We start from the raw sequence: 72,089 nt of genomic DNA, 5'->3' as shown, positions 1-72,089 counted from the left end.
CTACATGTGTTTATAACTGGCTAAAGTTATGGTAGTTATAATGTGCTGTGTAACCCAGGACTCCAAGCACCGTTGTCACTTTGACATGGAGGTAAAAAGCATTATGAATGCTGAACTTATATTGCATTATGTCCACCACGTATAATACTTATTAAACCTTGTTATACGTTGTCATACATGATCATGAACATCATTAGAGTTTTAAAAAGCATTATACATGCATTGTAATGTCTTATGAGTGTTTGTATAATGCATTAATAACATGGCCTTCATAAAAAGTGTTGTATGACATTGATTTGGTCCTGCAATGTGATCTGAAGGTCTCATGGTAATTCAGGGAGTGGAGTCCCAGCACTCTAACTCTCTCTTTCTGAACTCTGAAGTGGTCTGACACTCTCCACCTTTTATTACAAAGCACCCCCTCCTGGGTTGGGCGGGGCAATCTAAGAGCAGAGGCGGGGACGGCGAGTCGTAACTGATGGACTTGTTTACTAACAGTCTAATTGCTGCTTCTTGTAAGGCACTGTATGGCTCTCTGTATGAATCATTGTGTTCAAAGCAAAGGGTAAGAAGTGGAGTGATAAGGACAGAGGCGTGTCAGTAGCCCCTTGCTAACTCTTAGCATTTGTGTGTTTTGGTTTGTACGGGCAGGTGTGTGCTCTGAAGCCGTGTCCATCGACGTATTCTCAGAGACTGTTGCGTGCTAGAATGCCCTTTGTATAAAGAATTTCTATTGTTTATGAGCTACGTGCTGGTCTGTTTTAGCTTTTGTCTTTGTCAGGGAGTTGTTACTCTTATCTTCTCTCATAGCCTCTTGTCTCCTGGCTGAAGAAAAGCCACATAAAGGTCTGGGGGATTCAGGCTCTGAGGCCATCCAGCACCCTCTTAATTATGGCTCTCATAGGGCAGGAAATACCAGGCTTATGGGGGTAGCAGGCTCAGCACTGTGGCACGGAGATGTCCGTTTTGCTCTAATCCACCTCCCTGGATAAACATTCAACAGGGATTGAGCCACTTTGCACGTCTATTTGTAGCAACACAGTGGGGACTACATTGATACAGATGGATGAAGATGCTCTCATATTTGCTCTGACAAACACGCAGTGCAAATACTGACATGTTTGCAATTGGATATCAAATTATGAGTCGACTTTTGCATCATTCACACAGGTAGTGTTTATTTTATTTTATATCTCATGCTATTCTTTTAGCACACATTTGTCCATCCATCTAAGCACCAGCACACAGTTGCACAAAGTCACTCACACACAGGCCCCCTAAATTAACATAATGTCATGCTTGCCCCTTGGAGAATGCAGTAGACAGCTGACTACTGGAGCTTATGAGAATGCTCAGTTGTCAAGAGGGAAAAATTTACATGAAGGTGCCGCTTCCAGTTTATGTGCTATGCATGACCCCCACATGCCAGCCACTGCACATGGTATGTGCATGTGTGTGATCTGGGGTTACGTTTGTGTAATAGTGGGGGTTACATGTGTGCTTATGGCACTTTTTAACCCATTCAATTGTGTATGAGGGTGTGAGTCCTGTCTCCTTCTGTGTTTGTGTGTTATTCTGTGTCTCTGTGTTATACGTATGCATCTGTTGCATATCCGAGCACCCTTTATAGTGCCTTTTCAAGTGAGTGTGTGTGTGTGACAAAAGGAAGACAAAGAAAGCCTGATCCCGCAAGGACTCAACAATCTGTTAGATGTTGCTTTTCTGACCTTGTGAGATGTGTGAACACACAACCTGTTCAGAGTTTAGCTACTGCGGCATTAGGAAATATGGAGTGGAAACTTTTCAAATAATGGCATTTGTCAAGTAGGTAATCCATTTCACTGTCATCTTTAGAGGTCACTGCATGGACTGTGTAAGACACCCCCTCCACCTCTGCCTTTCTTCCCCTTTGTAACTGGCCAGAGTGACATTTGAGATATTCATACTATGCATTTGAAAATGAAAATGTAATAGGAAATACCTGGGAAATATTTGTATTTTACGTTTTTTAATGTCTGTTTAAAAGTTAAATTACTTCATCTTATGATCCAGCAGGATTCAGAATAAATTCAACTGGCCAAGAGTCATTTATTGCAACATAGTTGTGAAGCTAAATCTCAAGCCAAAAGCTGAAAACAAATACACACTTACTATCAGTTTTTGTCTTTTAAAGAACAGTCCTAATCTATGGTAGCAAAAGATATGTCCAAAGGCCACGCTGTCACAGGCGGTATGTTTTGTTCCAGGGTCACTTATTTTCCAGGAGGTGTGTGAAATAGCACTGACCCTACAAAACCCCTGGCACTGAAGTATGGCATGTCACAGGCCAGTCCTATAACATGGAACACACACACACACACACACACACACACACACACACACACACACACACACACACACACACACACACACACACACACACACACACACACACACACACACACACACACACACACACACACACCGCATATCAACAGGTGGCTACTGTGGATGATGCACGTGTTGTGTGAGAGTCCCATTTACAGACACGCTGCTACTTATTACAGAAGCCCTGAAACACTGGACATTCCCTCAAGAATATAAGTCAAAAGTTTAGCAAACAATATTTAGATTGAAACTGTAAATATATTTGTAGTAAATGCAGGGTTTATTAATAGCCAAAATTCTACATTGCTTAGAAACATTGCTCAAACTGTATTTTTGTCTTGATAATTTAGTTATTTCCTGAAGCATCGCCTGATGAACGAGCACAATGTCTCTTTCAGAATTGGAGTTATGGAGGAAGGTTGGAGGTTTTTATATATTGTCATAACAAGGTCATAATGTTTCAATGCAATGGCCTACCCAGAATGACTGGGGATTCCAGTCCCCTTTTGGACTCCCCTTTTGCAAGTCTTTGCTATTTCATCAATTACTGACCGCTGGCCTTCTTCCAGTGTCTCCGTAGGCATTGCATATCTACTTGCAATGCATGGCATGCATTAACGCAAACAATAGAGTGATAGATAGAGAATTTTCCTATTAAGTTATATTTGAAAATAATCTAACCTGAGTCTGACCCAAGCCTGAAGCCGCAAAAAAACAGCACAAATCCGAACTGAGCCCGAAAAGGGTCAGGTTTTAGGTCAGGTTTCTGAATAATAATAATAATAATTCATGCTAACATTTGGCATAATTGGATTTTTGTGGCCCATGGCCCTATTTTTTAGTCAGCCAATTGTGATGATTTCTTCTGTTAATTTGTTAATTTCTGTAATCAATTAAGGGTGATATGTTGTAGAAATAATAGAGTATTTCAAACTTTTTGTATGTATATATTTAAAAAGATGTTAGACACATCAATATCAGTCTTAGAAATCTTCCATAACCCCATCTTCTCATTCATTGATCCTATTTGGGGCCCAGACCCTAGGGTTGTCCCAGAGGACAATATGGCAAGTTACACAGATGAGGTAAATCACCTTTTGTAAGTGATGAGTCAGTCCTCACACAAGAGCAACCCTCCCATTCCCCGAAGCACCTCCACTGTACCCAGTGACTCAACTTCCCACCTCACTCTATCTTTCTCACCCTTGCTTCACCCAACTGTCTCCGTGCCTCCCTTCAGACAACAGGCCATTTCCGCTCTCTTCCCCACTCAACAAATATGTTCTTTGGAGCCCTTCCCAGAATACTTTGGCATGCACCCATGCCCACTCCCAATCTGCTCCCTTGCTTGACACAGATCCAGAGGACAGCAAGGGGGCAGTGAAGGTGGCGTGGGGTACACCCATATAGTTACTGTGCAGTCATGGTGCAACAAACCCTCGAGAAAGAAATAGAGATGAGAAAGGAGGAAAAAAAAGTGAGGGAGGGAGAGAGACTTACCTCATGCCCTCTTCTGTGTAACATGGCATTACTGTTTGGACATGGGTTTTTTTTTCTCTGTGAAAAGGCTGCTCATAGCAAGCCCCTGCCTAAAAATATCCACTCTTGGTCTCTTTGATGGAAACTGTGACTCTGCCTAACCACCGCTGTGAACTTATGAACAAGTGATGAGAGGTTGGACGAGAGAGAGATGAGAGAACGATGGGAAGGGGTGAGATAGGAATGGGAGAAATGGGAAGAGGGTGAGAGAGGGATCAGAGACAGATGGGTTGGGGAGGTGGTAGTGGAGGGTGAGACAGGGAGGGAGGGAGAAATATAGTGAGGATAGGACATTATGGGTCAGCACGTGACTCATCTTCGGTCTTACTCTCATGAACCCACAGTGATGTTCTCAAATGGAAATGCATTTGGAGTTGGGAGACATTTTGTCTTAATTGTTTAAACTTAAAACTGTTGTACCTCACGCTGCTCTAACAAAAGACACAAGTTTAAAGAGTTAAAAACAGAACTCTTGTAATCAGACAAAGAGAGGTAACGATTTGTGTATGTGTTCCAATACCCTTAAAATGTGCTGTTTACTTCAGAGAATTAACACAGGGGCCATTGTTTCTTTCCACCTGTGCACATATTCAGAATCATTTAGTTATAATTTATCATTATCATTCAACTGTCACCCATTTACTAAACGAGTTACCAGTATTTGGCGTTAATCAGAAGTACACTTTAAAGGGTGTTCCTCAGCAAACCTCTCCTTTCATAGCCCACGACTCCATATTTTCATCCCTCTCTCAGTTTGTCAACCCTGTTTGTCCTCTCATCCTCCCTCACACACACCACTTCAGAACTGCTTTCTAAGGCTTGAGCAATCTCCCGGTAATGGTGTTTTTAAGTGGCCTGTTTGCATAGAGGGTCTATGGAGAGAGAGCCTGTGATCGAGCCAGTGACTAAGTGGGGCTTGTTACAGTGACTGAGCTCATATTCAGAGGCCAGTCATCCACTGGGGGACTGGCTGCTACTGTAGTCTGGCTGTGGTCTCCGAGCTATCACCAGCCAACACAGTTTTAGCAGTCTCCTGTAATGCGACACTTGGGGGTTTTTCAAAGTGTGACGGCTATGAAGCGTACTTTTACCATGTATACTATTTGCAGCAGTTAATGCCTGTGTGTGTGTGTGTGTGTGTGTGTGTGTGTGTGTGTGTGTGTGTGTGTGTGTGCGCATTTCTGTGCGTCCCTGGGAGTGTGTGAGAAATAGCACTTGTATTTGTGTCTGCACGTGTGTGTTAAATGTGTGCATACACAGTTGCGGTCGCATAGTAAACATCCTTTCTCTGATTTGATTGTTACCACAATAAGTCCACCTGAGTGCCCCTAAAGAATTACTAGTCCTCTCCCTTCATCTCTGCTTTAGATTTCTTTTTATGGTTTCTTTCAAATTTTCAGTGAAGTTATTTGCTTTTACTTGGCCATTGATAAAAGCTCCATTAAAGCAGAGTGACTTTGATGCAGAGGAGAGGAACCCTTGGCAATGAGCCTTGATGAGACAGCCAGCCGGCCAGCCAGCCAGGTTTTCATTAGATGAATGCTGTGTGGGACTCAAGCCAGATAAAATGGGCGCCAACATACTGGAGCCAACCAATATAGTTATAGCAAGGTGCTCTCTATTTCACTTCCTCTACGTCACGGTCTGTCTTTGTGGAAGTCACAGTCTGTGTCTCCATCTCCATCTCTCTCTCTATAACCTGAGAGAGGGTAAGGCTAGCCCGAATAGCTTTCTTGCCCTTTGCAAATCAACACACCCACAGCGGTGATTTCCATAAAGATGTCTTGGCCCAGCTTTGCTTAAGAATAGGTTGACTGAAATAGGTAGCTTAGTGGTAAATGTCAGAGAGAGATCCAAGAGGCAGAGAGACACAGCATGAGAGAGGAGCGTTAAAAAGAGAGAAAAGGTGCAAAGACATGGACCGCAAAAATATAAAAAATTCAAAGGTTCGTGACTAAATTGCAGCTGTTGACATAACCATATGATTTGTAGTACACACTTGCAGTCAACAGCTATTCTTAAACAGATTTTTGGATTTCTATTTCTATTTGCTGCACAGAATACTTTCTGCTGTCAATTTGCTGGACGGTCAGTTTATGTAAGAACCAATGTCCTTTCACCATCAGGTGTCATTAGATGCAGTTTGCCAGAATTATATGTATCTGTACTTGTCACAGGGAATAACATACTAAATAATCAGGACATTTCAACATCAAGCCTCTTAAATTACAAATTAAAAATATTAAGATCCTTGCTTAAACAGTCAGACTTTCAAGAATTTCTGACGTGCATGCTTGTGCATTAGCAAAGGTCAGTGCACAGACTCTATGAAGGGCAGCTGTGTTATTCCAAGGCCAGTCTTTAGCTGGTAGTCACCATTTTTCCCCCAGACCATGTAGGATGCCCTGCATTCCCACAGATAATAATAGCTGTAGAGAGATGTGTTGAAGAGTACAGCTGGGTCATGACTTTTCCCCTCAGTCTGGTGACCGGTGGTCGCACGCCATTTAAAATGACATCCTGGCACTCTGCACAAGGCTGCTGTTTTGCATAGACATCATTTTGAGAAGATTAAACACATTAAACATGTCATTTGAAATGAGTTCATGTGTGACAAAAAGTAGTAATTGTCATTTGGCATCACAGGGCTGGAGTAAATTAATTCCTCTGTTTTTTGATCTGCCAGACTGTGATGAAAAAGCCACAAAATCTACAATGTTAGTTAATGACATATTGATTGACAGCACTGAGCTAATACTGCAAGGACATGAAATTAAAAAAAAGGTGTCATTTACCGGTCACTCCTGTGGGACTGCTTATTAGGCCTGTTACGTTCAGCTATTTTGGATCTTGCATTCCTTTGCAGGGGCCCCTTGTCCTTAGCTTGTCAAAGACATGACCCCAAGAACTAAATGACCCAGACACAGTAGCATCCATTCACCTATTTGGTTTATATACCTATGTAGCATGTATGTGTGTGTGCGAATGCTCACTCTTATAGTTTATGTGTTCAAGCTGTAGATTGTATGAATATTTACGTACCTACCTGTATGTTGAGTGGGCCTATTTGTGTGCATCTGCTTATTTGGCATGGCAAATCCTCTCACTGATTGTTTTAATTTCTGTGTGTGTGTGTGTGTGTGTGTGTGTGTGTGTGTGTGTGTGTGTGTGTGTGTGTGTGTGTGTGTGTGTGTGTGTGTGTGTGTGATGCGACAGATAGCTGATATCTATCGGGCCGTTAAGCTGATTAGTGTGAACTGTGGCCAGGTTCATTTGCATACATTTCTTATCTCATTAGATTGGTATCAGCCTCTCTCACCATGCAAGGCCTCGACCGGGATGTCTTCGTACCTCGCTCTGTAAGCACACACACACACACACACACACACACACACACACACACACAAACACAATCACCCTTGATGCCCCTGGCTAACAACAACACTAATGTGTAACACCAGCCAAGAAGTGCTGGCTCCTCATCTCCTCTTGTCACTAGCACTACTACACCGCTGTCACGGAAACGCATCACGTCTTCTCCTCGGGCTCTCCGTGTCCCTGGTCTTATCAAGGTCATTAACTTGCATCTCTTGCTGCCATCTTTACACCCTCACCCTTTTTTTTCTTTGTTTATCTTAAAAAATACTGCATCTCTGTGTAATTTCAAAGGAAGTTCAACTATATAAGATAAGATAAGATAGACTTTATTAATCCCACACTGGGGAAATTCCTGTGCTACAGCAGCTCAAAAGAAAAAAATAGAATTACACAAATTGGCTTCAGTTTGTGTTTGTGGGACATTTCAAGGATGGGCTGCTCAATACGAAGAGATTTTTTATAGTAAATTACTACCGATGTATAAAAAAAAGCTTGCTTTACAGATGTATCTAGACTATTCTAAGAGGATTATTGAATTGCCAAATGAATCCAGCAAGTTCAGTTCAGATCATTCCAAATAATGATTGACATGAGGACATAAAATAAAGTCTGGCTTTATTTAGTCAGACATCTCACTCATTAACTTTCCATGTGGCAGCTGGTCTGTAGGAAGAAATGGTGACTGTATCATTTATAGGGATGCTAATTTCGATTTTTTTTCTGAACGATAGCCGACCTTCATTAACTGCAGGCAACGGAGTCCCAGTTCATCCATCCAATCCTCCCGGACATACTTTCGGCACTCCACGTCTGCGGACAGCTATGGACTTGTACCGGTCGCGTAGCCACAATGCTGTGTGCATTGTTGTGGACACATGGAGTAGGGCTGCACAATTAATCCCAATTTTATCGAAATCGCAATATGAACGAGTGCAATATCCAAATCGCAGGGGGGGCGTAATATTTGTTAAAGGCAAAATATGTGTCAAACCATTCTAAAATAAAGTATTGCGGTGCTACAGAGACATCCTGGGCTACAAATCGTATCCTACAGACTAAAGAAAAAATCTTTGTTTGGTACAGAGCCTCGCAAAAAATCACACTTCAATCATTTTTTTTTATTTTTTTATTTTTTTCAACGAAAATGAGAATAATGATACAAAAATGATCATTCCCTCCATTATCGTGAATCATATCGCAATCGCAATATCAGTCAAAATAATCGCAATTAGATTTTTTCTAATATCGTGCAGCCCTTACATGGAGCCACTTTCCTAAAACCGCTTGCCCGTCCGTGCGACAGACACAAGTCAAGCATTTGTCCGCAGAGCAAATGTCCGAGCTCGTCTCCAACGCATCCACCTGCGAGGTTGGCAGCTGTGTGTCTGCCTGGCACACTTTGTGTGTAGGACGGGCGATGTAAACCTCCAGTCCTAACGACGTGACGTTTCTTTTGCGTGGCGGCTGCGTGGTGTTTTCTATGTCTTTGCACACCAGAAATGTGTCTGACGCGACGCTGCTGCTGCTAGCCTTGTCTGTACACATGTATGTTTCCCATTGATTTACTGCACTCACACAGTAGTATACTTCATGTTAAACATAAATATATACTGATTTGATTACAGAATATTTCGTTCTGTATTGACAGGTGCAATATTTGAAAATCGATCATTATTTTTTATTATTTTTTTAAATTACATTTATATCTGCATTTATGTCAAAACCTAGAGACTTTTAAACATCAAAATGTCATTTATTAAATGTATTTGTGTCAAAATGAAATATAAACATCTTTTCCTATTCTATTTTGAATGGAAATGCTTCTAACACGCTTGCGTGTCGCGTGATAAATAGGCGTCGGTCCTATCCTGTCCTCAAGCTGTGCCTGAGACGTATATATAATATAGTGGCATATGTCAGGTAGCTCTCTGCTGTGAGCGCCATTCAGCAGAGAGCCACAAACACAGCAGAAAAATAAGAACTTAAAATGCAACTTCCTAGTTTGCACTAGCAAGTTAACTAGTAGTTAAGAAATAGACTGTATAGCCTATTTTTCTTTTACCATGCAAAAACACTTTTTAATTAATTTTGTTTTAATAATATTCTTTTTCAACTGATGGTATTAAGCAGTATAAATTTGTATTGTTGGTTAATGGTTAAACCGTTAATCATTAACATCCCTAATTATTTACTTTCCCATAATTCCACTTCTGCCCTTGCCTTTGTGTTTTGGAAAACATGTTAATCTTGTCTATTGAATCCCCATGGACATTTATTGAAGAACACGTTGCCCATTAGACTATCAAAAATTCATGCATCAGGATGACTCTTTATTTATGAGTACTACACTCTTGACATGTTTATTGACATGTTAATCGTCCTTTGCCATGAGCAGAAAATAAGACAGCAACTACTTCCTGTGAGATTAATAGTTTCACATTTCAACATGAAAGAATCCTTCAGCTCGTGTCACAGTGGCAGCCTTGTTACTTTGAATCATTTGAAGAGAGTCCAGCTTTCACTAGCTACCACGTGTGGTTTTGTCAGACTATGCTGATGTTTAAAGATGCATCTCACAATGCTACTAGATACATTTTTATTTACTATCATGCCTTACATGCCAAGGACAACATTAACACTTTGTTTTATGAGTTCTGTCAGTGACGCCCTGCCTGTGGAAAAACCAGTACATTGTTCTCATTTATCTATCAAGTGCTTGTCCGCCTAGAGTGAGTGGACCCGCACCGAGTGCTTGTTTCATCACTGCTCGGTTATCTTCTGTACATATTTCCAATTTCAGGCTGGACCAAGGATACTGATGGAGACATACTTTATATCATTGCCTGGGCAGCCAGTGGAGACATACATAGAGAGGTCATATTAATTTTTAGTTAGAGTTAATAATGCGAGCTACAGTGTGCTGAGGTTAGCATATATCTTCCTATAGAAAATGTAGTATAGCTGCATTCATAAACTCGGCACAATTAAAGTGTGATAAGTGGAAGGAGATCTTAGCTGTGGTCTTAGTATTAGCAACTGATACAATAGGGAGAGAAAATCACCTTATCACTTTTCTTCTGTCAAAGAATACAGAGCATTTTAAACGGTTCGTGACAGGTTTAGGCACGTACAGCTTATGAATAGGAAGAAAAGAACATGAGATAAGAGTATTAGTGGGGGGAGCAGAATAGTTAATTGGCTTAAAGCAATTTTCACAATAAACTTAGTATTCTCATAATATTTCCCCAAGTGTTGCTTATCAGTTTCATGTCATTGTTTGCACCATGATTTGTGTGAACAACAAAGTGAGCACAAGATCGAATGGGATCTGAATTCCGTATGCATTGTCTGATTATCAAAACCACGTTACTCTTTATTTGCAACCAGCATGTCTGCTAACAGAACAAAATATGTTGTCAAGCTAATTAACTATTTTGCAAGTCACTTAATCTGATGGACTTTAAACAATGCCATTATATCAAACCTGACCTTGACCTCGTGATGGTTGATGTGCTCTCAGGTCTCCTGCCCTTCACTCAGTTGGAGCCAAACAAACAGAACACTGTATAAGGCCAGTACAGTGTGGGACATTACTGAAAGGAATGTTAGACCATCAATCTTAAAATGCTGTCACACAGCTGGTGTCAAAGGGGTTCAATGTGCTCCTCAGTGATGGAAAGTAACTTAGTACATTTATTCAAGTACAATTACAATTTTGAGGTAATTATACTTTACTTGAATATTTTCATTTTCTGCTACTTTATACTTCTACTGCATTACATTTTAGAGGTAAATATTGCACTCTTTACTTCACTACATGTATTTAAAAGCTTTAGTTTTCAGATTCATCATTAAAACAAAATATAATCAACTTATAAATGATGATGTATTTTTATGTGTTAAACTACCCAGTCTTAAATAAAGTAATAAAATTAGCTTCACCATTACAAAATGCAACATTCAAGTGGTAAACACATTAATGCATCAATAACTGTAATTCCATAATATAAGCCTATTACCCCAATGGGCCATTTTGCATAATATGTACTTTTACTTTGTGTGCTTTAAGAATATGTTGATGCTGTGGCCGGGTTGGCTCAGTGGGTAGAGCAAACACACATATACTGAGAGGCTTATGCCTCGACGCAGAGGTCCAGGGTTCGAGTCTGACCTGTGACGATTTCATGCGTGTCTTCCTCCCCTTTCTCACCTAGCTGTCCTGTCAAATTAAAGGTAGAAAACCCCCAAAAAATAATCTTTAAAAAAAAGAATATTTTGATGCTAATACTTTTGTACTTTTACTTAAGTAATATTTTGCATGCAGGACTTTTACTTGGAACAGAGTAGTTCTACACTGTAGTTTTACTACTTTTACTTCAGTAAAAGATCTGACTACTTCTTTTACCGCTGCATGTCCTTGCTACACCATGGATTTGAATCTGGAGCATGTGAATGTATCATCTCCAACAGAAATAGCTTTAAAAATGCAGATTCTGCACAGTTAATGTTTGGCTTTGAGACTTTTACACTGTGACATTTTCATATGACACATTAATATTGTTTCACAGCAATATTAGAAAGGAGGGTGTAGAGGACGTTGTGTGAGTAAGGAAGTTTTGCGGTCACTATATTTTACTCTAATTACTTTTTATTTATAAAATGCCACTATGCACTGGAGAGGAAATGAGGACTCAGTGTAGGAGTAATTACAGTATTTTAGGACACTAAGTTGCATTACGTTAAGATTATGATAATTACGTTATGGTTTCTGTAGTAATTAACACTACAGACAAAACAACGGCCCCATTTTGGTGATAGTTTTTTTCTGTTACTTCAACTTTATTTTACACAGTTTTACAACATAACCACACAGAGATCAATCAGTCTAGCCATCAGTCATGTCGGCCACTTCTGATGTGATGGAAGTAAAACAGGGTGCCCAGATTTTGCCACAAGACAGTCCCACAGATTACCTCTTAGTGATTTTTTGTACTGTTACATGTACCTCCTCTGCGATGAAAGGAGTACATGTACATGCCTGCGGGTTAACTGTTAGTAGGAGTTAGTGGGGAAAAGAGAGCTGCAGAGACAGCCCCTCACATCTCTCTTCCCTTCAAGAGGCTAATGCTTTATTTATAACACTGCACCCCCCAGGTGCACACCTCAGGTCCCCGCACAGCCCCTTCTCTTCCCCACAGGTATACTCTGCGCCTCTGCCTCATACTGCGCTACCTAGCACACCTTCACATGCCTTTCCTTTCAACATCCCACTCCTGCGGCTGCATAAGAGGAGGAAGTTGAGGAGATAGATACAAAGACTTGGTGTGACGCACATACAATCTGCAGACTGAAGCGGTTTCACAGCCATGGTCTCCGATGTCTCGCTGCAGTTCTCTCGTGTGTTGGAGAGAAAGAACTGAATCCCCTATCCTCCAGCCCTGCTCACTCCCACCGAGCCGAAGAAACGCCACAGAGGAGAAAGAGAGAGAAAAAGAAATATGCAGGAACACTAAAGGAATGAAGAAGTAGCATCGTAGGGGAGGTGAATGGAGAAGACAAAGACGTGGGAGGGGGGTTAGAGGAGAAAGGAGAGATTGAAGAAAGCATGATAAAGAGCTAGAGAAATAGTGTCTCGCTCTTTTTAAACTTGGAGATGCTCAATCCCTTCTTCTCACTCCAACCTGCATTTCTGGGTCACTAGAGACATTTAAACTGCACTTATAATTAACAGCTATTTTTAAACAGGGAGGGAGAAGTGGAGCGGTGGCGAGGTACAAAAGCATTAAAATTGCCCCAGATTCGCTATTGAATAGGACACATCAAGGCAATATGCTGGCAGATCAAAGTGAGCGAGGAGAAAGGCGACAGGGCCGATCAGTGGGGATAAATTGTTCCCTTTTATAATGGCATAAGAATAGACCTCTTTGCAGCTGAAACAATTTAATAACTGAATTCATTACTTATGTCCAGCCTGTCTCTCTGTCTGTCTGCTGCACAATGTGCAACCGCCTTTGCCATGTGCTACCTCTCTTTGTCTCTCTTTCCCCTATCTCTTTGTGTTCCAAACTTATCACTTCATTCCTTCCCTTTCTTTACGTCTTTCAGTCCTCCTTTTGTCTCTTCCTCCGTCTAACCATCCTCCACCGAGTCTAGCATCCTCCACCTTTACTCCAGTCCCTTTCCCCCATCGTCTTGCCACTGCTCCTGCTTGCTCCAGCAGCAGCTACAGCAGCAGAGGTTCCACTGTCCCGATGTGCTGCAGGCCCCACAATGAAGATGTGCAATGTCTGACACTCTTAGAATGAGAGCCCTAATAGAAGGGGAAGCGGTTATCACAGAGCTCCCCCAGGACCAGCCTCTGTGTGCCTGACGCTAATTATGGCGCATGCAAATGAATGTGCAGCATTAAAGTCAGGAGGACTGCCTGACTCTGTGTGTGGAGGGGCTTTGTGTCAGTGTGTGTGTGTGTGTGTGTGTGTGTGTGTGTGTGTGTGTGTGTGTGTGTGTGAGCTTGTTTGGATACTCAAAAGTGTGTGTGTGAGTGCGTGCATGTGTCTGCACAGCAGGAACAAACCACCAGGCCAATCCCCTTTTACCTTTTCACTCCCGCAATGGTTTAGATACTTACACTGATTCATTCTTTATTCTTTTATTCATTAGTATAGACTCAAGGAGCATGCCATGCATTAAGGATTAGGATGAAGAAACAGGCAATAACACAACCTCTCTCTCTATCTCTCTCTCTCTCTCTCTCTCTCTCTCTCTCTCTCTCTCTCTCTCTCTCTCTCTCTTCTCTCTCTTACACAAATGTGAGGTTGAGCACAGAGAATCTCACAGGATTCCTATAAATACATCTCCCTCACATTCACAAGCAACCTCTCCAAGAGGGTGTCTTTATTAAAACCATTTTGTCTTTCCTTTGGGTGTGTGTGTGTGTGTGTGTGTGTGTGTGTGTGTGTGTTGATTTGATTTGTCTGCTCATGTGTGTTTGTTATTTGTGTGTGCACATACTTATAAACGTACAGATACATTGATACATATACGCATTGTGTTTGTATGTGTTAATTTGTTAGAGTTTATACACATTTAATTGTATTTTCCTATTTCAGCATGTGTTTTCACTGGCACTTTTATGTGACAACCCCTATCTGTTTTCCTGTCATTTTGTGTGTGTGCATTAATATGTTTGTGTGTGTGTGTGTGTGTGTGTGTGTGTGTGTGTGTGTGTGTGTGTGTGTGTAGTATATATGTTGGCCATCTTATCTCCCCATTAGCCTCTTGTGCCCTGACCAGTATTCCCTCTCTCCCATTCCTGCTTTCTCTAATGGGTAATTTAGCCATGCTTGCCTGACATCTAGCCTATTCCTAGTTTAGTTGCCATGGCTACGCAGGCCTATGGATTGCTCTCTTGCTCCCCTGGCCTTGCTGTGGATGCTATAGATATCTCAACTATTAGAGGGCAGAACTGCTAAACACAGAGCACACATAACCTCTCACACACACACACACACTTTGTGTGGACCATGCAGATAAACAATTAAGCACTCCGGTAGGAATATAGATTAATCTCTTTGCAGACTAGAATCTCTACTCGGATAAGCACTGAAATTGACAGTAATCGTGAAGGTCATAGCGATGATAAGTTAAAAAAAATAATAAATGCAATTTTAAAAACTGTTTTTATGTTGGGGTTTTTTAAACACCATCATTGCGTTGGACCAGAATAATCCTCTCAGTTAGAAGTTCAAGGTATAATAAGTGATTTGATTCATAATGTAGTAATCAGACACAGTGGAAGAAATCATGTCCGTTAATAGCAGGTCATGTTTTACACCTCGATGCGTCTCCCCAGGTCAAGCGCATTGAACTGACACAAGCATAGTTGTTCTGCAAGATGATAAGAGAATACTATATATCTAAGTTTAAATTTCCTTTATTGGTGTGGTAGGTAACGGTTAGCATCATAGTTTGTTTTACTGTGTCTTTTACAGGGCTTTATCGTCTTTATTTCCCTGTTATGACAGATCTGTGATGGCTGGAGGCAGCAAACTGCTGATAGATGAAGCTCTTTTGGACTTCCCAAAAATAAATTAGAACTTCAATCTTCAACCTAGACACCTTCAGAGGCCAAGCTAGATGAGTCTATGTGGAATCATAGTGTGTGTGTGTGTGTGTGTGTGTGTGTGTGTGTGTGTGTGTGTGTGTGTGTGTGTGTGTTGATTTGTTTTCTTAGTGGGATATTTTAAATTGAAAAGTTTGTACTCCTTTTCACAAGAAACTTATTATAATAAGGGTTGCAGGCGGGCGGGAAAAACAGTAGCTCTGGATTTGGTCTCTCTTCCTCATGTATTTTGCAGGACTTGCAAGTTGGAGTTGGAGGGTTGTAGCAAGGGGCTTTGGGGTCAAAACTAACAAACGTGCTTGGAGTTTCCTGCTTTTGCAGAATATTTTTGCAGAAGATTTTGCTGTCTTTGAAGTTTTCACTATCGAGAGCAAAGGAGAGGCAAAGGCAAACGGGTATAGAGAGAGTCAGGATAGGGAGAGCAGCAAGGGAAGGAGAACAAGTTATAGAAGAGTGAAGCCCTTGAGTTGAAACTGTGCCTGCCTGGGCCTACAGAGAGCAGATGACAATAGCTTTGGTTTCTTTTGCGGAGCTCACAGTACTTTTGCCTTACATAACCCCTCCCATTGTGCTTTTTCAATTATTTGGGGAGAAATCTTAAGTATGCACTTTAAAAGTTAATGCTTTCATGTGTTCCAAAGTAGGGGGAAGAGAGGGGGCGCATCACAGATCACACATAAAGGAGACAAAAGAAGTTTTCAGAATATCGACAATTACAATATTCTATAAGGTATATCAGCGGAGTTTAACTGTGTGCAGCAGTGTTTTGGGAAAGAGAGAAAGAAGATAGACATAGAGAGACATATAGCATTGTAAGATCAGATGCAAGCAGTGCAAACTCAGACGTTCTTATTTTTACCCCTCCCCCCATCCCAGATTCCCTTAAGGTGCCCCTTACCCTCCGCCCCTCTCCTCTTGCTTCTCTGTGAGGTTAAAGCGCACCTTCCAACTAAAGGGCTCTGGGGTCACGCATCTGCATGTGAAATGTGAACCCACTGACATTCCAGGGCAGCCCTAAGCCGTGCAGTCCTTTTGTTCACTAGGGTGCCAGTGTCAGGCCTAACAAGCCCGGCGAGGGGAAGACAGGGAGAGAGGGTGGTGTGTTATGGATGCCCTCTGCAACCATCCATTTTCACAAATGCCAAAGTAGGAGAAAAACTTCTTTTTATACTGAACAACCCCCAAATGTTACCACGAGCTGGCTGTAACACCAAATGACGTTGCTTTGGGTATGTTAAGATGGTAACGTATGGAGGGGTGAGGGAGGTCTGTATATTGAATAAGGTCATGGCAACATGAAAAAAACAGTCAGGTTTCCTTGACAACAGTGACTGCGAGACCAGTGTTGGCACCAGAATTGTTTATATTCAACTTAGTATAAAAAAGGAAACTAAATGTACAATCCAAAATGCTGATTTTCTTCTTTTTTTTATCCTCAAAACTTGATTAAACTTGGTGTGTTTAACCTTTAACAGAAGGCTTTCAGGCAGACCTCAGTGGACATGCAAGCTCTTTTAAAACAGGCGGAACACAGAGGTGCTATGGCAGGGCTGGGGTCCTTTTCAGCCTGTGAATTAAGTTCTGAGGCACAAAGGACAGCTATTCACCAGGCAGTGATGGACTTCACACTAGCCTTTATGTCCTCACTGGCAGGCAGAGAGAGAGAGAGAGAGAGAGAGAGAGAGGAAAAACAGTTGTGATGAATAAGTTTAAAACAGAGACATTGCTCAGGAAGTAGTTGTATGGATTAATAAACATTTCAGAATAGAAAGTAGTAATTAAGTTGATCAATGTGACCGCAGGTATTCCTAGACATGCTCCCGTTGTTTTGTATTTTCAAACGGTTAAAAAAACATTCGGAGGCAGATAATGGCTCTTCGGCAGATAATATGATACACATCATTTAGAAAAAACTATTAGTCAACAGGTGTTGGGGTACACACCTTAAAGCATTTACAAAAATACTCAGAACCTTTTCTATGGTGCATTACCCTAAAAACTACACATCTGATGTACTAATCTCCGAGCAATGAGAAAAATTTGACAAAAATCCTCATTCATCTGCATTTGGGAACTCCATTTTTTTTGGAGCAAAAACCTGTTGATATCTTGTCACACTTTAAAGAAATCTATTGCCACTTGGCCACTTTTAATGAGTCCAAAAGGTCCGTACATGGCGTTGCCAAAAGTCTAAGAGATCGTAGCCACGCACGCTTACACACATACAGTATGACACCATGCAAAAACATGCACAGCCCTTTTCACCATACACTTTTACTTACTCTACCAAATTGTAAGTGGGGCCTTAAGCTCCCATCCCACATTCCTTCCCCTGGGGAGCCCGGTGCTGTGTGAGTGATTCAGTTAGTGCTACTACATTAGAGCTGTCCATCCATCCGGTCTGCTTTTCCAAACACATCCATCCCAGTCCTAGTTAAAACACTGGGGGATCTCCTCCTCTCCACCTCCACCCACCCAAAGTCTTTTATGATGTCCATAAAATGGAAGAGTGCAGCTTTACTTGAACTAATAATATCTGAGCTTACAGGGCCGTGATTGATGATCTTTAAAGCCAGCCCGATCGGTCTCATCTTTCTTCAGATTTTTATCACTGACTTGTTTGCAGTCATGTGCAATCACAGGCACCGGGAGAGGTAACAAGTGCTTGATGTATGATGCTTGAGCCACTTTTGTCAGCTGCGCATTTCCCTTCTCTCCCTCCGCTTTTGTTTTTTTTTTCCTTTCTATTTTAACCCCAGGCTTCTATTTGTTGCCTCTCTTGAATTGTTTGACTGTTGGTTTTACTGTGTTCTCTCTGTCCTCCTTCCTCTTTCTTTTTTTTTCAGATGGTGGGAATGTCTTCTCCTGGGGGATGGGGCAAGAGGTGAGCCAAACATTTTTCCACTTTTGGCCCTGCCAGGAGAGGCAGACTTAGAACAACACTGGACTCCAGGCTTTTCTATATCACACAAGTGTTCACTCTCTTTCACATACACACTCAAATAACTTCCATTCTTAAGACAATTTGAGAAGATATTTTTTTGTTCCTGAGTGGAGAATAAAAGGGGGAGATCTGTGTCCGAGGCCTCCTTTCGAGCACTTAATATCCTTGATGGTGTGCCAAGAACGCACATCTTTTTAAATTCTATAAATCACCTTTATGGGATCTGCTGTTTGTCCATTTTAACTCCTCTGCTTCGCATGGACATAGCAGGAAATCCTCTACTGTCGTTTATGTATGTGCATGCCTCTTTGAATGTGCATAGCCAGAAGAGTGTGTGTGTGTGTGTGTGTGTGTGTGTGTGTGTGTGTGTGTGTGTGTGTGTGTTTGTGTGTGCTCTGTCCTGTCTCTCCTCCTCTGTTAGATAAAGAATCCCACCTGTCACCGAGGATTGTTCTGGCCTTTCATTTTAGACGTTCTTTAAAGAGCCGCATCATTACACAGCCCTCAGACAGAGCCCAGAGAGTGTAAAACCTAGGCCCACCTCAATCCCTCTGTTCCCCTCTCTCTCTCTCTGATTCTTTTTCCTCCCGGCTTTGGTGTTTATCTGCGAGGTCGTTTGAAACCATGGCCAAAATGTGATCACTTTTACAACGTGACAGTGAGGATGACGCTTTGCCAGGACAGTGAAACAAACAAGTAGGTGAAGGTTAGAGAGACAGAGGGGGGCAATGAAAATGTTAGACATCAGTTGTTATGAGCTTTGACGTGGCCTTGGCTTCCACACTGCGCTCTTACAGGCTGGCTTGTAGTCTAACTAGACTCGTTGGATTTTCATAGGCGCTCTCGCATCTATATAACTCTATGTTAGTCTCTGCAAGGGCACCGTCTCTTTCTCTCCCTCCCCTCATCATGTTCTCTCTTTCTCCTCTTCCTCCATCGCTCCTATCTCCCTGCCCTCTCTCTCTCCTCTGTCTTGGAGCCGTTCTGATGATTGATTGTTTCTCTGTGCAGTCTGACAGGATGTAGCACACTCTCAGCCCCAGGGGCCCCAAGCAGACTGCACCACCTGATTAAGACTCCTCCTGTAATCAGCCGCACAGTGCCACACCGAAACTACTCCCGTCAACACGTAAAAAAAATAAGAAAGGTTCCACCTCCTGAAAGATAACACTTTGTTTGTCGCTGGAGAAGAAGTGAGATGAGGGGCCATCTTGAACTTCTTCTTTTTTTACTAAGCTGATACCTTTCTCTAGGGCTTAAAGGCTCGTATGTATCAGTAGCAGCAGAAAAAGTAGAAAAGCAAAAGGTCTTAAACCTAATAAAGTTTTCCGCTGCCTTACCAAGGTAAACCCAGGCAGCTCTAACCCTATTACGGCTGGTAATAGGGTTACAGATAGAAATCTCATTGTTTTCCTCCTATTGAGACTAAAAGACGGACAGCCTGCGCGGTATCACATGATTGAGGTGAGAAGGAATTTGAATGAAGTCAGAGAGTGCGTGCCACAGCCAGAATCAATATGGTAATACCATAACGGGGGTAGCAAATAAGTGTCAAAGGAAACACGAGAACAAAAAGTGGTATGTCAGACCTTTTTGTGGAGTAAACAATTTCTTTTATGTTTTCTCTAAAGATAAACAATAATATGTCAAATGTTCATATCTAAATAGTTATCACTACCATTATGGGCTATTGAATTAACCAGTAAGCCAGTTTAACTGATGCCATCATCCCAATTACAGACAAATACATTCGCAGTCTAGAGTCATGTCTCGATTCCTAATGTTAGCTGTGTGATAACAGGGTCAACTGTCTGCTAAAGTTGTGTCAGGGAGTTCAACCGACCAGAGACCGGAATTGAACATAACATCCAATAGACTTCTAATTCGAGCTCTAAGCAGCCTAAATAATGAGGTAGACAACAAGGAAAGGAAACTGCCCTCTCATACAAAGCAGGCAGTACAGAGATGAGCTACAGATTACAGTATATCTGCATTACCAATGAAGTGCAAAACTACAAAACAAAACTCTTCCTGGAAAAATAATTTGGTAGTTGTAAAACAATTGAGGACAACGGCAGTAAAATGGAGAGTGTCTGTCTGATTGTTTTTTAACGAGTGACCCAAACATATGTGACTGAAACAACAAATAATAGTAAAACATAAAACCGAGCATATATGCCTGACATAGAACTAAAGCACCAACACCTCCATATTTTTGTCCAATGCTGTTGCTTTTCACACTTATGTGAAATGCATTGTTACAAACTTGGTAGTGATAGTGTCTACAATGTGTTTATGAATGTCTGACGTATGGCATCAAATCAGTGTGGCTATTCAGTCTGTCGATTGCAATCCTGTCTGTAATGTAATAATGGGGGGGACTCATCAGGCAAATAATAAGTGAGCCGGCCAGTTGGTGCTGGAAACCCCCGGGCCTGGTTCCAACACAGTTCAGGCCTCATCGAACTGGGCCTGTTCCAAATTGATGCTAATATGGTCTAGGCTGCTACAGTAGAGTAAAACGAGTGTTATTGATACCACAGATCTGCAGTTCTTCCTCTGTGTGAAAGAAGAGGAAAATGAACTTGAGAATGAGGAAATTAAAAAAACATGTTTGTGCATGTGTGTAAGGGCACGTGCATGAGTGCGTTTGTATGTGATCTCAAATGTATGTCTGCGTACTGTAAGCATCGTTGCCTGTGGGTGTCTTGGGTATTTTGCCATGCTCACATTTATATCTGTCTATGCGTTCCCTTTCCCTTCCTGCTGATGCCATCAGTACACACGTCGTGACTGATGACAGTCGTTGCCACAGTCTGATGCTCTGCTGCTTAATGTCCTTTTTGTTTATTAATTAACTGCAGGACATATATGCTGAGAGACACCTATTGATTCTACTGCTGCATTAATTGATTTTGTGCTTCACTAATCATATTGTTGCTGCAAGATCATTACTAGGCCTCTGTGCTCTCGTTGTGTTGGAGGATTGCGTGTTGATATACTGTGCTGTTCTTAGTTTTGTGGGTGAAGTGTTGAGTGCAGTTTGTCATTGTACATACAATATCTTTCTATTTGTATTATGTGATAGCGTATTGGGAATAAGACAAAACGGGAAAGTCATAAGTAAGTCCTGACAATCAAGGCCCTAATCTAAACTTTAGGTTTCAAGTCCTCAAGTAGTCATAATGCATTCTTTATCAAAATGAATGCTGTTTCCAAATGTAAACACCACAACAATAGTTAGTAGTATATAGTCAATAAATTGGTTTGAAAGCAAGTGCCACTGAAGTTAGGAACTCATAACCAAATAGTCAAAACATTAGCTGGATTTTGAAATTAAATAAAATACAGACGTGGAGAAAAAGTTCACCTGGATTGCATTGAAGAAAATAGGCAGCAGTACTCTGACAGCTAAGAAAAGTAGAGAGTGTCGTCTGATATAAAACACTACTCTTCTTATCATTGAAACAAACAGATTCCAGTGTTTGTGTACATGTATCTGACTGCCAGAGGTTCCCTAGTGAGTCTGACCGTGGGTTACAGTGTAACCAAAGCGTCTGTCTCCTGCTCACCACCCAGATCAGCCGGTTCAGCTTGACTGGGCCCAGTTGTCTTGGTTTCATACTGACGACTGTCTGGGAAAGGTCTGTCTGGGGTTCAAGTACATTAAAGTCATCCGCTCCCCTCCCACTGAGCACCAACACAGATGGCTCCAGATGCAGCTGGCACAGCATGGAGCAGCACCTGACAGTGCTCATTCACTCAGACACACATACACAAATACACACATACAAGTATAAACACATGCAGACATACAAACACGTGCACAAACTCCATTATGGACACATCTGCTCACTTACTGTACCTAAATGCAAGTAAAATTACACACACACACACACACACACACACACTGATGGAAGCACATACACTCACACTTATAAACACATAAACACACACACACTCACAGCAGGAACATATGCTGCCACGCATCTACAAATCCTCACAGTAGCGCACATACGAATAAGCAATTAAAGACCCCGATTACTGCGTGGCGCACACACACACACACACACACACTCAAATGTAAACCCACACATATTGTGCTCACTTTCAAACATATGCCAGGGCATGCCGGTGTGCACATGAGCACAGTGCAGAAAGCCCTTCATCTCTGCAGAAGCGAACAGGAAAGAGAGGAGCAGGACAGCTGAGAGAAGTCAAATTGAGCAGCCTCACCATTTGTAACAGAGAAAGAGATGTAAATTGAGGACAACGCATTCTATTGTACTGCGTGAGACGCTATGGTTATTAAGCCCTTGTTTCAGAACAGAGTTTTTAAACAGACCAGCTCTGCGATGAGGGATTGCATTGCCAGGCAGTTGTACATGATGGTAAATGAAACATGAAACACAGTAGATTTTGGGCTGGTGAAAGAAATATGCAGTGTGCTTTTTTTTTTTTGTTAAACAGTATTTCCTCCTGACTGACAGCCATTTGAGCCAAGATGAATTACCAGTTATCGGTGTCTTATATAACCTTACATAGCAGCAGATATTATAACGGAGCTTTACAGAGGTGCACTTAAATTATGATACTCCGGATGTGGTGTACAAGTCCTCTGGTTAACAACCATGTTTACATTCAGGAATGGCAGGGCAGCATGAATTAGGATGAGATGATATAATATATAAGTATATACCTATACTTATATTGTTTAATATTCCATCTAGAGAACGTGTGACGTGCACCAACAACACCAAAACAAATTCCTTGTATGTGTTAAAAAACGTACTTGGCAATAAAACCCTTTCTGATTCTGATTCTGATAGATCTGAGTCACTTGCCGAAGCCACACAAAACGGGAAAATTGTTCTTTCCCCAAAATTGAAATACCACCGAGGCATGTTTCTTTATTTAACTGTGATATCTATGAGCAATGAAATCATCGGGATTAAACTTTTATTTAATCCTGTGACTGACACTGTATCATTGTTTCGCTTGCAGGGACAGCTTGGACTTGGAGAGGACGGGATTCATATCTCCACTCCTTGTCTTCTCAGCTATTCTCAGCTCGCTGAGGTCACACAGATACAAGCAGGGGACAGCTACAGTGCAGCCATCACAGGTGAGCCTAGTCTTGCTTTGCCAGACCTTCCTCCACAGCGCTGCAGAGGAGGGTCTGGCTAGTCCACACAGCATTCCGGGATTGGAGAAAAACATGCTCTCAGCTTTCTGGTCTGCAGTATTTGGTACAATTAGCACAGTCCTAGACAAACCTGTACACCTCGACCCCCTCTCTGCCCTCTTCGGAATCTCTCCCACACTCATCACGTCCAAAACCGCAAAGCAGGTGATTGCATTTACCACACTTCTTGCTAGGAGGCTCATTCTTCTTAAATGGACTCACTCCTCCCCTCCCACACATAACAAATGGATTGTTGAGGTACTGCAATGTGTAAGGCTTGAAAAGATCGGGTATTCTTTAAGAGGCTCCCTTAAGACTTTCCGCAAAATCTGGCATCCCTTTTTAGCCCATGTGAACACATTAGATATCAATGAAGAAACTGACAGAAACTGACCAGTCTTAACTGAGCCCTGAGCTAATCCCCTCCCTCCCTTCTATGTTTATTTTTTATTTATTGTTTTATTTTTTGGATTTGTCAATTCTGTCTCTTCTGTCCTGGTGTGTGTGTGTGTGTGTGTGTGTGTGTGTGTGTGTGTGTGTGTGTGTGTGTGTGTGTGTGTGTGTGTGTGTGTGTGTGCGAGTATGAGCGCATGGTTCTTGTTCTTTTTTGTGGGTGGCCTTAGGGACCTGAAGACAGGTGTGTGGAAGGTCCAGTAAATGGGTGTGAAGCTCCTTTTGTTATCACTTATCTGTACAACACTTCGTTTATGCTAATGTCACTAACTTGGAAAAAACAATAAAGAGTTTAAAAAAAAAAAAAAAAAAAAGTGCTCTCATCTATTGGCATTTCTTTAAACCAATCACAATCGTCTTGGGCGACGCTAAGAGCTGGACGGAGCCCCGGTGCCGCTGCAAAATCGCCTCGGGAAGGAACGTGTTTTGGTGGAACATGTGTACGTTCAAAAGTTGTTTTAGTCGTGCAAGAGAAAACTCAGATTGGACAGATAGTCTAGCTAGCTGTCTCCATTTAACCTGCAGAGATCTGAGGAGCAGTTAACCATAGTCCTCAGAAATCAACCAGAGAATTCCATCACAAAGAAAGCAGAAGGTAACGGACATCCGGCCAAAAAGAGGGCATCCATAGAGAGGTTTTATCTCTCCCTCAACTGTATCATTTTAGCCTAAAAGTGTTAAGTACAATTAAATAAAACAGCTTAACTTAAACCTCCAAACAGCAAATTGCCACTGCAGATATCTCTGATTGTGATCTTTTTAAAATAAGTCCTTAAACGTTGTATTCACTCTACATAATATAATAACAACTTAATAACTTGAAAACCTTATTTTCCCAGCAGTATCCCTCACTGTGGCTTTCAGCCATGCACATTTTTCATCTACATCATTTTATTGAGTTTTAATTAACACTACAAGGATTCAGTGTCCTCAAATGGCATCACTCGGAGCACAAATTCAACCTCATTAGCTCTCAATATCTCTTAAACCAAGCAACATTATGCAATACTGCACCCGGTTTTAGTGTTATATGATAGGTGACGTACATAATAAATTGATTTGTTGTTCAGCCAGCTATCCCCTAAACTACCCTGCTAAGATATCAGACTATCCCTGTAGCTACTTTGTTATTAATAAGACTGAGAGATAAGGAGGCCCACCATCCCTCTACAACAGCTTTTCCATTAGCGTGGCTGTCTTTCCTGTAATTTCTAAAAAGTCAAACTCAGAGCTCTTTGTTAACTATATTTATAAACAGTATCAGATTGTCCCTTTTTTACCTTTTTCTTTCTTTATGCTCTAACTTGTATGATTTTCAGCAATCTGATTCATCTCCCCTCTGCTCCATAGAGATTCACTGAACTGCCACAAAACTAGTTCTAATACATTTACACCACTACAAAGTGTCAGGCAACTACTTCTCCTTCAATTGCCACTTGCCTTCTGCCAGACAGCTGGAATTAAAGAATCAGCCACTTAAAGAGAAAAGGCATTGTACTTGTTTCAAGACCAGGGCACATTTACAGCCTCCTGCTGTACTGCAATATTCCGTTAAAAGAATTGCCTATCGTTTAACAGAGACGTCTGCTGGCTCTGTGTGCGTGGTTTCGCTGGAAATGCCACCGGTTCATTAAATGAACTGCAGTCAATATATTAAGTTTGTTCCCATTTGAATTCTTGGCGCATTGAAGACTATTCGGAGGCCCTACCTGCCGGTGTTACAGTTATGTTTTTTAGGTGATCTATAAAATTGTTATTATTTAAAACAAGCTCTTTATGGATTGCTTACGAGGCATGCTTAGCACATGATTGATCTGACCTTTCACAGACCATCGTTCTTTGGGAAAACATCAGCCTTAACCTTTTTTAGCTGGATTACCCTGCCAGTGTCTCTGTTTGTTTGTGTGTGTGTGTGTGTGTGTGTGTGTGTGTGTGTGTGTGTGTGTGTGTGTGTGTGTGTGTGTGTGAGTGTGAGTGTGTGTGTGTGTGTGAGTGTGAGTGTGTGTGTGTGTGCTTGTTGTAAAACGTCATCTAGCAACGCCTGCCTAGAATGCTTTTATAAGGTTTGCGTAGCTGAAATGAAAATAATACATTACTGATTGATTGATTGATCTATCATTTCCTAAAGGGTATCTGTGTGTGTTTGTGTGTGTGTGTGTGTGTGTGTGTGTGTGTGTGTGTGTGTGTGTGTGTGTGTGTGTGTGTGTGTGTGTGTATTTGTGTGTACGTGCCATGGCTTGATGCAGAATAGAGATTGATGGAGGCTTGCCGTGAGGAGGATACTCAGTTATCTCCTTGTAATTAAAATCCACCTCATAAAGATTATTGACTCCCCCACCACACAAACCAGCATGCTCCCTCGCTTGGCAGGGTCTGCAAAGCGCTTCTTAAAAAATGAAAAATAGCATATTAAGCAGCACATATTTCCCATTTATGCGGAACATTTAGATGTGGTTAAGTTATCGTAATGTGCAATAAAACCTAGATGTGAAATTTGTAATCCACTTTGGAAAATTGCTTACTATATTGCTTTAACATCCCCTGAAAGAGCTTTTGAGATGTGTGTGCCAGGTTTATTGTACGCCATAATTTAAAAGTCCTCATTGCAGGCAGTAAATATAAATTTATTAGTGGCAGGTTTAAATAGGCAGACTGAGGTAGCATGAGTGAGTGGATGCTTGAGTGTTTGCTGTGTGTGTGTGTGTGTGTGTGTGTGTGTGTGTGTGTGTGTGTGCGTGCGTGCGTGCGTGCATGTATGTGTCTTTGATAAGTGCCAACTGAGAATGTGCTCCCTTTGCTCACAAAGACAGATGAGTCGGTGTAGGTGTGTGGTGTGGGTGGGGTTGCTGTCTCAATAAAGTTCTGTACATCAACTCCCTATTCCAAACTAGTATGTAAATTTGAGTTCCCTTTAACAGTTTCTAATTGGGGGTCAGTGTTTGTTTTTGAATTTTGAGGAAATCTGTGGTAAATAAGCTGATCTGTGGTAGACTGCGGCCTGGTTTCCTCCTAGCCACTGAATGGGCAGAACCACTTCTGGCACTTAGCTGTGTTATTCCAGCGTATAAAACAGCTACAACAAAATGTGTGTCAACAGTCCAATGTAAATATGATCAGGAACCTACAATCACAACCTGGCAATACATTGGAGAGGGTCAGAAACATGTGAAGAGCATACCAACACATCCTCGTATGGCTCAAATTTACTTCCCATAGTTGAGATTAAGGTTTTGACATAAAATATGTGGCAAGTTGACATTGTATGTATTTCTGATGTATCTATCTGAACATTTGGCCCTTTTGTTCATATCTCCAGCAGGTGGAGAGCTGCTTCTCTGGGGTGAGATCCCCTGTGTGTCCCAGGTCAGTGATCATCCAGGCCTCAAAAAGCTCTGGACCCCACAGCCTGTTCCACTGGCAGGCAGAAAGGTGTGTATGAGAAAGACTGGATATATTGTTGACACAATGTTTTCTCAAGTAGATAAAAGCCTCAGGATTTTCTGGATGTATAAGTTTTAGCTGGATATGCGTAAATTCTTAAAGGCTCCACATTGAATCACATATGACTGAAAGCTGATTCTGCAGTGCTTTCTGTGTGTTTAAAGTTTAAAGTATGTAGCACTCCTGAACACAGCCCAATCAATGATGTCACAGCAGAATATCACAGCTGATGGTGTAGCCAGAAGTGCAATACACCAGAAATAAATAAAGAGAATGTCATAACATTGAGCCTTAAAACGTCTTGCAGACTGGAAAGCAGTGAATCTTTACTGGTAACATCATCTTGCACAACAAAACAAACATCAACACAACAAACACAACGAAACATCTTATTCATTCTCTGATTACCTCCCATTCAATTCAGCATAATCCAAAAATCTTGTTGCAGGGCAATTTGGGGGAAAATTCTCAGCTGATACCACATATGTGCTTTGAAATCTTGCACTGCTTTGAAGTCTAAAAACTATTTTCATTTTATGCAGGTGTGTGATGTGGCCTGTGGTACATGGCATATGATGGCCCTCACCACAAGTGAGTAATCGGTCATCTATCCCGACCCTAAATGTTCATATCTCTATGGCTAATTGTTTTTAGGGCAATGAGAGTGCTTCACCTAAGGCAAAATAGTCAAATTCAGATTTTGCATCGTATTACTCGCCCCTTTTCCCTCCATACTCGCTTCTCTTCCCGCCTCCTCAAAGCCCCTCCTTACTCACTTTCTCACTCATCAAACCATAATTCACTTCAGAGGGAAGCATCATTAATGCACAGTAGGACACAACAGCTTGATGTGTGCTAATTATATTGTGTGTTTTACACGCTGGATGACTTTTGCTTAGTCAGTGATGAGCTCAGACTCTGGTAATTGTTTTTTGGTTGTGATGAGTTTATAAAAGCGTGTGTGTGTGTGTGTGTGTGTGTGTGTGTGTGTGTGTGTGTGTGTGTGTGTCTGTGTGTGTGTGTGTGTGTGTGTGTGTGTGTCTCTGTGTGTGTGTGTGTGTGTGTGTGTGTGTGTGTGTGTGCGTGCGTGTGTGTGTGCGTGCGTGCGTGTGTGTGTGTGTATCTGGGTGTGCAACGTATGTGTGTGTTTGTCCGTGCATGTATATGTGTGTGAACTTGTGGATGGTGAGAGCATGCAGATCCTCACATTTATATGTGTTGCTTATGCATGTGTAGTCTTGCATTAAAGCTGTGTGTATACAACATACACTGTTTTTATAAGTAGCCAGGAAGCGAGAACGAGATTATTCCACCGCTGCACACATCTCACGCCTCTGTGAACTTAATAATGATTATCAAAATCTCAAGATCATTCTGACACGTTAAACCTCCATTCAACTCAATCCCACACAAAACTTTGACATGCACCGTCAACCTTGGCACTGCACTTCATGACTTGCTTGCATTTTCCACAACCCATGTGATCCTTTATAGCACTGTACATCACTCAGTGCTGTTGCTAGAAATGCTGCTTAGCCTTTGGCTAATCACCCTGATTGGAGGTGTCCTTTGGCTCACCTGGGGGCTTCCAATCCTATTAGGCCAACCGTCCTGAGCCTAACGCAACCAGCAGCCGCTCGTGTTTGATCACTGGTGCTTAGAGCCCACACTTGTCCTCTTACTGTATGTTGGTATTAAGGCATGGAGGAGAGGAGTTTGGTGGTGGTGGGGGGGGTTAAAGTGTGATCTCCTTAACTCTCTAGGGGGGCAGAGGGGAGTTTGGTGCCTCACCTCCCTCACTGACACTCCTCCGCTCCCCCAACTGGAGCTGGTCTTTAAACTTCTGATGTCAGTTGAAAGGCGTAACACTGAAGATGTTTCCAAGCAAAAGGGAATAAAAATGGAGGGAATGGAAGAATGAAAGATTGAGAGAGTCGGACTAAGAAGATGAGTTTGAGGGTGTATGTTGTCTTTTTACCTTTTAAAGAATATTTTTGAGGGTGTAAGTTGTTTAGAGGATCACTAAGATTCTCTCTCACATCCCTCTCTTCTTCATTTTCCGTTCTTCATTTCCATCTATGGAAGCACAGCAGGTCTATCATCTCTTTGGAAGTCAATACACCAGATCCCACCAGGCCTGTCACCTCTTTCACCCTCTTCCTATCTTTACAACGCACTCCCCCCTATCACTTCCTTCTCCCAACCTTCCTCCTGGCTGCTATTCTCCCTCACTGCACACCTATCACTATATCTCTCTTGTGGCTCTCCTTCTTCCTCCCCTTTTGCACCCTCCTTCTTCTCCCCCGGGCCAAGAGCGCCCAAGAAGAGCCATGTGTTTCTAAAGTGGACTGGATGGGAAATCGAAGCAGGGCTTCTGTGTTTATCAAGCCACAGCTCCGTCACCTTGCTCCTACTCCCGTCTGCAGGCCCCGGTAAATTGGTGACAGCAGCAACAACCCTGCAGCACACATGCCCCTTTTTTCCCCATGTGCACGACCACACACACACACACACACACACACACACACACACACACACACACACACACACACACACACACACACACACACACATGTTTGTTTCACTATCTTTGTGGGGGCCCTTCATTGACATAATGCATTCCCTAGCCCCTTACCCTAACCTTAACCATCACAACTAAATGCCTAACCTTAACCCTTACCCTCACCCTAACATAATTCTAACCCTAATCCTAAAACCAAGTCTTAACCCTCAAACAGCCCTTTAACCTTGTGGGGTCCAGCATTTTGGGCCCCACAAGGCTGTGCAGACCCCACAAGTATACTGTATTCCCCGGTTTTTGGACCCCACGAATATAGTAAAACAAGCACACACACACACACACACACACACACACACACACACACACAGCATAGCACCTTGGCCTGTTTAGTTTTATTGCTGGTGTCAGGTGAGGAGGTGGAGGTAGGAGTGCTGTCTAATGTTCACCTTCACACACACACACAGACACGCTCACTCTCACACACACACACACACACACAAACACACTCACTCACACACACACACACACACACACACACACAGTCATTTCCACCCCTGCCGACACCTTGGCTAACAAGACCTGTGAACCGCAGTGACAGAACTCCGAGAGTTGTCAGAGTCCCAGTCATTTAATGCCAAGACCCGGCCCCAGCTCTAACCCAACAGGGTTTCTGTATGCACACCAAGCCACAATAGGCTACACAGTGATATACTGAACATGAGTCTACTGAATACTACTGCTCCTCCAGGTTCATATTGTTTAAGTCAAACCTTTACTGCAGTCATTTACTGTAATTCTTTCTATAAAATACTACATTACTTGCATGGAGTAATATTGGAGTTATCAGAGGTGGAGGTGGAGATGAAGTGTGTGTCTGATGGGACATGGTTCAGTTTACCTTCACCCTCATTACGTTGATCTGCACCCTTACACATGACTTCTTTCATCCGTAAATGTTTGAATGTATGCTATTACTCTCGTCTGTCTACTTTCCTGTGTAACAGTACAGTTAAGTGTCTGTAAACATGCTGCATCTACAAGCATGTTTTCTCTGAGGCATCTAATAGTTACAATAGTCATTACAAGTAGTTTTGCCTGGACCACTGCCCCTTTTGTTGTATGTGTACAGGAAGCTCTATTTTGTTTTGTTTTGTGATCATATAAGTGGAGGAGAAAGGAGAGTTGACTCAGGTTAGAGCCCTGCATGGCCCTGATACCTTGGAAATGAACTGCACAAACAATGCCTGGCCATTGTGCCTAAGCGCTTACAATGATGCCATTTAAGAGAGTATTGATTCACCCAGTGCAGGGTCAATCACTGGATCAATGGCGTGTGGGCTGGTTGGCTGGAAGGCTGGTTGACTGCATGAATGAATAAATGGATGGTTGGATAACGGATAAATGGACGGTCGGATAAAGGATGCACGTATACATGGATGCTGTCATGGAAGGATACAGAAGAAGGAGACAGACGTGTCAGGTCTGGCCAAACATAACCTCGTGTGGGTCTGAAGATTTCAGTTATTAGCACTCTTTTGTGTAGGATTGTGTCCAGTCTTTCTCGTATAGCTCTCAAACATCGCTGAAGAAACATCTCTTTATGTGAAGTCATTTAATTCAACAATAAACAGACTTTTGCTGTAGTTGTTACTGAGGAGGGCATACAGCAGTTAGTTACATCCAGTATGTACGGAAGCCTACTACTACCTAATGTAGTTATACCTAATGGTTTCTATAGATATAGCCAAGCTTAAATTGACATTACTCAAGGAGTACACTGTAAATATAAATATATATATATATATATATATATATATATATATATATAGAGTCATTGTGATGTGTTTACACCAGGGTTGATTGACCTGGTTACCCTACCCCTAGCAGCACAACATGGAGAAATGTAACAACATGCAACACAAGGGAGAGGTGTAGCCTTCTTTATTATTCTTACATGTGAGACACATGTGAGTGAACACACACACACACACACACACACACACACACACACACACACACACACACACAGAGCAGTGTTCATCAGGGGCTCACAGAGGTCGTGCCTTGTGACAAAGTGAAAAAAAGGGAGCGAGCTTATTTAAAATTCTGTAAGAGATGTCAATTGTGCCCTCTGCATATTTCTATGGAACATTTGTAAATAGATCCTTTGTAAATAGCTTCTCTCTTGCCAATCACCCTGTCTGCTCTCTGCACAGCAGCATTAAAAATTGATCCTTAGCCGCACCAGGGTGAAATGCTAACATCGCTGCCAAATGACTGATTAAAAAGAAAAACCTTTAATCTTTGCTTAAAAGTGTCTACTGCCTTGGCATGCCTTTCCCCTGTGCTGCTCTATCTTTCAAGGCTGTGAAGGGAAGGGGGGGGTCGCCGTGGGGGAAACGGGGTCACGCTTCATGTAGAGTCAGCGCTGTACAGTGATATAGCTCTAGAGGTGAGGGATTTCACTAAGAGCAGATCTGGGAAACGACATGCATTGCTCTCTTCTGAATTTAACCTTATGCCAAAGGTTAAAAATGCATTTGAACATTCCACAAGAGGGGGGCGAATGTGTTGGCAGTCCTTCTACTTGCAAAAAATAGCAGTTTTTTATTCAACGTAAGAGTAAGAACAATCAGCAGATAGTTTGACAAGCCTTCAGCTTACTCAGTTGTGCAGCAATAGAAATCAACACACTCTCTCTCTCTCTTAATGAGGTAGATAGTGATATGGTATATAGGTAAATAGTGACATGGCAACTGAAGTAAGTAATGAGATAAAGAAGCATGAGCAAAAGATCAGATTAAAGGAGACAAAAAAGGCCATCAAAGTGTTGATTGGAGGTGCTGAGATGTGTGTTTGTGTTTCAGCAAGCAGAGAGAAGAACAGTGAATGTGTTCACTCAGAAACTGAAGCTCGCTTCAGAGACCGTGTCAGCGATCCCCTGCCGACAGAGCACACCGAGAAAGAAAACACAGTGCAAGTAAGAAAAACATACCTCCTCTTTCTTGCTCTACAGCCCTTTTATTGACTTACTTGCATACTGTATAGCTCAATCTGTAACTCACTTGCTAACTCAACAGCTCCCTAACTCTTGCAGTGGATCACTCCTGATTGATATCTTCCTCTTCCACCCTCCCTGTCTGCCTTGTTGACATCCTCATTCCCACGCATTCATTGTTTGCTTCTCAAATCCTCTTTCATTCATTGTTTCAGTTTACTTATACATGCTGTAAATCAACATATCTGTAATGAATGATACAACATAACAAAGTTGCGCTTCAGTAAACAGCACAGCCCTTAAAGCATTAGGTGTCAAATATATTTACTCACCTCTGTGAATATCAGGGAGGACCACTAAACTGTCACCCAGAGCCACACACACACACACACACACACACACACACACACACACACACACACACACACACACACACACACACACAAGCTCCCGCCCCTCCCCGTCTCTCTGTCATTCAGGTGTTTACTGTCATTCATACTGAGGGTTTTTGTATAATCCTCTCACCACACCTGAGTGCTCCCCACTCAGTGTCACTGGATTTACTCCCCCCCCACCCTCTCTCTCACTTCCCCTCTCTTCCAGTGCACAGCCTTTTTCATTTTGCATTACAGCCATTCTTTTACACACATTGTCATTTCTTATGTAAATAACCATAGATAAAAAGACAGTAACAGACATTTTTAGATTTAAACACACCGCTCGGCGCATATGTTTTCAGTCATCCCCTCTCATCAGCCAGTTTGTTTGTAGAAGTGTCTTTGCCTGCAGCCATAAATTAGGGGTTGTGATTTAACTCATTGAGACAACAGAGAAATACAACAAAACATGAATAAAACAAATGATGTGGAGAAGGTGAGGGAGAGAGAGAGAGACGAGAGGAGGGTGAACTGAAGGCACAAATGGGCCAGGATGTATTTCTGCTCTACTTTCACTTGGGGAAGGCTTCGTTATGAAGTCTTTTTCCAGAGCATGGTGGAATCTATGTTTGCGCACATGCATGTGCATGTGCCTGCACAGGAGTGTGCATGTATGTTCACAGGTTAACGCGGGAGATTGTGTCGATGCACATGCACATTCATGCATACATTTGTGCATGCCCGTAAAATGATTTGTGTGTGTTCAGTGAGAGAGGTCTCTTAAATTATTTACTCCCAGAACTCTCTAATTGGTATCAAGTTTTTAAATGGGGTCAAATGTTGCGGTGCAGTTTCATGCAGTTTTTCTCTTGCCTTAAGTCTGTATCATTACATCTGGTGCTACAGTTTGATTGGGGCTCTGCTGTCAGACCAGACAAATGTGCTGAAGCAGTGGAGGGAATGTAGTTTTATTACCGTGTTAGTCCATCTACTTGTGTCTATTAGATAGAAAACATTCTAGGAGAGATCTGGTGAGTCGTAAACATCAAACAGAGGTGTGCACACACACAGACATACACACAAACACACAGCCTAAGGCAGCGCACCTAAGGCAGCGCACCTAAGGCAGCGCACAGAGCTGGTATTAGATTTAAGCCCCCTAATAAAGCCAATTAGAATTACACTTTGCTCTGATGAAGGCAACTTTACCAGGGCATATTTCTCACCTCCACACATACACACGCAGGCATGCAACATGCATGTACACACATACATGCATTCTAACTACTGTACCACTGGAGTGGATTTCTTGTTACATTGCCAAATGCATTTTCCTTATTTTAGACTTTGGATACAGTAAGTCCAGTTTAATTAATTACTCATTCAATATTACTCATGGAAAAGTAATTGCATTACTTTACTAAGTACTCAAGAGCAAAAGTTATTGTTACATTAGTCATTGTATTTCTTTTGTTTCTCAGCACAGCTCTGTCAATGATTCCTTTTAAACATCCCCTGTATTTGTATGTGGAAGTAAAGAAGGAGACGACGTGTCTTAACATACTGTCATTCGTATACATCCTTTGTAGGGATTTACTGACCATCAACAACTAGCTTACTGTAGCACCTGTGACTGCACACAGCAGAACTCCCGTCCTCACAGTCAAGCCGTGGTGTTCACATACTCTCAAACTCTAAACACAATCCAATATACAGTATAAATTGGAAAACTTTTGGAGTTACCAGGAGGCGCAATTCTTACAGTAATGCATACATTATTGCCCAACACCGAGTATATTGCACCGTCTGCCCAGAAAATTCAATTTTAGTTTAGCTTTGTTGGCAAAGTAGAGCTTTGCCAACAAAGCAAAAGAGCTCATATTCTCATTTGAAGTGAAGTAGTTAGGAGTTCAGAAATTAGCACATGGTTGCAGTTTATTACAAATGATATCCTTTATAGCTAAATGCCTACTTTGAAAGGTTTCTGTTTTCCTATCTATTCACTTTGACTGTACATTTGAGCTACCTGTGTCACAATAGGAACAACCTAAATAGATATTGTGGATCACCCTGACAGGACTCCAGGCAGGTTCAACACAAGCTGCTTCACGGTCTGGAGAGACCAGAGGGCTCTGAGGAGCACGAGAAGGATGAAGAACGTGAGAGTGCAGAGGAAGAAGAAAGACTAAACAAAGAGGAGGGAGATGGAGCGTTACACGATTCAGCATTTTCCGTTGCCAGGTCTGCAACGGGGATGGACAGGAGAGGAAATGGCCACTCATCAATCAAATCCAACCAAGGGGATGAGAGGGAGAGTTGCAGGACAGCTGCATCGTGGGAGCTAAGGAAAGAACCATGCAGAAGCAGAGGAAGGAGAGATGTTGTATTCACCACTTTGCATCTGTTGCCCAGGTCAGAAGGAGAGCAATGCAGGCCCACTGCCAGCAGCTTACCCCGGCTACTCACAGGACATCAAGCTCATAGCAGGGTTTTAGATGAGGTTCGGATGGTGAGTGTAACAGTATGTGGTTATTCCAAAGAACAAATCCAAATGATCCAGCTTTTCGCTAGTATGTTTCACGTATGTCTTCAAAAGACAACACACATCTGGGTTTGCACACATTTAATCTTATTTATTTTTCTTTATCTCATTTGTCTCTTTAAGTCTCTATTGCTTTTGTTAGATAGTTAGACAATAGAGAGTGAATGGAAACATCTGGATGACCCGGTGATGTCACTGGGCTGCTGGCCCCTAACCCTTGATTTGTTATACTTTTTATATATATATATATATATATATATATATATATATATATATATATATATATATATATATATATATATATATATATATTATTCCTTCTACAACATGCCTGAGAGAGCTAAGTGGTTTTGTACTTTGAGAGGCAGTATTACATCACTTTGGCTGAGATTAAAGAAGCAAGTATACATTAACTGGTTGGCAGGCTTGAGGTGTGACTTAAGTAATGGTCTGCTGCAGGAACAGTGATTTAATAAACAGTAAGCAGTTAACATGAAGTTTAAAAGTGTTTATATTACAGAGACTGATTAAATGAAGGAAACGGAATTGTCTTCCAAAAGAACATTGATATATTGTGTAATCATGAAGATGAGGTCTTTCTCTTTATGTATGCCCACATCTAGATATGTACTGTATATGTATTTTTCCTTTTTACTGCAAACATTTGCTATTATCGCATCAGGTAATTTACCCAGCAAACTTCAAAGCAGATTCTCAGGACTAAGTAGGCTGTTTTCACATATATATATTCTTTGTTTTGTCCTCCTCAGGTGAGATCTACACATCTGACTGAATTGGTCCACAGATCTGGAAGTGACAGCAGCATTTTGCAGAGTCCCAGGCTCAGACCCAACCCCATCCCTCCTGGGAGATGTACAGGTCGTGGTGGCTCTTTTCACCATTCAAGAATTAGACCACACACTGGCCTCAAGTGTCCCATTGACAATTCTTCACCCAGTCTGAGCCCTGGGCAGCAAGCTCAGATGTCCCCCCTTCCTTCCACCCGGGACCACGAGTCATAACCTCTCTATCGCCAACTGGTCCTCTTCTGAACTATTCAGGTACTCTCCTACACACAGAAGAGCTATCTATCTTCCCTTGGCACCTTTCGGAAGAATCTATAAGAATTCACAGATCCAGTTCTCTCCAACAGTAGAATTTATCTGATGTTTTAATGTTTGATGTTTGAAGATGTGTACTTCCCCTTTTCTGTCAGGTTATGTGAATTAATTGAAAAGCAAAATATGTTCATCATTTAGCCACCCAGATAATACACAGCTCAGTCATCAGCATCAAAAGCATTTTTACCCAATAGCCTTGAGAAATGACTGGCTATGGAGAGAAAATGTTCACTCTATTATCTACTTGATAATGCTTTACTGTGCACCACATACAAAGTTAAACACTTTTGGCTCTAAGGTGACTGACAAACAGCCTCTTTTACTTTGTAAGAGCTCTCTAAAACAGACTCCAGATCAGCATTAATGGACTCCACTTTACCCCACACTGTGATTTGGCAAATATACTCCTCTTAAAAACCATCTCAGTCAACATCACTCCTGAACCTTGACCTCATCTGAAAGCATTAGACTTTGGTCTTACAGTCGAAGTCGTGTGTAGGAGCTGCATAGTCCTTGAATCAGCACATTTCAACAGAACCTGAGAGGGTTTTTTTACCCTATGTACTACTGCGTACTACTGAGACGCATTTCTTTTTAATACTTACAGTATGTTGTTTATTAAAGACAAAACGCCCTCTCAGATCTTGGCCTCTTGTAAGACATTTCACGGTGGAGTGTTTTCATGGCTGCCTCTGCAGTATGAGTCACATGTGCATGCTACTATGGCTCTTTTGAGTGTGAGTGGAAATTGAGTTGCTTCCAGAGATAATACTATATGATGAGGCTTCTCAAAGAAGTAGGATTATTACAGCTTCTTTTGAGTCTGCTCTGGGTTTTTTAATGTTTTTTAGTGAGATGTCCTCCTTGCACACTGGATGCAAACTGGTCCTGTGTCACAGTGCAGACCACAACTACATGGTCATTCCTATTGTCATGATTTCCATATAAGTGGAGCATGTGATTTTTATATTTTCTTCTTTCTTTCTTTCTTCTTTTGTCGATAACTTGGCACTGTGTAACACATTGGCAGTGTTCAGTTAGAGACAAGACTCCACGTGCCAAGTGAAAGTAAAATGATTTCTTAGTAATATTACTTTTTAATACCAAGTAATGCAGTAATACTTAATATTGTATCACTTTAAGCACAGATTTTACAATATGAATCATGGTAGAACATTCTCAATCAGTGTGTGTAAGTTATGAGTCATGTTTAAATATTGAATGGATATGCTGTTATTTCTGTTTGCTTTCATCGCAGTCGTCAGTTCACTTGGACTTCAAAAACGCATATGGACATCAAGACTATTCATTACCTTGGTCCCAGTGTTTAAAGGTAAAAAGGTGACTAATGTTGATATTGCAAACTTTATTATAAAGTTATTTAAAAGGGTATTGAATTTCTGCTCCAGGAAAGTAAAAAAACAACATGCTTTTGAATTGAGTCTCAGATTTGCTTTTGTGATTATCAAACCCAACACTGACTACACACAGGCATGCAATACTAATGGTATTGAGACATCCGCCCTCATCCCACCCCATCGCCTCCTACACTCCCTATGGTTTGTTTTGGTGTGTGTGAGTAAGTGTTGGTTGTGTGTATCACGTCTTTGCCCTGCAAGACTCCTGCCAATCGATTCAAGGTGAGACCTGTCGATTAAACACCCTGAGCCGTGCTCTCTACCTAACCCCAGGGCGATTCAATCCCACCCCTTACACACACATGCACACAGCCGTACACAAACACACGCATGCATACACACCCACCTCACCTGTCATCCATCAATATCTCCATCTGGACCTGTATTGATCCCCTCCATCCATCCTCTTCACCCCATGCAGTGCAACATCAGGGCCAAGACAACGTCCGTGCAGGTTTAATTTCTGACAGATTTACAATAAAACTCAAGTTATTATTTAACTCTTCCGGCCGCAGTGTGCTCTTTGATTTAGCACCCTGGGAGAGGATGAGTTACAGCTGACACGAAGAATCTGCCGGGGCTGGAATGGTAGGCACCCTGTTCATAACTCAGCCGCCGAATGTGTAGTTAGTCAATCACTTGATCTGTAATCACAAATGCTGCCAGAAATTACATGAGTGATGAGCTGTAATAAAAGCACTTACTTTTCCTGCTCTGTCTCTTAAGTGTTATTGGCAGACCCCTCTCTCCCAGGAGGCCGTGACTGTGAAACAAAATCCCGATATAAACTGCCTCATTGGTCCCTGCCTCACGCTCTCTCTCTCTGGTGTACTGTATGTGTGTGTGTGTGTGTGTGTGTGACTGTGTGTGTGTGTGTGTGTGTGTGTGTGTGTGTGTGTGTGTGTGTGTGTGTGTGCGCACGTGCGTGCATGCGTGTGTGTGTTTAAATGCAGAGTGATCCCACTACAGTGTAATACAAAGCTCTTTTTGACACTCTTTCTTCCACTCTTGGGTTGCCTTGCCTCAGGACAAATGATCCTCACTCCAGTAAAGACAGTCATCCGCGTCTCTGTCATTTATAATCTCTAATGTCTGCAGAGGTGCAAGGAAACACAACTCACCACAACCAGAGTTTTTTAAACAGACCTGGTCGTATTAATTGGCCAGTAAAACGCAACATATACATTTAGGTTTAAATGTGTTGCTATGCAGTAGTTTGTTGCTGTTGTTAAAACTTTCCCTGCCTGACTCATCTCAGCCTAGATGTTCTGATGAGTTATGGTACATCACAGATGTGACCTTATGTACAGGTAATCAAACATCGCAGGGCCACGACACAAACCTTTCTTCGACTGTCTGGGACTCCCAGCTCCATAGCCTTTGGCAGGAGGTCATGTGTGACAGTTTTATTGATACGGACCTCTGTAATAATTACACAGGGTTTTGCATGCACTATTGATCAGGCCTATTGATAAAATCATATTTTACTGTAAAGGTCTGTTGATTTGATGCATTACAGCATAAATCTCTTCTCACAAGCAGCTGATTTGGAACTCCTACTGCTGAGTGATGGATGCTACTGCAGATAAACACACACACATGTACACACACAACTGTGTATATCCATTGTTTGAATGGGGTAGTAACAGACACAGGTTAAAGACAGACAGATATGTAATGATATCCATATCTTTAGTCCATCTATATAAATATACGATCACATAGAGAAGACAAGTGGGATCTGATATCCAGCCCAGCTCATATGATGTGATATATAAGCGAGAGTGTTTATGGAGTCACTGCTCCATCTTATCATGATTTGTATTGTCAGCAGGGGCTGAATCTGCATGGTGGTAATAGATTCTGATGTGGTTCAAATGCCCCGTGGTGAATGGGAAATAGAGATGAATGTGACGGATGATACAGAACTTGTCCTGTATATAAACGGCCTTCAGAACTGTTGTTCTTTCACAGGGAGGGAGGGAAGGATAGATGGTAAAACGGCTGCCGTGTAGGGAAATGTCACCGCTGGTATTAAAATGGTAAAAATCTGATCCTCAAAGCTGACCTCTGCAGTTGACGCAATGAAATTGATATGAATTCCAGAAGAGAAACATTCTATACTTTGGCTACCGCAGGTTTTCTGGTGTTAAAGAGGTTTCTGTCATATTGAAGCTGAAATACAGACTAATGCAGAACTAAACAGAAAGTGTCAGGTAATATACATTGGTACCTATGGTGTCACGAATTATCACCCTTTGATCCTACCATGGAAAAAACATAGTATGTGTAATAAAGGAAAAGAGCAAATTTATTGCTATTGGAGGAAAGGAAAATTGGTCTTTACGGTTCAGGTTAAAAGGCAGCTTACTAGACCATGTTTCCGCTTTGGCCGGCAGTTCAAAAGCATGTTTTCTTTTTGGACTTTTCTCTGGCTGGATTCTGAACCACCTGGGGGTAGTTTGCAAAGGCTGTGGTGCACCAGTGACAGGCTGGTTTTCACATTTAAGGAGCCAAGGGGACATGGGGAACATGTTCAAGAGGCCTACAAAAACCTAAAAGCCAGGATATAGAGTTAATCCTTGTCCCAGTCAAGACCCCCCCTGAGCGGCTGCTCCGGCAAAATGCTGGACAGCCCGTCTGGCTGCAGTACAGGAATGTTGTCCTGCAGAAGACAGAGGAGGGAGAATTGACTTTAATAAGCAGTGACGTACTTTATAAGCATAAAACATGCTCCATTCTGAACTCCTTTAAATTCCCTGGAATTCTGATGAAAGTAACAGCGTAAAGATTTTGCAAACCAAATGCAGCCCATTAAAAGAGAATAACATAGTACAGCAGCCTCTACAAGGCCTAGAAATAAATAGCAGTGGGAGGATAATATTTATTTTTTTATAGCCCATTTTGTCATATGACAAAAAAACATATTCTTCTCAGTATTTTGCGATCAATTCAGGAACTTCCTTCTGTAGTGTATGATTGATACAGGATGGAATCTATCCATAGCATACCGCTGACTTTGAACATACTTATTACTTTTGTACCACAGCTGTTTGAAATGCTAACATAGAGCGTGTGAAATAGCAACAATACCGCAAGTGTGTTCCCCAGAGCTAGAGGGAGAAGGCAGAGCAAGACAAAGGCAGTTTTTAATCTGAGCAGGAAGCATACAGTGGCGATTCACTGTGACATGGTGATTGATATGAGTGAGTAGTGTATTTACCGAGTCTGACGGGATAGGAGAAAGAGAGTGTTTTCTTCCCATCCGTAGGCTTATCTCCCTCCATAAATCACTGCCAATGGGATGCATAAATGTGGATGAGCAAACGTTGTATTGTCCCGACACAGGCAATTCCACTTTGACCTTTACATTTGGCATTGGTCACTAGTGCTAAATGCATGGCACAACCTTCCCTGACTTTGGGCTATTCATATTTTATAGCTATGAAGCGTGATGGTTCATCACACAACATACAGTATATGAACACACACACACACACACCACTTAAGCACACAGAACAAGAAATTACTGTAGTAAAGCCAAACAACATTTCATGCCATAATGTGTGTCACTTTCTCTGTCTATTAAAATATCACATAAATAAAGAGAAGATATGATCTTTTTTGTCCTTCTCATCAGACTGTGTCTTTATAGCTCTGATTCCATTACCCGTTTCACAGTGGCACACTATGATGGGCTTTGTCCATCCTAACCTTTGACTTCTGCCAGTGTTTTAAAGGTTCTGCACTTTGCCCTCTCCCATTTGACCTGTCTGAAGTATACCTTTATAATTGCCTCTGTCGCTATCAAATGCACATATAAGAGGGTGCAGGGGGCAGGGGGCCGAAGTCTGTCCAGTAACCTTTTGGCCTCTTGTTCATCCATTCTGCTCGAAGCAAGCACAGCAGGCTTCACCCCCCTACCCACAATCCCATACTGTATTAGTCTGCATGTCGGAGTTATTGATGGCGCTCTGGAAATATTTTATTGGTCAGTCATGACCTTTGACTGGGGCAATGCAAACACTAACCCCCCTAAAGCTTCCTATCGACATGGATATATATATGATCAGATGGCTAATAGAAGTATAGATTTAGAGTGGCTGAAGACCTAGTCATTTGGATTTTAACATCATGAGGTCAGCATCGCTTTTTCCACTATACATGTGTAGGATCACTTGGCAAAACAAATATTGCGTTTGTTATAATCTAACCTATCCAGTGATGCACATAAAAGACATATTGGAATTTTGAACACTAAACCCCCCCCCAAAAAAACATATATAAAGGAATATTAACAAAAAAATTAGAGTCTTTAAAAGTCTTACAAATGGTAAATTTTGTTCTCGTACCAACCTCCTATCTTCTCCCTTTATTCCACATACTGTAAGTTTCTTTATCAAAGGAAGTGTAGCTTGCATTGAAACACCCACAATTAAGATAAGCCCAACCACAGCTGGACAATTACCTGCCAACTAACCTTTTCTGGAGGCACTTAAGAATGTAAGGACCCCTGAGGATAGATGTGCCCTGAGTAGAACAAGCACTTCAACATGCCAGGGAGGGAGGAAGGGAGGGAGGATGTGAAGTATGAGAATGCAGGGGTAGAGAAAGGGTGACAATAAGAGAGAAAAAAAAGGATAGAAATAGAGAAATGGACAGTATCATGGTGAGATTACCTAATCCTCTGTCTGAGAGCAGTATTTGAAGGACCTGGTGGTGTCAGACATGCAGGGGCTTTGTGGAGGTTTACCCAGGAGAGGCCAGCTCAGCTGGGGGATCTAGTTCAACACCCGGTGACCAGTGCTCTGTCCCCAAGCACAAACCTCAGCCCATGGCTTTGTAAACACGGTTAAATTGATTGCAGGGAGCTGATGAGATTTCCCTGCAGCCTGGGTCATTATCACATTGTGCACTAGCTCTAACTCATTCGTACAGAGCCCTCTATGGATTGTCACTCTGGTTTATGTTGTCATTTTTAATGTAAGTGACAGTGTTTTCTGTCAAACATTCATATATCCGTCAGGTTGTGTGTGATAAGTATGGTGGCAGGAATTTCAATTGTGTCATGAATTTAATGATATAAATTGAAAACAGTGGCTTGTATTTAATTCCATAATGCTTGGTGTAGCATTTTTAAGCACTGGGTGTTATAGTTTACCCTGCTGCGCAACAGGGTGAGTTTCAGCACTGTATGATATCTGATCCCAAAAACCCTGCAGGGCAGCCACAGCAAATCAACAATAGATTAATGGATCTGGTTCTGCTCGTAAATCTCTGTGGGATTGGAAAGCGTTCGAGGACAGTCAGCCTGTAGTGGTGTGCTTAATGTTACAGGCAGTTTGGGTTTCCCATCGTTCAAAGCAGTGACAGGGTAGTAAAGATGTGGCAGCATCTTATGTCAGCGTTAAATCAGTGAATGTCAGGAATGCTGGATTGTCAGTCTGCAATGCTGAGAGCTGTACCAACACTGATTCATTGGTACAGATTTGTTTCTTAATAACTGTAATGCTTTTCCATATCTCTCAATGTACAGTAGAAGAACTTCATGCACCACACAGAAAATAAGATGTGTTGTGCAGACATGCCCTAATTCAGGGATGTCAGTACAACCCTTCAACTTTAGAGTAGTGCGGTAAGGCCTTGCCATAGATCACAGTGGTTAACAGTTAGCTGTTTCTGCAGGTGTGTAGGGAATGGCAGTAACTGCTTCCATTACTGGAGAGAATGGCCCAACTCCCACAGCCCCCTCCAGACAGCACTGTCATTACACATCCATTGTGAGGCCTGAGAGGGAGCTGTAAGTACGGCAGACTTATGGCTTTGTTAGAGGGACTGGATGGTCTCCTCTGTCTCAGCACAGGATAAGGAGGGACGGTGGTATGGAAGGATAGCCAGATAGAGTGATAGAGATGGAGGATGAGGATGAATCGAACACTCCCTGATACCCCACCACCACCACCACTCCCCGGTGTGCTCGTGAGTGGAGTGCAGGCTAGAGGGGAGGGTTATTTGGTGCTATTTTTACAAGAAACGGGTTGATTTGTCTTAGGCCATTACCGTCTATTACAGCTGCGAGTCTTGGGGAAAAGGTGGGAAGCGGCAGACGCTGGCATTCTGCCTAAAGAGAAATCAATGAAACAAATTAATCCTTCGCAGGCTGCGGTGACACAGTAATCCATCATTCAGGGGGCGCTTTTACACACTGAATCAGGGAGCGAGGCAGGGAGGTGGAGGGATTGGGGGTTGGTGGGTGCGTGTTGGGTGAGGAGGGGTGGGGTAGTGGGGAGCGAGACTGAGGCTCTAGGGGACAGGGGCAGACATCCACGCTCCGGTAACACTGGGGCAACGGTGGGTGGTGGCAGGGAATCAAGTGGCTCTGAGCCCTTCCTTTACATCCTTGAGCTGCCTGTGGACATACAGAGCAGGAGGAGGAGGAAAGGGACGTAAACACAATCAGCTGAAATGCACCATGGACATGGCCATGATTACACACCTACGCCTACACATATTTTCTCTGTTGCCTGTCGCTTGCTGTCTACTTAAACCCCACCAAGCTGATGGCTGATGGTGATGAGAATGATAGGAGAGCTTTATTATTTATTTACACTGGGCATACAGGCAGCCAACTGGGTCATTAATGCGTGGACATACCCTGGATGTGAAAGAATGGAGGGAGAAAGAGAGATAAATCAGGAAGCAGTAATGTACACATATATATATATATATATATATATATATATATATATATATATATATATATATATATTAAAACTACAAATTCTACTCTTTTTTCACCATTTCATCTGCACAACTTAACTATATGGCATTGCATTGTTTCGGTTTAATTGCAGATCTGTATGCATTGTCCGCGTGATGACATATTATTTAGAATTGTACATTATCATAGCAACAGCCCTGGGTCTAATCCCCATCCACAGATGTACACAAAACTCCCTGCCCTCTTTCCTAGAAAGGCAAAACACACAACCCACCATTTCACTATTCAAAGCAGAGAGCCGTATACATGCACCCAGATTCGCTACCGTGATGCACCAGTGCACGGCCAATTAGAGCTCAGATCTATCCGTGTGATTGAGTCATGTGATCAGCTGCCCCTGTGAGGAAACAGTCCTGTCCAGGCCAAGATCCATGTGAAGCAGCTGTACCCTCCGATGAATCACATAACATCCAACATCAAATGATATCACAGTTCAACCGGGAGTAAAGAGAGAAAAAAAACACATACGCACACATATCAAGATTGATGTGTTTTTATTAAGATCTTTGCTGTGTTGCATTGCCTTTTTGTAATATTACATCATTTTGAAAGCAAGTTCAAGAGCATGATCCATTCAGTGTTACAGTATCAACCGGCTTTGTTGGTCTCCAGGCTCCTCTGTGGCGCTGTGGTTGCTCTGCTGACGTTCATTGATGGTGACTGTGTGTGTGTGTGTGTGTGTGTGTGTGTGTGTGTGTGTGTGTGTGTGTGTGTGTGTGTGTGTGTGTGTGTGTGTGTGTTTTTACAGCAGTGACTTGTAGCTAGAGCACTGATGGAGGGTGGTGATGCTTAGGAAGCCGGGGTCATTCCATGAAAAAAAGTTAATCTAGAAACACAACAGGCACAACCATTATTTGCCGTGTCATTGTAATAGAGGGTGCCACTTACCTTAACCAGCTTCCCGAAGAGGAATACCAATAGCCCCCCCTTTTTCCCCCTAAAGACACAGGTGGTAGCATTCTGTGGAACGGCATGTTAGAAAATCAGAGAAAATAGTGGGTGGAGGAAAAAGGGAGGGGGAGGGAGAGGCTGAGATTGGGCTGGGTGGTGCAGCAGAGAGGTATTGGTAAAGGGAGCAAGAGTGGTCAGAGAGCAGAGAGAAGGCAAACAGGGAGAGAGGGAGGGGTAGGGGAAGAAGTGAAACGATGGAAAAATGTGGGGATATTGCAGCAGAGCGGATGGTGTGAGGGAGGCAGAGTGAGAAATGTTGCCGGAAATGCTGGAGCCAGCAGCGTGTGTAAAAAAAAAACCCACACTGCAACATTTCTCATCCTTGACATCACTGACAAGCTTTCCAAACACACACAGTGTGCTTTCAATGTGCAGGGTTGTAATATCCAAATCTTTGACACAGCTTCTCATCTAAGATTGTACTCTTTTTGTGTTTTCTCCCCTTCTGTAAACAAGGCAGATGTCGGGGATATTAAATATAACCGATGCCGTAATTCTTAATTTGAAGGGTGTGTGCTTTAAGATTCCCACCACAAATTCAATAAAACATGTCTGTTTGTAATGAGAACTCTCTCTGACTCTCTCTTAGTTGTGGGGGAGACATACTGAGAGGAGTTAAGGGGTGAGGAATGACGGATATGGGGAGAGGGAAGGAGGAGGACAGAAGATTGTTGTGGAATGTTTGCCGTTCTGGCCAGAACTCGACCATCTCATTTGTCAGGGCTTGACCCCAACTGTGGGGTCAAAGGTCAAAGGGAACATCTGAGGGAAACTGACTATCACACACACACACACACACACACACACACACACAAACACACAAACATCTGTGAGTGTCTCTCCGTTAGCACTCTCACACATAATTCAAGCTCATGCACAGTACATCTGTATATATCATCATTAATATCCATCCTAGTCTTATTTGTTTTATTAATACTGAGTGTTATGGTGACCTCTAGCTATTAAAAGAGCAGCTGCCAGTTTCTCAAAAAGCATACTATGGTCTTTTTCCAAAACAAATCATTGAGAAGGAATTTGAGTTCCATGATGCTTGGATTCATTTCTGAGTAGAAAAGCTTTGGATAGTACTTGATAAACACACACTAGTAAGTAATGTACTTAGTGAAAAAAACAAAATCTAAACTGAGCAATAAAATACAGAAAGAGCAGCATCTAAAATCTATTCTGAGAGTGACTATATATTTACAGTTTATGTAATATTTACCACATATATGAATCAGTGCAATGAGCCAGTCAGTGCAGGGCTGTCATGTCAAGTGAGCCCAACGCTCATACTAAGCAGTGGTATCACTGTCACCATCCTATAATCAAACAATACTCGCCCTAAATTACACCGCAACCCAGTGTCTGTCCTTGCACCACACCGACCATCCTGCTGTGTTTCCGAGCGCCTGGCCGCCGTGTCGCTCTCTGCCTGCGAGGAGACACAACACAAACTCAGTTACAAAAGGGCAAGGTTAGCTCCACCCAATCACTCAAACTCTGCTTCAAGTTTCACATTAAAGTGAGGATAAAGCTGGCAGTGACAGTGTGTGTGGCCCGCTTCAGTGATCACTGGACACCTGTGAGTCACATACAGTAACAGTAAGACAGAAGCCACACCTTGCACACTGTAAATGGTAGCTTGAGTTCCTGTTGAGATTTATTAATGTGCAAATGATGATTGGCATACTAAACAGTACTGTATCTATGGCTCGTCTGTGGTCGCTTCTCTTCTACACCCCCTGTTAGGAAACAAATTGTTCATTTTTGGGCTTTAAAATGCAGCTCTCTATCTCCCTCTTTTTCTACTCTAAAAGGAGACAGGTAGCACAGCAGCTGATATTCATGGATTTTAAGAAGGATCTTAAATCTTACACCTTTGTCATTCTTTGGCCGGAGACATCAAACAGGTGCTATGAATAATTTATCTTAAGAGTTTCACATTGATAAGGTCACAATCTGCCAGGTCTGGACACTAAACACAGGCCACCTTCACTTCACTGTCTTTTTACACACATGTGCCAACACCAGACACACTCTCAAACAAACGTTAAAAAGTTAAGAGCGTTTTGTCCATGTTTGTGGGTGTGTGAGAGAAAGGGCTATATTTTCTTTTTAATATCATTTTGTTGTGTGTGTGTGTGTGTGTGTGTGTGTGTGTGTGTGTGCTAGTGAGTATTTTCAATTAGAAATGTGATTAAAACACAATTGCTGTGTTAAATTTTAGCATAATAAATAATATGTCACAGATGTTTAGGAGGGTTGGAATCAAAGTAAAAGTTTGATTGCAGCTTCATATCCCTATATATATTCATTTATTGCACATAATATTTTCCAAATGTAAATAAATAAAGATGTGTTTCACTCAAACTGCCTCTGGGAATTTGTGAGGAAATAATGTTGTTGTTGTTTTCTCTGTACTGATGTAAAGGAGACTGCACCAGTGTGCTCAGTCATTCTCAGCTCCAGCATGCTGATGGTTCAGCTACACTACATTTCTAATTAAGCCCCTGCTGTGTGTTGGTTTTGAGGGGGGGAATTCGAGAAAAAATAATGCAGAGGCTGATGTGATGCTACTCATTTAGTTACAAACCAACAGTTAAATAACCAAACAAGTTCAACCAAATGGGGGCAAACTGACCCAGTGTTAGTAATCCTGCCGAGGCATCATAACCAACAGTGTAAACATTATTCTGTCACCAAAAAAGAACTAATTTGTTATCCTCGGTCATCTTCGCTCAGTTTCATATTGATGTTAATTTACTCAGCATAAATATTAATGGGTAAACTCTTTTTAGATGGTTCCACCAGCCACTACCTACACCACTACGACAGTGACAGCACACTCATGAACGGCAAGCTTTTTTTTTTTGTCTCCCCCTTTGAAAGCACACAGGGAATCGCTCCTCTACTGTGTTGACCCCCCCCCCTCTTCCTCTTCCTTTTCCTCTTCCCTCCTCTGTCTCTCTCTCTCTCATTGTTCACTCCCCTAATAATCGCAATACTTCTTAAAATTGTTTTGCACTCTTCTGTGTCGGAGGGTAATCTCGCTCTTTTGTCGCTGAGCTATATTTCTACTGTGTGTTGTCGGATAATGTGAGGATGGGATGAAAGGTAATCTGCGTGCAGAATTCCTAAAGCTCCCTTATCCTTGTTGAATTTCTCAAGAATTCCACCTTTGCCCTCCGGTTTCCCTGAAATAAATTACTTTAAGGTTGAGATGCCTTCACGCTCCCCCGTTCGAGTCCCGGTTTTTTTGTTTTGCCTTCTTTAAACGCAGTCAAACAGGTATTATATCTTATTTTAATTCACTTTATTCCTGTAGACTGCGGCGCTCCCTGGATATGTCACATGCACTTGGGGAGTAAGAAAAAATGATTTCCCAAACTTGCATTAAAAATAGAAGCCACAGTATTAAAAGAGTGTTGTGTTGATCGTTTATTATTACAATGCTGCATTAAGTTGACACAGTAATATAAACAGGCCGTGTTTAAACCTAACTACCGGCCAGTGATAAGACAGTTTCCCGTGTCAGTTCATTTTCTGTTCTGCTTAGTTTACTCTGTGTGTTTCGGCTTAGCTGCTGATTGATATACGCTGGGCTTTCCTTCACAGTGGATCCCTAAGAAGTACACACGCTGTTGAAAATCTGTTTCTCTTCATCTAGCTTCTGGTAGTTCGGTTTTTTGGTGTACTACAAAATTACAGTGTTTGCACTGTGGAACCACGAGGGTTTGGGTGCTAATGGATTTATAATCTCCGTCTCTGGGACCATCCAAAGTAATTAGCACATAGGCTCTAAAGAAATGATGGTTAGTGAGCAATAAAGCCATTGCCCATAGTTTAAACTGACAGTCCCTCTAACTTAACTCCAACCTCAAGCCTAATTGGGAAAGTCACTGCAGTTATTGTCCTCAATTATAGTCTGGGATGCAAAAATCCTGGAAAGAGACTTCTATTCATCACGTCTGAATCTGAAGGATCTCAACTCTCTGGAGAGATTAAAAATAATGAGGAAATAGACAATAATGTCTACATACAAACTAGGATGATACAAACTGTGGGGTAATGCATTTTTTTTTACAGCTAAAGTCATTTTAGGGCAAAAAAATAACTTTAAAAAAACACTATTATGATGAAATAACAGAAATGAACAGGGCAATTGTAACACAAATGAAGTTATATCTACTCTGAATATAGACTGCTGTTTGCATCTGATATGTAAACTTGCCCTGTTTTGGGGGAGACCCTTTTCAGTTTCCAGTAATAATTAATCGCCACGCTGCCTGTTAAATGCGTCGGTCTTAAATGGCTGTAGCCTATAGGCTCAACGATATTTCCACTATTTCTCACGAATGGCCTTTCCATTAAGAGCGATTAGATTATGTCTATTGAAAGTTGCTCATCCATAGAAAAAAAAAGCCAGCGGATAAAAGGCGATTTCAAGTGACCTTCTCGTCCCTTTCACACCAATCTGAGCCCCCAGAATAATTTGGGGATCAGATTTGGACAAAAAGAGCCCCCCCCCCACCTCACACACACACACACACACACACACACACACACACACACACACACACACACACACACACCCCTCCTCCTCCCTTTTCAACACACAACCACTCAAAGCAACATAACCTCCAATTTAAACATTAGGATGAGTTTTATTTTATTTTTTTAAATTAGGACTTGCAAAAATATGAGTTAGTGTTTGGTCTATGTTCAGCGCAGTGCGCACTGTGAAACGTTTTTTTCTTCTTTGCCCCCCCCAGTTCCACTTTATACGTAAAGGCTGAGGCTTTAGAGGTGTTGAGAAAAGTTACACTAACTTCACTGTAGCAACTAGGTTGTCACTTATAAAACCGTGTGAAATCACTGTTGTTTCAAACTGGTCGAAGGCATTCATGTTATTTTATATTTGACGATGTTAGCGTGATTAAAAAAGAAATTCGCCCCATCATAAAGCAGTATGCCACTGCAGGGTTACTGCTTCCATAACGCAAATAATCCGGATGCAAAAGCAAATTATACTCAAAACATATCGTTGAAAGATAGATAAGGGACTACATTTATGTATTATCTTACTGTATTATCCATGTGGCATATGTTGTATAAGATAGTGAACATCTACATCTAACACATTGCCCTAACGTTAGTGAGCTCATGTGGTCGGAAAATGTAACAATATATAATACAATACTACAAATTAATCTCCACAGAATAACAGGGGAAACCGTGTAACGTCAGCGGCGCCTAAGTGTTTACTCACTAAATCTTAAGCCACTTCATTATTAATGAAAAAAAACTTTAGTGACAAACTTCTCCTTAATACACAGAAGCACAGTCCAACCACTGTAACGTCATTTTAAAGGTTTGGAGCTGCATCTTATTTCCACACATGCTCGATTTGACTATTAATCAGTGTCTATTATTCCAGCATCCAACAGACAGGACCCAACATGGAGTTGTGTAACGAGGCTCGAGGTGTCCATCACATTATTGGTTTTGGTTGTTTAATCATTTTATTTTTGCAGGCAGACGTTTAAAGTCGCAGGGATCAGCATCATGGATGTGGCCCTTTAGCCCGGCGTCCAGAAACATAACAGTGGTGTGCACACAGGAGGCGTCTTTCAGCAGAGGCCCCCTGGAAAAGCGAATCAACCTCTAAACCCATACAATGTCTATCTGGCTATATGCTGTGCTTGTAACCCTGGTGTGCTCACACACAGTCAATAATAACAGACCCTCGTACATTTCTAAATCCCTACATCCATTTGCATCGTTTTTAAATGCTCTAAACGTGTCCTTACGGTCGTGTGTTGTTTTATTGGGGGCCTTGCACTTATGACCTCAGGGTCTTCCCAACTGATTGTTCTGCTTGTTGGTTTCAGCTGTTTTGAAGCTGCATTTCTGAGTTTAACAACGTCCTACTGTATCTGTGTCAAAAGAGCATCAGTTATTGATTATCACAGATATGGCAAAACTGTTATGTGCTCTGTATCCCTATAGCTACATGTTAACAAATAAGTTCCTTTGACAAAGCTAGAATACAGGGGGGAAATTTAAACAGCCATAGATAATCTTTGGATTATTCAATTTTGATTAAAAATAGAAAAAGTCAGATAGAATTTAAATATTCCAAGATCCCTAATTATCTGTTGCAGAGCAAAGCATGAGATTAGAGTAAGGCGGCTGCTAATGCGCAAATGCATCCATTACCTGAAAGACATGTTTAATAATAATGTGATTATGTAAGTCTTTGCACGTTTTCAATCATTTAACAGATTAGTCATATTTTGCTGTCCAAATAAAAAAAGGTAGACTACTTAGAGAATTGGAAATGAAAAATAAATGTTTCTTGGCTCACGTAAAATGATTGATTTGGATGAACGTTATGCATCCATGAGAAGATAAGAAGTTAAATGTTGTTATGTAAGGTTCTTTTACAAACTGAGTGACCTAGAATAGGCGAACCTGGCCTACCGTACTACATCATTTATTTTAAATCAGTTTTCATTGCAATCCCTTTACATCGATAATGCTGTTTAAATAAATCCCATTGTATGCCATCTCACATTTCCTCGCTGCAGTCTTTTCTCACATACAACGTGTTCTTGCCGGTGCATGAGATTTTGCGCCAATCTGTAATATTTGCATCTGACAGTATTGTGGCTAAACTGGCTATTGGAAAACAGCCTAAAAGATGGGCGACGGTTGGTCTTCTTGATCAGCCTTTTAATCCGGTGACACTATCGCTGAGACAAACAGCCTGCTATCGATCTTTTCATTATGTGCTCAAACAACAAATAGCCTTGCAGGTGAGGGACGGGACGTGCAAAAAAAAAAACGCTCCTATGTCCAGCGGTACTACAAGCAGCCTGTAATAACTATCTGATGTACAAATCAGTGAGGACAGCTGGAAAACGGGGGGGACGAGTATCATAATCGGTGATGATGTGGAGAGAAGATGCAACTGTCCAGTATTTAAAAAGTTGGGACTCTGACACTGCCCGGGTCGGCTACATGGTTTGAAGTTAACGGTCCTGTGGCGTGACACAGATAATTCAGTCTTGCATTCAGAGCCATGCGTGTGTAACGTAGGAGAAGTGAGAAATAAATATTGTACTTGCCTTATCGGTAGCTGGTTTTATCCAGGTAGAAAGCTGCTCCTCTACTGGTAACCGCCGTGGCTGGTGCTTCTTCTTTTAATGTCCTGCTGTCCACTTTCTCCTTTTTCTCTCGCCGTTTCCCAGCTTTCTATTAGAGCCCCTACCCTGCTCCCATTCGCTGCCCCTCTCACTCTCATCTCCTCTTCTCCTGCGGAGCCCCTTTCCAATCTGTGGAGTTAAATCTTAATGATACACTTACAGAAAAAAATTCTTTGTCCGATTTAATCTTATTGGTTTCACCTTTTCAAAGAGCTGGAGATATGGCCGGGGAGTTTCAGTGGAGTGTCCGAGACAGGGACGGGAGAGAGAGCTCTTGCTGAATACTTAAAAAACAACCCATCCCTCCTGTGCGTTTCCAAAGGTGGCACTTACATATTTACGCTCCAATATATCTGCTAATATCTTTGTGTGGTTAAAGATCTTCATACAACAACTTAGTTTATTTGTATTAAATCATAATTAATGTATTATGAATGCTTATTCTTTTCCAATATGGTGTATTACCATGTTTTTGAAATGATTTACGCACATCATTTAGACTTTATGTTTATCTAAATCACATGCAATCAAAACGCTAGCGCACTTTTGGGACTATTATTATTGTGTTGTAATATAATTTATATTTATTATTGTTTTTTGAAAGTTCTTTTTTCTCCGCTATACAAACCTTAACATCAAAAGGTTGTACTTTGGAGAAAGTTTAAAAAAAGAATAGACGAGAGGAAACGGTACGCAAAATGGCATCTTATTTTATTTTTTAAATCAACTTTTAAGTTTAAAAAATTCATGTCTGGTGACTTGTGCATGCATTAATATGAGGTTGTAATTGTACAATGTACGCTAGATGGCAGCGCGATCCAGACATTTTTGAGTTGAGAGGTAGTAAGCCTGCAGAAACCCTGATACAAAAAAGCCGGAATCCCCATGCAGATTCCCAGCAACTTCACATGATTTAGAATTACTGTCATTATTAAGACATAATGTGACACCAGCTTAGTGATTGTAGAGACTACAGGACCTCGGTAATTATTGAATATTGCTTATTGCTCCGTCTAATTTTAGAGATTTTCGGCCGCTGGCACGACATCCCGTTAGTATAACACACTGTCTTTTATGCATCATTCCCCCCATTGACATTTTCCTCCCTTTTATAAGCTCGTTTTGACTAAATTGTAAGTTTTAATCAGCGAGACTGTGCCGATTACAGACGAGGATGTACCGCAATGCGCATGCCAAAGACAAAACAACGTGTGGAAATATAAATCCGCTTCAAATCAATCATGGCATCCGTTAATTTTATAATAAAGATACGAGTCCAAGACAAACCATTTTGAAACTTTGGGGAATTTCTGAACCAGAGTGCCCCTTTTCGCCGCTGCGCACAGTTTTTGGTTTATTTGTAGTGCGTAAAAGCTTTGTCCCCCCCTTGCCTTTACCCCGCTTTTTCTGCTATTCTATTCAGGGTTTCTTCCTCTTTTTGGTGACAATAGACGGCCCATACTAATCAGGTTTCAAAGTAAATAGCAGCGCGGGGCGAGCTCAATGTAAATTGTGCCTGTCAGAGCCCCCCAGTTCCTCCAGCCGTAGATTGCAACACTGCAAAAAATATCCATCCCCTGACATTAGTCAGTTCCGTATTGAGTCTGGAAATCTTGGATTTACCAAAACAGGAGACTGAATCTTCCATCGGGGCAAGATGCTTCCACTAGTTTCCAATGCCAATCGACCCATCACTGTAAATGTTATTACATCCATTGTTCATTTATAAAGGAATCCCCCTGCATACTCTGCTTTATTTCATGATATTGACTCCTAAATATGCTACAACCAACTTGGACTGCGATTGGAAACAAGCGGAATTCTATAAACTGCACTTGCATTTTTTTCTACTGTGTTTTCAGAACAAAATATAGCATTTCAAGATTTGAACACGAGACCCAATGACTTATCGAGATGGACATTTTTTGCAGTGAATGAACGGTGGGGGACTCTAACCAATGGAGAGAAAGAGAGGGCTTGGCTATAACCTTAGCCTCCCATTTTCTCTCTCTCCCTATCTCCCCCCTCTCCTCCTCTCCTCCTCCTCTATGCAGGGCTCTGGCCAGTCAGTCGCCTTTGATTATCAGTCTCCAGCAGCCCCTCTCTTGGCTCCTTGACATGAGCACCATATAAGGCGCAGCGATCTCCATAGAAACGTGTCAGTTTCAATAGTAGTGTCAAAGTTCACTATATACAGACATTCGCGCAGATCCCCCGTTTCGGAAACATTGCTCTGCTGGTCCTCCCGTTTAAGCGCATTCATTTTTGGGTCTCTCCTTCTTCTTGCATATTCTATTAGTTGTTGGTGTTGGTCTTCTTTTTTTATCTTTTCTCTTCGTATCTCCATTCCTCCTGCTGGAGCGAGGTGAAACTATACATGGGCACTTCATTCGGCGACGCGGTTTTCTTTCGCTGCTGGGCGAGATGATGAGCTTTATTTAGTATATAGATGTAAAAATCCGGCTCTTCAGTTTTTCCTCCCCTCCTATACGGCGAAGACGGGAGTGTAAAGGAGCAAGGGGAAGAAAAGAGAAAGGAATTTATCTCCGCAGCACTTTGGATCGCGTGTCTTTCCAGCAAAAGGTTTTTTTACTCGTTCCTGCGTCCATCTGATTCGCTCCTGCCTTTCCTTTGTGGCTATTTTATATCAAACTGCAATTTGTTACGACTGGACTCTTGTTTTCCTTCAAGATAGGGATTCCTGAATGGCTGGCTGCAATTTACCCTGGAACTGGCCTCCCGACACTTGCATATCCTGATCGGGTGCCTATTCAATCGCCCCCCTGTATTTTGAATGTATTGATCGCGTTGTACTCTCCTTCTTACCCCATATGAGATTGCGTGTTGCGATTTGACTTTGCACTGCCCCGTCTTTTCAGATCTCATTTTTTTTCTCCTGTACGCTACATAAACACCGGCGATCATTTCGCTTTATAGCACTTTCAGGGGCCGAGATATGGCAATGGTAGTTAGCGTCTGGAGAGATCCGCAGGAAGACGTGGCCGGAGGACCTCCGAGCGGCCCCAACCCAGCAGCGCAGCCGGCGAGGGAGCAGCAGCAGGCGGCGTCGGCGGCGCCGCACACTCCGCAGACCCCCAGCCAGCCGGGACCCCCGTCCACACCGGGGACTGCTGGGGAAAAGGGGAGTCAAAATTCGGGACAGAGTCAGCAGCATATTGAATGTGTGGTTTGCGGAGACAAATCGAGCGGCAAACACTATGGCCAGTTCACCTGCGAGGGATGCAAAAGTTTCTTCAAGAGGAGTGTACGGAGGAACTTAACATACTCATGTCGTGCCAATAGGAACTGTCCCATTGACCAGCACCACCGAAATCAGTGCCAATACTGCCGGCTGAAGAAATGTTTAAAAGTGGGAATGCGGCGGGAAGGTGAATATGCTTTTTTAAAACCACTCATGATTACGCATCCTAGTAGCAGACGAACAGGGCTGCCATGTTGCATTAAGGTCACAGGCATATGGCTGGGCATACTGCAGTCTCCATCCATGTTTTTTAGGGATGTTTGCATGAATAATTAGTCTTTCTGCCTATGTAAGAGAGGTAAAAGGCCAGTGCAGCTGTGTTTGTGAATGCAGGTCGCCTGAACAAAGCGGCTCGTCTAGCTGACCCTTTTATTATGTTTCTCATGCAGTCTAAATTTTACTATTATCAAGCAAATGAATTTGGTCTAACAGGCCCTTTTTTACGTATAGGTTTTAGAGCAGAAGAAGGGTCGTGTGTATGTGTGTGTGTGTGTGTGTGTGTGTGTGTGTGTGTGTGTGTGTGTGTGTGTGTGTGTGTGTGTGTGTGTGTGTGTGTGTGTGTGTGTGTGTGTACAGTGTGCAAAGGCTAATAGTCCCTTCCACAAGTATGGGCAGTTTACTAATTTATAGTCGTACAGTAGGGTTTGTAATCTGTGTGTGTGAATGTAGAATGAACACACTACAAACCCACGTCTCTCTCTAGCTCCTCATGCTGACTAGACAGCTGAGCCACACTGAATAATGCCGCTAAAGTTGTTCATGGCACATTGTTTTGCCTGGTGCATTACAGGCCGTATAACTTTCCTCTGTATGTCAGGTGTTTAATTCCAATTCATGCAAACATCCCTTATTTAAAATGTACTATTTACAGTACAAACTACAAGCCCTGATTTACATTAATATTTTATTTTTTAAATATTAAACAACAGCTGAATTCATTTTATTCCCAGTTGACCTTTTGATGTGGGTAAAATGTGTGAATGTGATTGCGTTAAACAGTAATTATCAATCAAATACGTAATATGTTTGGCCACAATGAATAATTATTAATATAAACAAAACCCCACGTAAATATAATGGTAACGTAATCAGTGGAGGGTACTGCATGCAAAATGCAAATACGCCTTAAAATACTTACATGACTCACAATACTACATGTGTTAAATGTACTTTAGTTTTAGCTGAAAATTGTGTGTGTTTACTGTTTAAAAGAGATTGTATTTTCATGTTGCATACAGCCCATGTAGCGTGCAGTGCTAAATACAAATGCAAGCAGTGTGAAGGTTAGGGGACACAGCACATCTGTTTTGATGAGATGTTTATGCTGTTAATGTATTAATTTGCTCTTACAAACGGCATACACTAGTCAATATGTTTTGAAAAAGCGTGCTGAATTTAGATTTCAGTACATGCCGTTTTACTGAGGAGAAACACACAAGCTGTAGCTTGCTTTGCGGTTGTATTGCTCATGAACAATGTTTATCAGTCCGGGATGCACATTTCCTCTTTTTCTCTCTCTTTTTGTTAGCGGTTCAGCGAGGACGAATGCCTCCAACTCAGCCCAACCCAGGCCAGTACGCGCTGACGAACGGGGACCCTCTGAATGGCCATTGCTATCTGTCCGGATACATCTCGTTATTGCTGCGGGCCGAGCCTTACCCGACGTCCCGGTACGGCAGCCAGTGCATGCAGCCCAACAATATCATGGGCATCGAGAACATCTGCGAGCTGGCGGCTCGCTTGCTCTTCAGCGCCGTGGAGTGGGCAAGAAACATCCCTTTCTTTCCCGACCTGCAGATCACCGACCAGGTGTCCCTTCTCAGGCTGACGTGGAGCGAGTTGTTTGTGCTTAACGCGGCCCAGTGCTCCATGCCTCTGCATGTGGCCCCACTGCTCGCCGCGGCGGGCCTCCACGCCTCCCCGATGTCCGCGGACCGCGTCGTGGCTTTCATGGATCACATCCGGATCTTCCAGGAGCAAGTGGAGAAGCTTAAGACCCTGCACGTAGACTCGGCAGAGTACAGCTGCCTCAAGGCCATCGTGCTTTTTACATCAGGTGGGTGTCCGACATGTCACATAGGAACACTATACACACTATAATCAAATGGGGCCTAGTTGCAGTAATGTTACTGGGAGCGAGGCTCCAAACACTGTGGCACCGAGAATATGGCTGTCAAGTATGGGCTGGTCACAAATCTGAGTTTACGAGATGTTTGTGTTGCCGATGGAATAGCAATTTTGTCAACAGCTTGCTACATATCCACTTACATACATTCCCATATCAGTTGTAGCCGCAGCATAAGACGTGTAAACAAATCCAGATTGAGTGAGCGCATCAAGTTATGGTAGTGTAACACTCAGTTCAGTGCGCTGTAAGTCGGATATAGTTGAAAATCTCATATATGTAAATATTTTATAATTGTTGAGTTTAAACTTTTTTGAACACGTCTGAGCCGAGAGCGACCTTGTAGGTTCTTGTCCATAAATTTTGGAACAGGTGTCAAATAATCGAGCGTAAAGATGAAATAGTCTATCACTGTGTGATATATGACAGCTGATGCATTTATGAGTGTTGGTGCATGCTTTTATCCTTGTTTTGCGTGCACAAACACATGTCTTGGGGGGCAGGAAATAATCCTTAGCAGGCTGAGATCAAAAAAAGCTGATGGAAGTTGACTCATATGTCAGTGCATCGCTTCTGTAGGACTCAGAGCAGCACTGCTGTATATTGTTTGTAGATTAATCTTAGCTGACCTATTAATTTATCTAAAGTTATTGAGGATAGTTTCTCTTGTCGCACACACTTTGAAAAGTCATCAGCATCTATTTCCAAAAGTAACCTACATTGTTGATAGCTTAATTGATGGCTGACTGGGGCAAGGTCCTAAAAGGTCCTCATTTACTCTCGGTGCGTAATTTAGATGCTATTTTGGAGTTGGTTGTGTACGCGTGATGCCATTAGGGCTGTTATGTCAAGGGAGTCCGGTGATGATTGGAAGGAAAGGGAAAGTCTAAACTCACTTACAGGCCCCAAACTACTTTAGAACTTACCTCAAAGTTTTGACCTCATTGTCTCATATTTGGCCCATTTCAAAATTATGTAACACAGTTGTACTTATCCTATAATTGGACACGTTAGTAATACAATATTCAGTTTTACTGTAGTTTTAAGATTTGGAGTTGTATTGAAATAATTCCCCCTTTCAATATGGCTAGAAAGCGTCACAACTCCATTTTATATTAAGTGGTTACACTTATCTTCGAGCATATTTCAATAATTAGTGTTTATTATTTACTTAACATCACAGGGATGTACAACTGCATATATACATTGCCTTTACTGTTTTTATATTGCATTCTATTATATTATATTTAATTCTATTGCATTATATTATTGATATATTCTCTAACACCATATTAAAATGTTATGTAGTGTGCATCAAACAATAATACCAATGTATAATTAGGATCTAAATTATCCAAAGTTTTAATGCTCACCACACTTGTAAAAAGGAACTTAGAGATTGTATTCCATACTACTAAACAACCTTCAACATTACATTTCCCTTTTTTTGGCGAATATTACCATAAATGTTATTCTTTCAGTTAGAGAACTTTCTATGTTTCTATATTTTTAGTTGCAGGAGCCATAATAATTACTTTTCAGTTACACAAATAAATACATACTTTGCCTGTGTTGTGACATCCTCTTAGATTCAATGTTCCGTGTGCACTGACATTTGGCTATTTTTTCCTATTGCACGGCGTTTCAGTAATTCACCCCAGATTACCCAGATAAACTTCATACACACATTAACATCCTCCATGTTTTCCAACAGATCATTTAGTTAGTCTACAACTGGTGTTGGCTATAACAAGTCATGTGGCACTTTGCCAAGACCAGCGTGGATTGTTTGCCTTTAATAACACCAGACTTGTCAGTATTTGATGCATAAATAATGGTGGCCAGGCTAAACCATTTCACCACAGACAGATCAGGATCATTGTCTTACATGAAGTCCGTATATCCACGTGTGCACGATGCAGTTTGTGCCTTTGCTAACCTACCACAGAAATAGTCGTTTGCGAATCTGGAAGCTATCTGCTCCCATGTCTCAGTCTATTGAGGCAGTGGGGTGCAGGGTTGCAGGCAGGCCTAATGGAGAACTAGGGGGTGTCTTTGACCAGCTTTCTCTTGACGCATACATTCAAATGCAGCCTATTCCCTGTAATACCTCGAACCCCTTATATCTCTGCATTGCAACATTCAAGTATTATATTTTACCAGAAATTTCCAAATGTAATTAATTTCAACCTTATTGATTGCAGTATATTTTAAAAGGGACACTCAGCGTTAATCCAAAGGGATTTGCATACATGGGGCTTTGACCGGCTGGACTAAGGTCACAGTAAATCACCCCGAGATCTCAGCGTTGCCCCCGGGTTCATAAGGTTATTGTGTCTGGCCATAGTGAGTTATAGCACCGCGCAATCACGACTAGGCTTAAAAGCCTCTGTCCTGTGTTTTATGTATTACTGCTTGAAAACTAAAGCTGTCTTTCTTGTGTAGTTTCTACAAAAGCACAGCTCAATACAGAATCTTTTGAGGACAGCCTAGACTCCATGTGGGACCATATATGCCAGCGGTTATGCTGCTTGCGTTTACAGCAGTTAATAGAACACGCCTGCTTGGGTTGTGTGAAAAAAACACAGCTCTTTATAACGGGCTAAAATGTCGTACGACACTAACAAGCCTTATATGATTTTGTCTATACTGAAGCGTGGCTGCACAGAGCTGCATAACCCACCAGTGAGCACCAAAACACGCGTCTCGCCTGCGTTGTTGCACAGGCTCATTTTGTGACATTTTATGTCGCTTCTGCGTGACTATTGACTTCACCTCCTCTAATAAATTTGATTGCTTCCAGCGGCCTGTCCTATAGGCTCCATCGAAAAACAGGCCAAGAGTGGTCTATGGAGAGAAGAGCGGCGAAATGACTTAACAGCTTACTGCAGAGTAATTAGGTCACATTACATCCAGTGTAATTTCAGATTCATCAGTGCCGTTTATGTTTCCTTATACTTGAATCCCCTGAGTCCAGACATCAAGAGCAATGGCCTTTATACCCTACCTTTCGCCTTTGCTCCGTTGCCCCATCAGTTCTTCCTCAACACGCTAACAACACTGCTTTCATGACATTTAACTCTATATTCTTGTTGATTGTTGTAAGAGCAGGCAGAGATATCCTCCACTGACTTGTGCATCCCCTACTCCAGCAGCAAGCCCCTTGTTTATTCTGTATGACAGTCCCACTCGCTCAGTGTGATGTAGCATGTTTGGCCAAGGTGTTTGTTCATTCCACTTTGTCAATAACACGTAAAAGGCTGATGTTGAATGATAACCAGAGTGCTTCTGCAGGACATAAATTGGGTATGGCAAGGTGTGCACTTGCCAAAGCTAAGCCCACATGAGGCTAAAATTGTCCATGTGCTTTTGTGTTCATATTTTGCACAGAAAAATATTAAGCGAAATTGTCAGCAGTGTAATTTGAGTTCTATACATTTAAAATATATATAATGGAAAAGTAATATGTGTATTTAAATACAACTGTTTATTTTCTGCAAGCTTGGTGACCTGAGAGTCTGATTTAATTATATAATATTTTAACATACATTGTAGCCTAAACATATTGTTTCACTGCGACATGTTAAAGTTTAACAGCAAAGGGATTTCTTTCACAATATGTTGTACCTTGAGGTATTTGAGACGTAACGAGCCTAACCACAGTGTTTTTGGTATGTGTTTCTCAGACGCTTGCGGCCTGTCGGACGCTGCTCACATCGAGAGCCTACAGGAGAAATCCCAGTGCGCCCTGGAGGAGTACGTGAGGAGCCAGTACCCGAACCAGCCCAGCCGCTTTGGGAAGCTCCTGCTGCGGCTGCCCTCTCTGCGCACCGTCTCATCGTCGGTAATCGAGCAGCTGTTCTTCGTCCGCTTGGTAGGTAAAACTCCTATTGAAACCCTCATCAGGGATATGCTATTATCCGGGAGCAGCTTCAACTGGCCTTACATGTCCATCCAATGATCCTAATATGAAAGTGGAAAAAAAAAGAGGAAAAAAGGACCAAAATTCTGCACCCCTCACCCCATCCTCCTCCAAGAAGACTATATATAGGACCTTTTCTGAGAAACTTGGGAGACATTACTTTTTTTCTGTCTTCTGGGACTGAGATGGAATACATTATGTACAGAAAAATATTGGAACTGGACTTTACACCTGTATAAATCCACCCTCATCGTCAAGAACAATACTTTTCATTTTGTAAAATACTAGTCTTTATTTTCCTTTTTTTTTGTAAAAAATACAAATAAAATGAAAAACATCATATGCGCAGTAAGAAAAAAAGAATCAAGACTTAGCGGGAAAATAATGTTTCCAAGCAATTATAAGAATTGTCCTGTGTCTATGTACCTCTCTGTTTTGTATTTTTTCTGGTTCTAAACCAGGGTTTCTGTGATTCTATACTAATAATTTTTTGATATAACCTTTTGCTTCTTATAATGAGTGCGATATATGTTGTCGAAGCTATGTTCTCCAAGAATTAAAATTGAAGTGAGAATTTAAAAACAGAAAAATAAAGAAATTTAGACAAATAAGAAACAGTCTAATCGCTATGACAATATCACCACTGATGGTTGAACTTTTTCCCCAATTGATACGATGGACCTGCAACAGCAGCAAACTGACCTCCAGGACATTTTTACTGCGAGGACGTCTGGGGCGCCTTTCCCCGGGCCATGAGTGCGTGTGGAGTCGATCATCAGTCAAAGAGGAGAGACATGAAAATCAAAAGCACTTTTAATATATCATTTCAAATACATTTTGTTTGTTTCGTCTTGAAAATTTTCATTGTTTCTTGAATTTTATTGGTTGTTGCCTTCAATTTGCTTACTCCATGATGCAGCTTTTTGCAGAAGGGTCGGTTGATGAAGTTGTGTGATGGTGACTGTACTATTAAAAAAAGAAATAGGCAACAATGTCTCATTCTCAAGCATTTTCCTGGAAGCAAATGTCAAGATTCTCGGTCTTATTTTATATCATCTGAGGGGATCTGTTGTCTCTGTGCGCTCCTGGTTCCAATAAGTAAAGCGCAAGTGCAGCCTACAGTTACTGAGTCATTGCCTTGTACCGAAACATATAATTCTGCCTCTATTACATCCATACCACTAAAAAACGAGGTGATACACGGGATTACGTGTGGTAATTACACAAAATCCTACATTTTAACTGACCCACTGACACAACTGGCAATGCTAACACAAAGGAGGGGAGGATATAGCTACGTGAGGAACTACAGCAGTGAGCTCTCTGCCAGCCTGTGAGCGCATTAATGTTTCATATTTTTCCCAGACAGCAAGGGAAGCCTGCGCACCACACAGAGCCACCTCTATCCTGCCTCATGTGGCTTAATCAAGGTGATTCTTCACAAACCAAACAATATTCCCCTCTCCCCCGTTCTTATAAAAACTATGCCTTGATAGTGAATGCCTCAATATTGATGTGGGCGTGGCAAAAGGGTTAGGCCCCGCTGCAAAGCTGCTGTGATATGCGTGATCAATCTGGAAAATGTATTTTACAGCATGTAAGCCAGTCGATAGGAACACCGAGTGTGATGCATTGTGTGGGAAAAGAGAGGAGGGAGGGAGGGAAAGAAAGAAAGCAAGAAAGAAATAGAGAGAAGGGTGGAGAGACTGTGGAACCAGTGCAGAGACAAATGAGAGGGGAAACGTGTAAGAAGGAAAGCAAGCTGTGTGTGTGTGTGTGTGTGTGTGTGTGTGTGTGTGTGTGTGTGAGAGAGAGAGAGAGAGAGAGAGACAGAGAGAGAAAGACAGAGAGAGAGAGAGAGAGAGAGAGAGAGAGAGAGACAGAAAGAGATGTGGCCTTGGTTTGCCTGATACATTCAGAGTGTAATGAGTACATCGATAAGTCCTCAATGTGTTAGATGGGTTACATAGAGTTTCTGTCCTTACATTGGTCTGTCTCTGTATGTGCGTTTTGTCTCCATATGCTCCACAAATGACACAGGAAGGCCAATTATGGACCTTGATCAACCCTCACTGTCAATACAGCGTTACACTCGCACCTTGAGTGGTAAAATGTGATATTGGAAAGCGTCATGAAGAAGAAAATGGGGTTTAGGTGTGCCAATTATTACATTTGCCTGTTAGTCCACCCCCCTCCTTCATCATCAGACGTGTTGCTTGTGTGCCATATTGCCCACATCTTCATCTGCTGAGGGACAGAAGGACAGGAGCTGAACTGCATGTAGCACGTTGCAATGTCTGAATTTGATATCGCCATATTTGTTATCTGTCTTATAGGATTGGGGGAGGGGTATTCGTGCCAGTGGGTTATTTGTTTGTATTGCCTGTCTCGTTCAAAGGCTACACTATTAAGGTATTAATTAGCTCGCGCTCGTGCTGGAATGATGCTATAGGTTGTGCTTTAGGCTGTCCTTAAATGCTCTCTCAAAGGGATACAGTTTTCATTCTCATGATTAATGTCTGTTCAGGCATATTGTACCTATTAGCTCCCAATCGACCTGTCTGGGTCAGTTGTCAGACGCCTTGATGTTGCCTAAGCTACTGTACAAACATAAATGTGATATGTCTTCAGGTTGGATCGTTGTTTCCTTATTGTGGATATGATTCTCATGCAGCTTTAGGTCAGGGGGAAGTTGCAGAATAATCAGCTGATGGGGACTTTCCTTTCTGTTTTTTTTCTGGAGGCAAAATATGCTGAATTTAAACAAAAATAAACAAAATACACACATTTTTACACAACCTCTAAAACGCAGCCTTGAAAGCAGATTAAGCACTGGAATTATTTAGCGTGTTTGTCTTTAACCGGTGTGTTTTTGGAATATAATCCAGAGGATCGTTTCCTGGATGCTGAGGAAGGCTGCATGTGAGAATAAATGTTTGTTCTTCAAAGAGAATGAATATGGCTTCACCATGGCCATCACAACAGTCCAGGTCGTTTTTGTTTTATGTAGCTCTGGACTAAATAGTTTGTTAGGTTATTAAACGTAGCTTTCAGATGGTTGGCTCCACATAATGTATTCTAAATCCCTCTAGAGTAACTATCTTTTATCCTCTTGCTGAGAGCATTCGGTTATACAATTGTTACACTACAGGCTATATAAAGCAATGGTTCAAAAACAGATGAAATGGTGGCATGTGTTGCTAATTAACGTTTATGCAAAGGCAATACAAGCAAAACACATGAGCACTCTAGGAAAAGTGATATTTTGTCTTTAGGCTATGGACTATTTTTGACTCTTGGACAGAAGCTCAAATTAGTATATTATGCAACACTTCAAATATTGAAATAATAAGCTTCAAATAGCAGCTATATTTATTATAGACATTTATCACCAAGTTCGTTATCCTCTGCAGTGATGACAACATTATTAGTACTTATATTTAATTAAATAAAAGCAAAGTACAAAGTGCACTAAGGGAGAAGTAAATGCACTGTCAGATTGGACTGAAGCTGCGGTGGGTAAGAGAGATGGATATGTGGCACACTATGGGCCCCATTTGTGTCTCTGTAATTTCGGAAACTCTACCAAAGTGTTACTACAAAATGAGTTAAATAACCATTTACCTTTGTCTGGTTTCATTCATCAAACCACAAGTGGAGGACTCCTAACACGGGGGGCTATTTGTTTGCTTTACACAAGCAGCTGGGTGCGATTTCACGTTTGAGATATCTGTCTGAAAGCGAAACATTTATTATCCTAAGTTGTCAGCGAACCTATTTCTTGAAAACCCTCAATGCAAGCCAATGGTTTTATGCAGCAGTGGAAACGTCCTATTGGCGTCACACGTCACTTCATTTCACTTATAGGAGCCTAGTTTTCCCGGTCACATTTGACAAATACTGTTGTTTGAGACAATAACAATTTCCAAATAGCGGCTCCGTGTATGAATGGGGGGCCCTGTGAAGTATGACACGGCTTATTTCTCATATTGTCTTTGCATAAAAATGATGACAATACCGGACAACAAGTGCTTCGCCGTGTCTTCCACGCACCTTACTCGCACGAGCTTGCAAAATGGCTGGGAACGGCACAATGAGGACAAATGTCCAAAATTAAATGGATTCCCGTGAGATGTTTGCACTAAATCTCAGCAAACAGTCCGAGTTTCTTGTTGTATTGACTGTACACTAATGAATAGAGACATATATTATGATTACAATGTGCTGTCGCGAGAGCTGTCCGCGGACCTCATAGGCAACCTTTAAGCCATGGATCAAATCCAGCCCTACGGGGTATAAAATATCCCTAGTTGTGAATGTAACATAAGGGGACGCCTCCCGGGGACGCCTCCCTGCGCATGTGTGTGTGTGTGTGTGTGTGTGTGTGTGTTTGTTTGTCATGATTGTCAGAACTGTGTGTAGGCAATGGAAGGATTGTTATGTCTGTGAGAGGTTTTTCTATATGGATGTGTGCGGGCGCGTTCTTTTGCATGCCCGTGCGTAAAAGCGTGTATCTACCAGCGTGAGTACGCGTGTGTGTGTGCGCGCTACTGGCCGAGAGAGAGCGAGAGAGGGAGAGAGAGAGAGAGAAAGAGAAAGAGAGGTGGTTGTGAGAAAGCCCGGATCGCTGTGTAAGCGGATCCCTTTGTGTTGATTTAGGAAGACGTTTGCTGTATATAACGTTCAAGGCTGATAATATCATTGCCTGGCCAGATAAATAAAGCATTGGCCAAAACCATCGGGTCAGCTATCGATCCGCTTTTTCTCCCTGAGAGAGAGAGAGAGAGAGAGAGCGAGGGGAGGGGGGGGTGGAGAGGGAGGGAGGGTGTGGACAGGAGGAGGGGGGATGGAGAAAGAGAGGGAGAGAAAAGGAGAGAGAAAGGGAGAGAGACCTCACTCATTAGCATTCCACAGCCATGGACTAAACGCTGACAACTAACAGAGATATCCAGCTCTACACCACTGCATGCATTTTCCCCCCTTTGTCTTCTTCCCATGGCCCTTCATTTCCAGCGGACAGATCTCTCGTCACAGCCAACACATTTTTATTTATGCCTTCTCCACTCTTTTTGCACGAATGGACCCCGTGCACAAGAGAGAAAACCTTCCAGTAAAGCAAAGAAAAAAGAGGGGAGAGTGATGTTGTAAAAGCTGTGCAGAAGTGACAGCGCTAAGCACACTCGCTTGAAAGATATACAATTGTGTGTGACTTGACAAAATAGACGTGGGAGACGTTTTCAATTGCAACCTTAATTGCTATTATTTGGATATTTCAGGATTAAAAAAAAAAAAATCTACAGCATGTGTGTGATTATGAGAAGGTAAATGATCATTTAATAGTAGGTCAATATTCTTCCACTGTGTTTAGGACGTTTGGTTCCATTTAGTGTCACTACTGGAGAACATGTTTCACCTTTGAAAAGTGTGTTCAATAGTTTTCTATTAAAGATGTTAACCTAATCTGTAGGATAAAATAAACACACCGATTAATAACGCTGTCGGTGCAAACACACTAAATTCAAATTCTCTTCAAGTCGTGTTTTTTACATTAATACATAAATTATTTGCAGTTGTACTATTTTTAAGAAAGTAAAATATATGTTTGAATTCAAACTTTAAAGAGTTTGAGTGAGTGATACAGGGACTATGACATTATTAGACAAGCTCCTTTTTTCAGATGACTATATCTTAATATGCATTTAAGTCTTGCCCAACAATGACAGCTGTTCATCTGATAGTAACTTCTTTCCAAGTTTTCTCCCCTCCCACCCCGGGGCCCCCGGTCTCTGTCTTGCTTTGTTGATTTAAAATATGCATGTCTCTCCGGAATGCCAGTCACGGGTCCAAACTTTGTGTGTCCCAACCTCCCACATGATGAAATGATCCTTTTAAAGCGGGCTCAATATGTCTCAATCTGCACTCCTCTTCCCTCGGTAAAGCTTCTGGGTTCGGGACACAGCCCAGAAATATATTAATTAAAGCGCACTCCTACAGACTTTCAGCACTGGGGAAGAAGTGGCTAGATCAAGTCAAGCTCTGTCAACGACGGACGGATGAAGATTCACGACAGGAAAAAAAAGTAAGGCTCATTTTGACGCTCTCTCTCCTCCTTCACTCTTTTTCTCTATTTCCTCAATGTGTGTGTGTGTGTGTGTGTGTGTGTGTGTGTGTGTGTGTGTGTGTGTGTGTGTGTGTGTGTGTGTGTGTGTTTTGCACAGTGTTCTTGTGTGTTCCTCGGACTGAAACGGATAAAGCCAGGGGGAGTGAGTGAGAAAGAGAGAGAGAGAAGTGTGAGAGAAAGGGGAGGAGGGATATATACGTAAAAAGTGAAAGAGGGAGGGTGTGTGTGTGTGTGTGTGTGTGTGTGTGTGTGTGTGTGTGTGTGTGTTTGTGTGCTTGTCATCACTAAGGAAATAATCAACACGTGGCATTAAACTCCAAAGTGCACGTTTTCTGATAGTTGTAGGTACTCTGTATGTATAGAAGCCTATATATGGACACATGTTTACACGAATAGAGGTGTTTACTTGTTTGCGTGCGCGTGTGTGCACATATACATGCTGTGCGGAATAGATCACACTACCTACTATGGAAAAAAAAAAGAAAGAAAAAAAGGACCCGGATGGTCGGAAAGGAAATGCTTGGTTTTAAAGGGGAAAAGTGTGAATCTGATGTAACAGAGCGTTTGCAGCTCAAGAGGAACTCCTAATTCATTCTGTCAAGTTTCAGAGGATGTGTGTATGTTTCTCAGCGGCAAAGTGATGCCATCGTAAAAGACAAAGCGTCTTAAAACCAACTCGTGCTAATAATTAGCTTTTACGTTAATGGATTTTAGTGGAAAGGTGGAGTTGAAACCAGTGAACCTGTTGCTCATGGTCCAAACATAACAGCAACCTCAGTACTGTGATAACATCACATGAGCCCCTGCAGCACATCATTCCATAATAATCCACCCTCTCCAAAAATGTAAACAGAACAAAACTGGGAGTCATTGGGAGATCTGTACAGGCAAACTGAATATAATTACTGTGTTCATGTATTACATTCAGATACGTTTTAATAGACATCCCAACAGTCTGATTATGTCAACATATGGGAAGCCATGCAGCAAGGCCCGGGCTTACATACCTGATAACGCCTGGGCTTTTCAGTAATATTTACGGCTTCTCTTTCTAATACACTCCAGATGGTGTGTGACTGTGCCACCGCAGTCAGCGAGCTCCTCAATTTTTACGCAGCAGCATTTTGTTAAAATAAAATAACATAAATCTTTATAAAATATTTTATCAAAATAAAAGAATAAATAAAAGAGAGGGAATAGGATAGAAAAAAAAAAGTTTTGCCCACTAGTGAGCTCTGCTTTATGTGCAGGCGACGTTTTTTTAAACTGCTCTGAAGTTTACTTTTAAGTTAAAATAAATAAATAAATAAATAAATACGGTAAAGGGCTCTAACAGTCCCCACTTCATGGTTTGATGGATTAATATGTTATGAAGACAAAACACACAGGCCGCATTCATGCCTGACCAATCTTTGCTGTAGCCTGTGCGTTTTTTTTTTCCGCCACTCACTCAGGCAGAATAATGCTTGTGAAGAAAGTATGAGCCCATACCCTCTGTAGTACTTTGCTATATTATCCACTGACAATGAATTGGCAAGCTTTTTAGCAGGTATCCAACCTCTCCACTAAACACATGTGAATGCCATTAGCCAAGTATTTGGGTAGTAGACCCATTCCGTTTATATTTTATTACTATGTTAGGTTTACTATGACATGATAAAAGCCTGTGTGTCTGCGGTAGAATAAATGTAGTGTGTTTTTTCCTTAATGCATTTGTGCATATACTCATAAAATTGTTGTCTGAAAATCACAACAACAAAAAAAATATTACAAACAAATGTGAGTAGTTTACATCTGCATGAACTTGCGTGACGTGACACATGTATCTGTAACACAAGGCATTAATACATTGTTATCTATCTATCTATCTATCTATCTATCTATCTATCTATCTATCTATCTATCTATCTATCTATAGTCACTGTTGTGTTATGGGTTGTTTTACTGTCAAAGTTGCAGCTCATATTGTTGCTGTCTGTGTTTACCTGGATTGCTCAGAGAAGCTGCTGTAGGTCTATTATGATTGACTGAAACGATGCATTGAAGGGTATTTTTCATCTATGCCACGGGGAACCGCTCCTTACAGTGGTAAGGTTTCCCATTGACTCCCTGTAGTCTCCATGGTTGGTGCTCTCTCTCTCTCTCTCTCTCTCTCTCTCTCTCTCTCTCTCTCTCTCTCAGCCACCTCAGAGGACATGCAGCATGTTGATAAATACATGTCTTTTTTCCATCTTACTCAGCACCATCCATCAAATTTGTATGTCCATGTTACACTGCTGTGCTAAAGGGAGGGAGGGGGTGCCAGCAGTCGCGTAGAAACACACTCTAAATCGTCAACAAGGGATTCATTGCTCTCTCTACATACTAAATAATTACTTGGTCATTCGAGCTGTGTTTTGTTCATGTTAACGTGCTGAATTGTCTTGAGTCAGGCGGTGCCAGGGTTATGCTGTTTGGAGATTTAGAAGTAGTCTTTTGCTGTGCTCTGTGGGTTAATAACCTCTTCACGCACTATCACTACTGTGTTTTGTTCCTAGTAATACGTTGGATAGAGCATTTCTCTGGCTTGCCCACGGCTTGGACCACACTACAGAAGACCCGTCGCCCTGTGGTTGCAAACTCTTTGTGGCCCCACATACCGCCGCTGTGATTATAGAAGTGCCTCCTCTCCCTTGTTAAAGGAGCAAAGCTCTAATCTAGCCTCTGTGTCGCCCCCAAAGCCAGCGTGCTATAGTGAAAATGCGCGTGCGCGTGTGTGGGGAAGAGTGAGTGGGGGTCGCTCGGAGCGAGAGAAGAGGGGAAGGGTAGGAGAGAGGGAGAGCAAAAAGGAGGGGGGTTATAACGGAGTGGCCCTTTCCTTCTTTGAGTGACACGACCCCTCTCTTCTCTTCAAAGGCCATGCAGAAATAAACGCATCTCATTTGAATGGCGATGTTTCTTGGTGGTATTTCACAGCCAATATTTCTGGAATAGGAATGTGTATTTTTTTTCTGCAGTATTGAATGCGGGGATGGTTCTGGTGGTGGGGTATTCAATATTCTCATCTCTCCACATGCAGCATTCTGCGGCCAGTGTGGTATTTTGTCCATGACTACACCATCAACACCACCCCCTCCACTCCTGCACCCCACACCCCGTCCAAATTAATTTGCATCCGCTGATGATATCAGTAAAGAATTGCTGGCACCGTATGAGGCAGGGTGGGGGAAGAAGGCTTGTTTGGATAAAACTGGACCGCAGAGTGGACACGGCCCTAAAGGTCAGTCGCCCATTCATGTCAAGGTGGCAGGGGGTGTGTGTGTTGGGGGGG

At 42.0% G+C, this 72,089-nt stretch overlaps 2 protein-coding genes across 2 annotated transcripts; both read left to right on the top strand.

The window, feature by feature from the left end:
- The first annotated feature begins 27,975 nt into the window (after nucleotides 1-27,975).
- Nucleotides 27,976-36,889, top strand: LOC144517551 (uncharacterized). Its single transcript, XM_078249633.1, has 4 exons — nucleotides 27,976-28,020; nucleotides 32,818-32,930; nucleotides 35,403-35,834; nucleotides 36,638-36,889. The coding sequence occupies exons 1-4, from the start codon at nucleotides 28,002-28,004 to the stop codon at nucleotides 36,887-36,889; spliced, it is 816 nt and encodes a 271-aa protein (XP_078105759.1). The 5' UTR covers nucleotides 27,976-28,001.
- An 18,527-nt stretch (nucleotides 36,890-55,416) lies between these two features.
- nr2f1a (nuclear receptor subfamily 2, group F, member 1a) lies at nucleotides 55,417-64,284 on the top strand. Its single transcript, XM_078250491.1, has 3 exons — nucleotides 55,417-56,738; nucleotides 58,140-58,667; nucleotides 62,423-64,284. The coding sequence occupies exons 1-3, from the start codon at nucleotides 56,306-56,308 to the stop codon at nucleotides 62,695-62,697; spliced, it is 1,236 nt and encodes a 411-aa protein (XP_078106617.1). The 5' UTR covers nucleotides 55,417-56,305; the 3' UTR covers nucleotides 62,698-64,284.
- Nucleotides 64,285-72,089: the final 7,805 nt, after the last annotated feature.

Source organism: Sander vitreus, chromosome 5, assembly GCF_031162955.1.
Source record: "Sander vitreus isolate 19-12246 chromosome 5, sanVit1, whole genome shotgun sequence".
In the NCBI taxonomy this organism is placed as follows: Eukaryota; Metazoa; Chordata; class Actinopteri; order Perciformes; family Percidae; genus Sander; species Sander vitreus.
This window is presented reverse-complemented; position numbering and strand designations above follow the sequence as displayed.

Bases quoted from the DNA above. Each gene is read 5' to 3' on its own strand.
- LOC144517551 (XM_078249633.1), top strand. The intron at 32,931-35,402 runs GTAAGAAAAACA...TCACCCTGACAG, and splicing joins AGAAAGAAAACACAGTGCAA to GACTCCAGGCAGGTTCAACA. The intron at 35,835-36,637 runs GTGAGTGTAACA...TGTCCTCCTCAG, and splicing joins TTTTAGATGAGGTTCGGATG to GTGAGATCTACACATCTGAC.
- nr2f1a (XM_078250491.1), top strand. From the start codon at position 56,306: ATGGCAATGGTAGTTAGCGTCTGGAGAGATCCGCAGGAAGACGTGGCC. The intron at 56,739-58,139 runs GTGAATATGCTT...TCTTTTTGTTAG, and splicing joins AGTGGGAATGCGGCGGGAAG to CGGTTCAGCGAGGACGAATG. The intron at 58,668-62,422 runs GTGGGTGTCCGA...TGTGTTTCTCAG, and splicing joins CATCGTGCTTTTTACATCAG to ACGCTTGCGGCCTGTCGGAC.